This window comes from Tenrec ecaudatus, chromosome 8, assembly GCF_050624435.1.
Source record: "Tenrec ecaudatus isolate mTenEca1 chromosome 8, mTenEca1.hap1, whole genome shotgun sequence".
Lineage (NCBI taxonomy): Eukaryota > Metazoa > Chordata > Mammalia > Afrosoricida > Tenrecidae > Tenrec > Tenrec ecaudatus.
In genome coordinates, this window is record NC_134537.1 from 71,482,043 (window position 1) to 71,554,131 (window position 72,089).

Below are 72,089 nucleotides of genomic sequence, written 5' to 3' on the forward strand. Positions count from 1 at the left end.
GTATGAGTTCATTATTTACTCTGGAGGCTTGGAAGACTAAACCTCTTCGATATTCAACAAATTTTCTTCAGTTTTACAATAGATATTAAAATACATTATAAATATAAACTCAAATACATCCCCTGAACTGATTTCCAGATGCAGTCACGTAAATCTTTGCTTTCATAGTTTTCTAGTGTGCCTGGGCTGAGGGCTGGGGCTGGGCAGCAGCAGAATAGAGTAGCTCGTTCAGTACATCTAGATCTAGATTGTGTTCAATTTGGTTTGTCGTTTTTTTCCCCAGTGAAAATTAATTCTGATTTGACAAACAAGAAATATGATTTATATATATAATACAAATCAACAATGTAAGTCTAAGAAGTTGGGTCTATTTTAAAGCAACAGTGCTCTGTTCTGGACTTTGTTCTTAACCATGGGACATGGGTAGTTGATACCCCCCCCCCACACACACATCTTTTACCTAGTTTTTAAATGATAATGCCACCATTTTACCCCATTTTCATGAAGATTATATGAAATATTTGTAAAACACCGAACTCAGTATATATACATGACAAGATAAAAAATACTTTCTAGTCAGTAACCTGATAGGAAAATCACAGAAATTTATTGAATTTGAAGTTTTTAGTAGCTAGTTGCCCCAAATAAACAGAACCTTCAGGATCTAACTATTTAGATCTGTTTATGCTCTTATTTTAGACTCAGGACATCGGTGGATGCTTCCTAGAAGGTTATTTTGAGTGTAAATAATGGAAATTGTTTCTCATGAAATAGGCTAGAGAGAAGGTGAAAGGAAAGAGTAAGTCAAAGGAAGAGCACCTCTATTAATAATGGCAGTTAAAACATTGGGAACAACAAAACTAGAAAGGCTAATTCCAGGGATTTCTTTCTTTTCATTCAAAGAGGCTGTCATAAACTGTGTAAGGATAAGCTTTGCACATTTAGATTCTGATTTGGGAAGACTTAAGTCATCCACTCTAGTTAGGATTCTTTACTTGGTGATATTGGCTCTGCCTTCCTCTTGTTTGTGAGAACCTGGAATTGGTTCAACTGTGTTTCCAGTCACTTCTCTGTGAAGAAGTATCACCTCTTGAGCGACTGTGTCACACACCCGATTCAGCTTTCTGCCATTTCCATTTTATACAGATATAGAATCAACTTGGGAGTCAATTATGTTTGTTAAAAGTAGGTCACCTAGCCTAGAAATGATAATGACTTCAATACTGTAGAAATTTATTTGGGTTGATTTTGAACCGGTCTTTTAAAGTAATGCTAATAAAACATATTCCCTTATAAGTTATTCTTAACATCTATTAGCCTATTTTAATCTATGCAAGAGCAATAGTACATCACATTTCTCACTTTAGATTTAGTATGTATATCTTTCATACACCAGATAATATCAGCTTATAATCATGTTAGGTCAAGGGTCATGGAGAAAAAATAATCCATTACTGTTTGTACCAGGGGGGAAATACTTAAGGTAATAAAATATTTCCTCTTAAGATTAAGCTGATGATATATCAACGGTTTTTGAAAGTAATGAATAGGTGAATTCTGCCTTTTCTTATGCTGAAGGAATCCATTGTGGAGGAAGCATTTAAAAATACCTAGGAAAGCTCTTGGCACACAGATCCAAAAGCCAGTCCACAACAACTCCTAGTGACCTCATGCAGAGCTTCGGTTCGCTAGACAGAACAAGGCAACGGGAAAAAGGTGAAGCTGGCAGGGAGACACATTTCCCACATACTTCTTCAGCACAGAGGAAGATGAAGGGCACATGAGACACATTTTTTTCATTATGGAAAAGTCCAGAGATAGTGAAAAGTGTGGGTGGGGAAAGACAGTACATTCAAACTACTCCCAAATGGTTGAAAGGACTTTTGGGTTTGGCGTCTGGAGACAAGGGCACAAGATGAAGTCTAGGGTGTAGGGGTGCAGGGATGTACATACCTGGCAAGCAAAGGTACACTTCAGAAGACAAACCACTAACAGAAGACGCACTGGAAAGCCTGTCAACTGTGAGAGGTCTACCCTTAGCTGAATAAAGGCCCAGCTCTAGCAGGCCTTTAGACTAGCTATGGGGCCTTGGTGGTGTAGTGGTTACTCACTGGGCTGCGATACACATGGTTGGCAGTTCAAAACCACCACTCCTGTAGAGTTCCAGTCTTGGAAACCCACAGGGGGATTTCAGTGAGTGAGAGAGGGACCTTTAGATTAGATTACTTTCCAAAAGTATATCCTTCAATAAGTTCACTCTGTTCTAACCTTTTCTTTGATTATGGTTTGAATGTTGTCTCTCGACTGAAATATGTCTGGAAAACAAAATAAAAACTAGAGAAGGGGAGTTTTTGAAACCTTGAGCTCTCTCTTGGTAACATCTCTCAAGACTATACATATTTTTTGAACAGTTTTATTGACAAATAATTGATATAACATATAATTAAATGGTTTAATCATATTAAAGAGTTGTAAAATCATCACCACATCCATTTTTGAATATTTTCTTTCCGGCACAAATTATCTCCCCATTTTCCCCCTACCTCTCCTGTAATAACCTTAAGAAACTATTAATCCTGTTATTATCTCTATAGATTTATCTATCCTGAATTTCATATACAGAACATTTTTTAAAAGCACCAAAAACCTGTAAACCCAAGAGCAACAATAATAAACAGAAAACGTCAATCAAAAGAAAGCAGAAAATGTTAAAAATGAGAACAACTTTAAAATGACTCAAAAGGAAGAGCAAAGGATAAGGTATTAAATTTGAGTTTAACTGCATCTGCATCAGTCCACTCTCCAATGCAGTGTGTCTGATGATAAGACTATGCAGATGCCTGGTCACTGTGGATTCACTGAAGCCCTAATCCAGGAGGGGACCCTGCAGGAAGCCTTGCATTCAAAAGTGGATTTTGGCCTTTTACTGCCATTCATAGCCTTCTCCAACTGGGTGCTCAGAATTTAAGCTCTAATTATGCTTCCTCTCTGGGTCATGAATTTTATTGTTTCCATTCCTGGGATCACACAGGCTGAAGTGCTTCTTCTATGTGAACTTAGCTGACACTCCATTTAGATAGCTGTTGGTTTTAAGCCAAGCCTTTAAGACCGCAGATGTTATTCTTTCTGAAAGCAGGGCACACTTTGCGGTGACACTCATGTCTTTGGTAATCTTTCCATGAGGGCCAGCAACGGGCAAAACTGCAACTTTTTACACGAACAGACAGCAACATCTTTCTCTCAAGGAGGAGATGAAGAGCTTGGACCCCAACTTTGCAGTTAGCAGCCCAACTCCTAGGCCCGTGTTACTTCTTTTTTTTAATATTTTATTAAGGGCTCATACAACTCTTATCACAATCCATACATATACATACATCAATTGTATAAAGCACATCCGTACATTCTTTGCCCTAATCATTTTTTTAAATCTTTTTATTGGGGCTCATAAGGCTCTTATCACAATCTGTGCATACATCAAATGAGCAAAGCACCCTTATACATTCGTTGCACTCGTCACTCTCATAATTCACCTTCCACTTGGGTTCCTGGAATCAGCTCGGTTTCCCTTTTTTTCCCCCCATCCCCCTCCCTCCCTGATCCCACCCCTGGTCCCTTGATAGTTTATAAATAATTATTATATCTTATCTTATACTCCCCGGCGTCTCCCCTCACCCACCTCCCCCTTGCCAATCTCCCAGAGAGGAGGTTACACATAGATCTCCGAGATTGGTTCTCCCTTTCTACATGCCCTTCCCTCCTGGTGTCGCCACTCCCACTGCTGGTGTTGAAGGGTTCCGTGTTACTTCTTTTAAAAAAAATCATTTAATTAGGGGCTCATACAACTCTTCTCACAATCCATACACACATCAATTGTGTTAAGCACATTTGTACATTAATTGCCCTCATCATTCTCAAAACATTTGCTCTCCACTTAAGCCCTTGGCCTCAGCTCATTTTTAGCTCCTCCGTCCCTGCTACCCCCTCCTTCATGAACCCTTAATAATTTATAAATGATTATTTAGTCATATCTTACACTGTCCAGTGTCTTCCTTCACCCACTTTTCTGCTGTCCATCCCCCAGGGATGAGGATATATGTAGATCCTTGTAAGCGGTTCCCCCTTTCCACCCTACCCTTCTTCCACCCTCACAGTATTGCCATTCTCACCACTGGTCCTGAAGGGAACATCCACCCTGGATTCCTTGTGTTTCCAGTTCCTATTTGTACCAGTGTACATTCTCTGGTCTAGCCAGATTTATGAGGTTGAGTTGGGGTCATGATAATGGGTGGGGGGTGGGGGGGCAAGGAAGCACTTAGGAACTAGAGGAAAGTTGTATGTTTCATCGTTGCTACCCTGCACACTGACTGGCTTGTCTCCTTCCCCAACCTTCGAGGAGATGTCCAATTGTCTACCAATGGGCTTCAGGTCTCCACTCCGCATTCCCCCTAATTCACAATGATATAATTTTTGTTCTGACAGTGCCTGATACCAGGTCCCTTCGACACCTCGTGATCACACAAGCTGGTGTACTTCTTCCATGTGGGCTTTGTTGATTCTGAGCTAGATGGCTGCTTGTTTAACTTCAAGCCTTTAAAACCCCAGATGCTATATCTTTTGATAGCCAGGCACCATCAGCTTTCTTCACCACATTTGCTTATGTATCCGCTTTGTCTACAGCAATTGTGTTGGGAAGGTGAGCATCATGGAATGCCAGCTTAATAGAACAAAGTATTTTTGCATTGAGGGAGTACCTGAGTGGAGGCCCAATAACCTTCTGCTACCTTAATACTAAACCTGTACATACATGCACATAGATCTATTTCCCCATTCTCATATATATTTACATATGTACATGCCTTTATTTAGACCTCTATAAATGCCCTTTGCCTCCCAGATCTTTTCTCTATTTCCTTTTACTTTCTTCTTGTTCCACTATCATATTCAGCCTTCATTTGGGTTTCAGTAATTCCTCTTGGTTACATTACTCTTGGTCATGCCCTACCAGGCCTCCTATACCCTCCTCACCACCGATTTGGATCACTTGTTGTTCCTTAGTCCCTGGTTTGTTAACACCACTACCTTTCCCCCGACCTCCCACTCTCCCATGTCCCCCTGGACCTGTCGGTCCCATTGTTTTCTCCTCCAGATTGTTCATCCAGAATATCTTATTTAGACAGACCTGTAGAGATAATAACATGCACAAAAACAAGACATAGCAAAACCAAGCAACAAAATAAAACAAAACAACAACAAGCCAGTGACAAAAAAGAGAACAAATCACAACAACAAGGAAAAAAGTCTGAAGTTAGTTCAAGGACTGTTTGTTGGCCTTTAGGAGTGTTTTCTGATGGGGCACCAAGCCCTGACGCCAAAGTCTGTTTTTGGTATTCCCTGGGGACTTTGTTGCTCTGTTCCCTTGCCGTTCTGCTGCATGTCCTTAAGTGTTTTGCCTCTGCGTGGTGGGATCAGATTGAGCAGAATTCCCACACTGTATCTCCAGTGTTGTCCCCTGTAGGGCTATGGGCCAGTGAGGGATGTCATGTTAGTTGGGCCGGCCATATGGTCTTCTCTGTGGAATGGCTGCTCTGAGCGGGAATCTTGTCCTCAAGGCTTGGTGGGCCAGGATGTGCTCCACTCTCTCTTCCTTTCCCTTCTTTTGCTCCCATGTGCTCTGATCAGACATGACCCTCTCCCTGAGCTGCAGATTCAGTGCTGTCCTCTGAAATAAATTCTTCCGGGGATAGCGGCTCAGTGTTACTTCTATACACAGTGGTACTGTGTAAATATTTTCAAGGATTTCAGCACTTTTTTTATCAAAAAGAAAATGAAACACCCACACACCCGAGTAAGCAAAACTAAAGCTGCGTAGTTTTCCAATTTTACTGACAGTTAGACATCTTACAAATATGCTTCCATCTATTTACTTTAAACCAACCTGTGGGTCATGACCCCTTTGGGGGTCGAAAGACCCTTTCACAGGGGTTACCCAATTCATAACAGTAGCAAAATTGCAGTTATGAAATAGCAATGAAAGTAATCTTATGGTTGGGGGTCACCACAATATGAGGAGCTGTATTAAAGGGTCATGGTATTAGGATGGTTGAGAACCACTGCTTTAAACCAAAGACACGTTGAAATAACTGTGTAGGCAGCACATTAAGTATATGCTTCAAATATTAGTAATGATTGTATTATTATAAGTGGATGAGTTAGTCATTAAAGACGGCTATGAAATAGGATACACAACTTTTTTTTTCAAATCAAAATAAAAATATTCCCAAAATGTTTTGGGTTTTTTTTTTTTCATGATTGCAAAAATTAACACTTAACAGGTCAGTGAAAATGCACAGAACGGGCACAGAATTTTAGAATCAGAAAGCCTTGAATTCAAATGTAAGCAATGACTTCTGTTGGCTGGATTATATACTGTCAGGTATGTGGAATTTAACTCAATTCTCCCTTATAGCTATCCTCTATCCAAAGGAATGTAACACTTCTCTGTGGTGTACTGTCTCCACGATTGTTGCTATATTCAGCCCATTTTTTGCAGCCAGTGGGTAAATCCATTGTAGCAGGGTCTTCCTTTTATTTCTGACCATCTACTTCACCAAGCTTAATGTCCTTTTCCAGGGACTAGTGTCACCTGGTAACATATGTAGAGCATGTAATACAAGTCTTCTAATGACCAATTTACTTTAAGATACATGTTTCTTCCCACAGTCCATGATGTTTTCATATTCTTTGCCAGCACCATAATTCAAAGTCATTGACTCTTCTTCAATATTCCTAGTTTATTGTCCACTTTTCCTTTCTTTATCTATATATTTTATTTATTTATTCATTAATTCATTCATTTATTTATTTTGCCGGTCCCCGAGGCGTTTATTGGGCAGACTGGGGTGGGAGGTCTCAGCCTAGAAGAAGGTGTTGGGCCGCTTGGGGTTGAAGCGTGGCCTTGTGCTGGCGTCGCAGGACTTGGTGGGGCAATGGGAACTTGATCTTGGAGTCATGGAGCTGCTTGACCGCAGGCCGGCGGCACTTGCTAGCATCAATCTCGTCCACCTTCATGATCTGGATGGAATGGGCCCGGGCTGGGTGACGGCGCCTGGGGTGGTCAAGTCCCGGTACGCCCGGTACATGTTGTGGGTCTCGCTGCGGGAGTTGTATCGCTGCCAGATGCCAAAGTTCTTCACCCGCAGAGGGGACTTCTCGAACACCTGCCCGCAGTACACAATCTCCCCGGAAGACTTCTTCATCTTCTTCAGCTGTGACACAAAGTACCAGAAGCGGGACTTGGCGACGATGTAGTTGGGGGCGAAGATGCGCATGCGGTAGAGTGGCGGTGTCCGGCACTTGGGGGTGGGCAGGCAGTGGCCCACCACCTTGTACTCACGAAGCATGCCCGAGGCCTTCAGGGCGGACCTTCCGCGCTCGTCCCGACCTGCAAAAGGCCATTGTCCACTTTTTGAAGGTGTATTAGGTGATTGGAAATATCATGGCTTGGATCAATCACATCTTATCCTCAAAGTGACACATTTGCTCTTTAACACTTTCAAGAGGACTTGTACTGCAGATTTCCAAATACAACATGTTGTTTGGTTTCTTGACTCCTTCTTTCATGAGCATTGACTGTGGATCCAAGTAAGATGAAATTCCTAAGACTTTTATCTTTTCCCTACTTATCATAAATTTATCACGATAGTGTCTATTACCGGTATGGTTCAATGTGAGAATTTTAGTTTTCTTTACATTGATTTATAAGCTATATTAAATCCTGTGGTGTTTGATTCCAACACTGAATACTCCAAGTCCTCCTCACTTTAAGCAATTAAGGTTGTATATGCATATCGGAGGTTAATAAGCCTTCCTGAAACCCTAATACTTTGTCTTTCTCCATACAATCCAGCTTCTTGGATTATTTGCTCAGCATGCATATTGAATGAGTATAATGAAAGAATTCAGCCATGAAATCTTTCCTGATTTTCAACAATGTTGTATTTTTATGTTCTTTTCAAACAGTATCTTCTTGCTCTGTGTACATGTTATATTTTAGCAAAACAAAATGGTCTATAATTCCCTTTCTTTGTATGGTTATACATAGTTTTCTATGATGTCTCTATTTGAGTATCTTTGCAAACACACCCAAACATCTTTCTGGTATTTTCTGCTTTCACGCACACTTTTCTCACACACCGTACATAAGGGCAAGTCTGGCAGGTACTAAGTCTGTGGGTCAGATATTAAGCTAGAGGCTCCTGCTGACTCAAGTAGCTCTGGGAGCTACTGAACCAAAGACAGACAGAATGACTCCAGGCTCTTGGCTATAAAAGTGAATGAATCCAAGGTCAGCAAGTCAGATGGGAGGCCATTGATGGCACCCAGGATTAGTGGTCAGTATGGCAGGCCATTGGATCAAGAACAGAAAACTGAAGATCAGTGAGTCAGATGCAGGATTCAGACCCAACAAAAAATAAAGCAAGCTTTTCTACAGAGTCCTTATATTGAAAGTAGATCTCACCCCTAAGGAAAGTGCTTTTTAATTGAATCAAGATCGTGACCTGAGAAAGAGTATTATATAAGTAATCTTATCTCATCAAGGAGGCTTAAAACTAATTGGTGTTGATTGCATTACATTAGGTCAAGTCATGAGGATTACTGGTGTTAACTCCCAAACCACTGAGAATCCTGGTCCACCCAACATGATACAAAACCTTAACTAGCACAACAGGTATATAATTTATTGGCATCAATGTCAATATCCTTAATCAACAAGGTTTTCCTATCACAATTCTCTTATAATACCTATTCGAAGACAGAAAATTTTCACTAATGAAGCACAAATCTGGGTCTTTTAGTGTTCATAAGTTAGTTTGTCTTCCTTTTGTTGCTTGATATTATAAAGCAGGGGGAAAACTTTGTACAGAAGAGAGCTTGGCCAATGAGGCAATAGAAATCACATGTCAAGTAGGATAATTTTGTTTTTAATTTTACTGAGTTTATCACTGTTTATGTTAAGTTTATAAGATTTCAATCGACTAAGTGCTTATTCTTTATTTGAGAACAGCAGATTCGAAATGAAAGTGACCTTGGTTGAGCAACTGTACTCCTCGGGATGCGGTGGCTTGGGGAAGTTACAGCACTCCTTGGCATTCGGAGGTATTTCTGCATCTACTTCTTAGAATCTTGTCTTGTCATGAAGTCATTTATAATCACCTGGACTACTCTAGTTATTTCTTCTTTGCACCATCCTCCATTCTTTTGCCATATTTTGACACTGATAACCAAGATAGTAATACTATTAATAAAAATTTTCATTGAATGCAAAGCATTTTCAAATGGTTTGTTCTTGATCTTAAGGAGCTTACAGAACCATCAGCTCTCCCTCCTTCACACAGCATCTAGAAGAACATTTTAAGAGTATGTATTTAATTAACAGATGAAGCCTCGTGGGCTGGTTGGGACAATTAGTCGAATCAGTTAAACTACTGATACCTTATTCTTTCTGAGAAGTTGATTTATCAAATTGCTGTAGCGTTAAATCTTGTGAGACACAGGTAGAAAATGCTGATTTGGTCAATTGGATAGAAATAGGAACACTATCTTTTAGTTAATGAAAACAACTGAAAAACACTGTAAAATCTGACCTGAACATAAATACATTGAACATGACTAAGCCCATTTACTATACACAGATCAAGGTTAGTCTGTTATGTGCACAGCAACTTCAACTTTCTGTGGCTTGTGCCCAAACCGTAGAACTCAAAGCACTAATCTCTCAGAGCACACTCACTCAATTTCCCACAGGGCAAATGTAAAATGCCACTCTAGAACAAGTAACAAACAGTACCAGAATTAGCCCTCCCCTAGTGGCTCAGGAAAACTGTGTTCTTGAGCCCAAACTTCATTCTTCATCTTTATGCCACAATATGAAGGAATTAGAAAATTTCAAAGTTCCATCAAGGCTGGGGTCCTACATTCTTCTCCCACTGACATTTCCTCTGACTGGTCAGAGGGACGAGGAGTTGCTGGGAATTTGATTGCTTTCTACTCCTGTAAAAGTTACAGCTTTGGAGACTCATACTGGCAGTTATGCACGTCTTACAGGTCCCTAGGAGTGGACATTGACTGGACGACAGTGAGCTGGGCATTTGGTTGGGGCGGGGAGAAAATTGGAGATCGGTGGTGCCAGTCGCTCCAGGTTGCTGTCATGAGTGGAGTTAAGTCAGTTAGCTACTCTTCCCGCATGAAACAGTTAAGCAAGGGGCTGCTAACCAGCAGGTTGGCTTTTCAAACCCACCTAGAAGCAGCTACAGAACAGTCTAATCATTCTAAAACATTCACCATGAGTTGGAATCAACTTGATGGCAACCGATTGGTTGCTTTCCTCTTCCATAATGTAGCATCTAGTTTTGCACACTTTCTTTCCCTTCCATCTCTAGTCATAGGCTAACCTGTGTTCTGTCATGAAATGACTGACAATTTAAGCAGCCATTTGTCACAGTCAATCTTATCCAGGGCCACTTTGTAGCTTTTGGAGGTACATATCCATTTATTTACAATTACAAGGACTGTTGGGAGAGGTAGACATATAAACAACCAAGTAATAGATATAATATGATGGATCCTACAGTGGCATTATAAAACTGGTACACTGAACATATATGAGGAAGACTAAGGCTGCTATGTTATTAGGGGAGACTTGACAAGGCATTTAAATTTGAGTGGTACTAAAGATGAGAAACTTGTAAAATCTGTTGGATACAGTAAACATAAGAAGGGGAAAGACAGCTAGAAAACTATATACTTTGGTACAGGTCTAGTATTCATTAAATAATTTTGAATTTTAAAAATACAATGTCAGTATGTAATAAAAAGTTCACTTGCTTTTAGGCATAATGGAAATTAGGACCTGGTTGATTTGTTGTCAAAATTGGCACAATATCTTGCTGAGCAAACATACTGATCCCCTTTAGAAGCTATCCCTGATCATAAACTTTACCTGGCTTTTTCCAAATCAGAGGGTTAATAACTTACTGTCTCTAATGGATACCTGAACTTCTATCACACATTTGTTGGAACGATAGCAATGGAAGGGAAAATAGTGTTGCAAGAAGATAAAAAGCAAAACTCATTGACATCAAGCTGATTCTGACTCATAGTGACCCCACAGGCCAGTGTAAAACTGTGCCTGTGTGTTTTGGAAACTGTAACTTTATGGAAGTAGAAAGTCGAATTTTTCTCTTGAGGAAAGACTCACAATTTTGAAATGCTGGATTAGCAGCAGTCGTCACTGGATCACCAGGGGGCCCATCACCAATTGTTCTAATTGATCTACAGAACACATTTGTAGCTAGTTAGAGTGGACTGTATTTGGAATTATCTAAGGTATTGTATTCTGTGTTCACAGTGTCAGAGGACTATGGCACTGATTTTGCTGCTAGCCACAGGTCAGCGACTTGAACTGACCAGCCACTCTGGAAGAGAAAGAGGAAGCTATTTGTTCTCATAACTTTTTAGTCTCAGAAACTCCAACGGGCAGTTCTCCTCTGTCTTGTGAATCACTATGTGATTCTGATCACTGTGTCTGATCACTATGAATCAGAATTGACTCAACGGTGGTACATTTGGCATTTGGAAGTTTTCCCATTTTCAGTATCTTCTTGAGTGGTGGAGGCAGCGAAACAGGAGTTGCTTAGTTGCTGCTTCAGTTTTGCCTTTGGCTTACTGCAAAGTTTTAAGTTGAAAATATCTAAAGATCAATATGAAATGCTCAATCATTTTTATGTATTAAACATAATGCTTTCATAATAAAAGATGATCTAAAAATCAATATGAAATGCTCAATCATTTTTATGTATTAAACATCATGCTTTCATAATAAAAGGTGATCTAACTTATAGTCAACTAACAACTGAATAGGTGCTAAGATCAATGCTAGGGTTTTAAATGATTTATCTGAGTTCTCCTTTGTAAAATTGAAATCTCAACTCCTGTAGTGTTGTTTTAAGCATTGACCATAAGTTCCCCAATTTAACATAGCAAAGATATGGAAGAAATTATACAAAAGCCAATGGCCTTTGAATTATATAGATCTCTCTAATTGTGAGTTCTCAAACTTTATTAAGTTTGGGTTTAATTCTTTTACATAAGTACTTAGACTTCTCTCCTTGACTTCCTTCACATTTCTAGGAAATTGTGCTTTACAGTGAACTGACATCTTCTTGAAACTAGTGTCCATGTGCAATAATATATGCACCCAGAGCAAAACTGAATCTTTTAAAAAGGAATATGATTCCTGTCTTATTGGAAATGTTAGCCAATTTAGAAATTATTCCTGCTACCTAGTGCTGTCATTGCATATTTGCAAATGTAGAGGCAATGTAACTTTATTTTTAGAGCAGTGATAGTCCTGAGGTGTGAAGGATAATAAAGAGACTGCTGTATATTGGACTATTTGTGCCAAGTTTCTGGCAGTTACTAAGCAAGGTAAAGGGTGTGGTTGACGATTTTAGCAAGAACTTATGCAACACGGCCCCAATGATCTTAACACACACCAGGTGTCCTACCTAATTCCAAATGACAGAATGAATCCGTCAGCATTCTTTCCTAATGAAATTTGTATGTCTTATGTAACTCAACATTCTATAAATACCTTTAAGTCAGAGTAATTTGTTAGATCCAAAGTTATCTAACGCTTCAATGTGTTATTACTCCACAATTTGGCCTCAGAATTGTAGAATCATCATCTTACAGTCTAATGATTCTTTCTTCTATGATGTTCTTTACAGGTTATTGTAATTCCTAAATCTTAAATAAGTTATTGTTTTTGTTAACTCACTTTGATGATGTGGGAAAGGTACTATTCAAAGTAAAATTTATTTTGGGAGTTTGTGTGAAAGTGGAAAACTTAGAGGAAACAATAAGAAGGAAGTGAGAATTATGTGTGTGTACATATAAGAGGACTTTAAAAAATGTTATTGTAAATAGATGTAATTATCTTTAACATTTGAAAAGAAATTAAAGGATTCATCAAACACATAAAATATCAAATATTCCTAAATTACTAATATATTTTATTTTAAAAATATTATGTTCCTTTAATTTATTATAAATTGTATATATTAAGAAGACAAATATAAAATGACTTACTAGAAACCATTAATGAATGTTATTACTAATCTGCTATAAATGTACAAAAAACCCTCCATATCGCCAAGGTTGTTTTGGAGCTTAGGTTAAAACCATTGTAGATCTCTTTCTGTTCTGCCTCCAATTTTAGATACTCAATTTGTGTTCTTTCTTCCATACATAAAAGATAAATCTGATAGCCGTTCACAATCTGATTTCTTTAGCACACTTTGCTAACGTGATCCCTCTATTAGGGTATGTACAAAGCAGGGCCAGAGCACAAGAACTAGTTGTTCTTAGATTTAGGCTTATGATTAAGTGAAAGTCCAAAAATCTATTAGTATATCAAAGGTGTGGGCATAATGATCAGTTTCTGGAGAAATAATACAGATCATCTCAATGGGACAGTCCGTCGTTGTAATAACAATACTGGTGTAGTGTTTACTCACTGGGCTATAATCCAGAGTGGGCAGTTAGAAATCACCAGCAACTCCGAGGGAGAAAACTGGGCTTTTGACTCCCATAAACAGACGCAGTCCCAGCAACCCACAGGGGGCTCAGCATGGACTCAATGGGATGAGTGAGAATAAATCATATCATTAATTTAGTCCATGGTATAGAATTTAAAATGCTATTGAGGAAAGAATTATATATAGGGAAGATTTTTAGACTGCACTACATGGAATGTTCAGGTACAGAGATTACAAACTTGAGTGAGTGAACATCGTTTAAGAAAACAATGACGTTAGACCCAAGGAAAAAGTTCAATACCACTCATTCACTAAGACAAAAGTAGGTCTACAAAAATAAGACATGTCACTAGAAGCAAAGAAAGTGTGAAAATAGCAACATTCAATTTGATCTCTTTAACCTTTTTAAGATACTGAAATTAATTAGTACTCTCATTGGAAAAATTCAATGTCAGGGATTAGTAAAAAGAAAATAATTTTCTCCTCACCAGCATTCCAATTTTCTCTTTTCTCCTCTCAAAGCAGGTAATATATGCTCAGAATTTGGTTTATATTCTTTCCCCCAGACTTAGATTACCAATACTTAAAACAGGATATTTTTCTATCATACCATCATCAAATTAATCACAGTATGCTTTCTTTCATTTTAAAATGTGTTGGAAGGGATTTGCTCTCCCTACCCCTCCAAAAGAAAAGTTAAGTATTTAACAAAATATAAAGAGAGAGTTCAAAGATAAAATTAGGACACAAATGGAACCCTAACCCTAACCCTAAGCCTAAGCTTAAGCCTAAGCCTAAGCCTAACCCTAACCCGAAAAAAAAAAATTAGGACACAAATGAATGGCATGGTGAAATCTTATAAAATGATTTGATATGAGAAATCAATCTATCTCTGAGTTAGCACCCAAGGACAATACAATGTGAGCAAGTCTTCAGAAAAGACGTACGTTATTCGATAGATGGCAGGCACTTCACTTGTATTGGGAAAGGAACTGGAAGAGAAAGTGGGATACAATTTATTTGAAACATATTCTAAATGTTCTCAAATATTAAGGGCTCCAAAGTTTGTAAACAAAATCTACTATATTTTAATTCCATTTTTAGAAACTCCCTCATATGAATTGAATGAACTTGTCATAAGCTACAAAAATATGCCATAACTCTCCTGTTCATACAGCAATAATTTCTGTGTTAGCGTGGACCTAAAAGCTAGGCCACTGGTATTTCAATAACCAGCAGTGTCTCTCATGTCAATAGGTTCCAGCCAATCTTTAAGGCTAAGATAAATTGGGAAAACTTACCTGGCAATCTACTTTTGAAAAGCTGGCCTGTGAATAGCTTAAGACTAACAGTAGGAATGTGTCTGATGTAGTGTCAACGATGAACTCCTCAGGAGGATAGAGACTCCAAACATGACTGGAGAAGAGCTGCCTCCTCAAAGTAGAGTTGACCTTAAGGACATGGTTGAAGCAAAGTGTGTAGAGCCCGCACTTGCTGACAGGGTGGCTCAAAATGAGAATAAGCTTCTGAAGCCATCCACAGATTATAAGAACATGAAATATAAAATGTAAGAGTCTACAAACATTGGAAGTTATAAAAATGAAATGGATTACATAAATAATAATAAACCTAGGGAAGGATGTTGGTCTTTTTAGGTGCCGTCCAATTGTCCAGTCATTTCTAATTCAGTTACACATGTCTGATCCTCACAATTTTTATATTTGAGCCTATTGCTACAGTCACTAGGTCAATACATCTTGCTGAGCATCTTCATCTTTTTTTTTTTCTGATTTGCCACTTTACTAAGAATGCTGTGTTATATCCAGGGCCTGTTCTCCCGTTAACAGGTCAAAATTATGCTAGACAGAGAGTGTCATTTTCACATCCAAGGAGCATTGTGACTACTATACTTGTTCCAATATAGATTTGTTCATTATTCCAGTAATCAATAGGACTTTGAATATTGCATATCAACACAATTCAAATGCATCAATTCTTCCATCTTCCTTGTCCCCAGCATATGTAAACTGAAATAGACTGGTATTTGTCATTGGGAATCAGACAATCATATTGTTTACTATGCCAAGAATGACAAATTGAGGCTATATAGCTTTAAATTCATTGTTGAAAAGAATATTTCAAGATCTATATTGAAGTATAATGTTGTGATGGGATAGTATCCATATGCCACAAGGTCAAACTAATTAGAAGTTTCATGGGAGAAAGGTAAGACTTTCTGTTCTTGTAAAGATTTATAGTCCCAGAAACCAACAAGGGCAGTTCTACTTTATTTTATAAGATTATAATGATTTGGAATGTACTTAAAGGCAAAGTATTTTTTGGTTATTTTTGTCTTTGAAAGGAAGAGCAGTTCTTTAAATTATTCAAACTTATGCACCAAACAATAAAGCAAATGAAGTAACTGAAAATTTTTATCAACAGGTAACGTGTTGAAACTTCATTTCATATATACTTTGAACATATTACTATGAGAGATCAGTTCCTGGAGAAGAATATCATACTTAGTACAGGGCCAGTAAAAAAGCGGAAGGCATTCAAGGAGATAGACTGACACAGTTGTTGAAACAATGAGTTCAAATGATTTTGAGGATGGCGTAGAAATGGGCAGTGTATCCATCTGTTGTGCATAGGGTCACTATAGTTAGGTGGCATCAAGTTGGTTCCTACATATTGTGACCCTATGCACAACAGAACCAGACACTACCCAGTTCTGCACCAGCCTCATAATTGCTCCTATGCTGGAGCACATTGATGCAGCTACTGTGTCAATCCATCTCATTAATGGTCTTCCTCTCTTGTTGCTCCTCTACTTTACCAAGCATGATGTCCTTCTCCAGGAACTGGACTCTCCTAATAACATGTCCAAAGTACATGAGATTAAGTCTCACCATCCTTGTCTCTAAAAAGCACTCCAGGCATACATTTCCCAAGACAGATTTGTTTGTCCTTTTAGCTGTCCATGGTACTTTCAATATTATTCTCAAGTACCACCATTCAAATACATGAATTTTACCACAATTCAAATACATGCATTGGTCTTCAGTCTTCCTTATTCAATGACTAACTTTCACATGCATAGTAGGCAATTGATAATGTCATGGTTTGGGTCAGGTGCACCTTAGTCCTCAAAGTAACATTGTGCTTTTCAATATTCTAAAGGAGTTTTAGTCAGCAGATTTACTAATACAACTCATCTTTTGATCTCTTCACTGATCCTTCCAGGAGGGTGGATTGTGGATCCAAGCAAGATAAAATTATTTAATGCAATCTTTTCTAGTTATGAGGACTTTGGTCTTCTTTTCACTGAGTTGTAATCCATACTTAAGGCTGCAATCTTTGATCTTCATCAACAAAAGTCTCAAGTCTTCCTCACTTTCAGAAATAAAGTTGTGTCATCTGCTTATCACAGGTTGTTAATAAGCCTTCCTCCAATCCTGATGTCACATTCTTCTTCATACAATACAGCTTTTCTGATTATTTGGTCTGCATACATATTGAATAATTATTTTCCTGATTTTAATCCATACAATATATTCCCTTGTTCTGTTTGCACAACTGCCTCTTGATCCCTGTAGAAGAGTACATGAACACAATGACTGTTCTGGAATTCCCATTCTTCTCAAGTATATCCACAGTTATGATCCACACAGTCAAAAGCCTTCAAATAGTTAATAAAACACAAGTAAACATCTTTCAGAAGCATCAGCAATGATATCCCTTTTCCATGTCCTCTTCTGAATCCAGCCTGAACCTTTGGCAGCTTCCTGTCAATGTACTGCTGCAATCGTTGTTGGAGGATCTTCAAAATTTTACTTGCATGTGATATCAATGATATTGTTCTATAATTTGATCATTCTGTTGGGTCACCTTTCTTCAGAATGAGAACAAATATGGATCTTTTCCAGTCAGTTGGCCAAGTAGCTGTCTTCCAAATGTTCTGGCACAGACGACTAAGTGCTTCCAGTGCTTCATGAGCCTGTTCAAACATTTCAGTTGGTTTTTCTAACAATTCCTGAAGCCTTGTTTTTGGTTAATGCTTTCAGTGCAGCTTCAACTTCATATTTTTGGTTTTGTTTTTAATAAATTACTTTATTTGGGTCTCTTACAGCTCTTTTAACAATCCATACAGCAGTTGTATCAAGCACATTTGTGCATATGTTGCCATTATTTTCAAAACATTTTCTTTCTACTTGACCATTGGTATAGGCTCCTCTCTTTTCTCTTCCTCCCTCCCCCCTTCCCACCCTCATGATCCCTTAATAAATTATTATTATTTTCATATCTTACACCATCCGCTGTCTCCCTTCACCCATGTTTCTGTTGTTTGCATCCATGGTGTGTGTGTGTGTGTGTGATTATTCATTGATCATTGTGATCAGGTCTCCCTTTCTCCCCCTTCTTTCCCCACCTACCCTCTACCCTCATGGTATAGCTCCTACATTAATGTTCCTGAGGGTTTTAGTTGTCCTGGATTCCGTGTGTTGAGAGCTCTTATCTGTATCAGTGCACATGCTCTGGTCTAGCGAGATTTTTAAGGTAGAACTGGGGATAAGACAGTGGCAGGGCGGGTGTGGGTGGGTAGGGCGGGAATTAAAGAAGTAGAGGGATGTTGTGTGTCTCATTGGTGCTATACTGCACCCTGGCTGGCTCATCCCTTCCTTGTGACTCTTCTGTGAGGGCATGTCCAATTGTCTACAGGTTGGCTTTGTTGCTTTCCTGCTAGATGGCCACTTATTTAACTTCAAAGCCTTTAAGGCCTCAGATGCTGTATCTTTTTTGAAAATCATTTTATTTGGGGTTCTTAAAATTCTTGGTACAAACCATACATCAATTGTATCTGACATATTTGTACATATAGTCCATCGTTCTTTTCTAGACATTTACTTTCCATTTAACCCTTGGGATCAGCTCTTCTTTTTTTCTATCTCTCTCATAACCCCCTCCAACCCCTGATAGATTGCAGATTTTTTAATAGCCAGGCACCACCAGCTCTCTTCACCACATTTGCTTATGCACGCATTTTGTCTTCAGCAATCATGTTGGGAAGGTGAGCATCGCAGAACGCCAGGCTATTAGAACAAAGTGTTTTTGCATTGAGGGAGGATTTGAGAGGCATAATGTCCATTTGCTACCTTAATACTTAACATATGTACATAAACCTATATCTCTAATATTATAGTGTAATATATTTACATATATACATGCCTATATTTAAAGCACTATAAGTGTCCTTTGCCTCCTAGTTCTTTCATTCAACTTCATTTTTAACACCATTGGGTTTTGCTCATGTTTACTCCTGAGATGGTTGAATGCCGACCAGCTCTTCCTGGCACAGTGATTCTGTATATTCTTTTTTTTTTTTTAAAGCAAAGGGAAGAAATTTATTGGAGCCCATACAGGAAACGCTAGAGGGCCCCAGCACACCCTACTGTGTAGGCATGCCCAACAAAGGGTCATATCATTCACTGTACCCCCATGTCCCAGAGGGACTCCCCTTGAGCCGATCCCTGAAGACCCAGGACTGACTTGGGGTGAGGACATCTGTGTATTCTTTTAATCATCTTTTTATGCTTCTTACATCACAAAATTTTGCCCATAAAATTTTTCAACAATGCAATACAAGACTTGATTTCATTTTTCAGTTATTTCAGTTTAAGATATACTGAGCATGTTCTTCCTTTTTAATTTTCTAATTCTATTTCTTTGTATATTTCATGATAATATTTGATCTTGCCTCCTTGAGGTGCCTTTTGAAAATTTTATACAGCTCTTATTGATTCACTTCATCATTTCTTACATTTGACTTAGCACTCTATGATTAAGTGCAATTTTTGGAGTGTCTCTGATATCCACTTTGATCTTTTATTTTTTTTCTTTCTGGTCTTTTTAATGACCTTTCGCTTTCTTCAAGAATTATGTTTTTTTTAATAAGAATTATGTTCTTAATGTTCTCCCATAGCTTTCAGATTTTCTCTCATTGCTATTTAATGTATAAAATCTGCTCTTGAGACATTCTCAAAATTCAGGTGGAGTAACTAAAGGTCATATTTTGGCTCTCATGGACTGCAACTTTTTTTTTTCATTAGCTTTATCTGAACTTACATATCAGCAATTGACGGTCTCTTCCACAGTCAGCCCCAGGCCTGGCTTTAACTACTGATACTAATCTTTTCCACCTTCTCTCTCCAAAGAGGTAGTCAATTTGATTTCTGTGTATTCAATCTGGTGAAGTCTGAGGGTATAGTTGACTTTTGCATTGTTAAAATAGAGTCTTGCAAAATTCTATCAGGGAATCGCCATCTTTTCTATCATCAAGAACATATTTTCCAATAACTATCAATCCATCTTGATTGCACATTTTATCAATTTCTGACTGAAGATGCTGGTAGAATTCTTCAATTTCCTCATCACTAGGTTTTGTGATTTGTGCATATAATAGTTGTGTTGAATAATAATTGTGTTGATTGGAGTTGAGGTGGATACATATATATCTCTATCATACACAGCACTGTACTTCAGAATTGCTCCTGAAATGTCCTTTTTGATGATAAATGCACACCCATTCCTCTTGGTTGTGTCATTCCTGGCATAAAAAACCACATGATTTGCTAGTTCAAAATGACCAAGAGCAGTATATTTCAGTTCACTAATGCTTTGGATAGTGACCTGCTAGTGTTCCATTTCATTTGTGATGACTTTCAATATTCTCAGATTGATCATTCATATAGTCAGAGTTCTGAATATTAGAAATTATTTTAGCTGTTTATTCTTACCTTGAGCAAATGAAGGTCCACCAGCTGTTTATTCTTACCATCAGCAAATGAAATCCCAAAGGCTCCACTCCCACACGCCTTACTCCATTCATATCACCATGGCTGACTCTACCTTTGATTCCTCATCCATCACATTTCAAGTGCCACCGATTCTTTGGGGCCCATCCTCAGGCACATCTCTTAAATGGTTCTGCTTCCTTTTAGTAGGCCCTCAGTATCTGACAAAGTTTAGATTCTATGCGTAACATTTTCAGAGGCTACTTCCTCTGATGTGGGCAGCCTAGTCCTTCTTTGTAGTTTGTTCTTAGGTTCTTAAGACTCATAGGGTCACTATGAGTCAGAAATAAGTTGATGACATCTAACACTAGGAAGCATAAAAAAAAGGAGAAGGCAATATTTTCTCACTCCATCTGATATACGGTAGCATTTGAATACGTTATAAGGATAGGGAAGTCCCTGGAAAAAGGGCCTAATGCTTGATAAAGTATACGGTCAGCAGAAAAAGAGGAAGACGTTTGAGATGGATTGGCACAGCGGCTGCAGCCATGGACTCAAACCCCAACAATTGTAAGGAAGGTGCAGGACTGGGCTGTGCTTCACTGCTGTATGCTCTATTGTATGTAAGGTTGTTATTAGCCAGAACCAACTCAATGACACCTAACAACAACAGTAAGTTATCTTTGTCATCTATAGCAGCTGTTTAGTTCTTCTCTGTTCTTATTAATACACTTCTAGATTGTGCCAGGAAACCTGTGCTCAATCGTAAATTGTATGCAGTGGTGGTAGACGGTTACCTGAAGTGGCAATCCTTTATTTTTTTTCATGATGGAAATAAAATATAGTTAAGAGCTATAATCAATTTAACTAGATATCCTCCACAGACGTGACCCTGTGACCTTGCTTTTTACAGAGTATATTACGGTATTGTCTCACAGAGTGTTCTGTAGTAGTGTCTAGATTTCCTCTCTCCACTCACTAACAGCCAGAACCTGCATACCTAACCTGTCTGCCTTCTTCAGATTTAGGGTCCCTAGATAATGGAAACTCTGTAACACAGATCTTTGTTAAAACAATACTGTTCTCCTGGTTTGTACCTGGCATTCATGATTTGTGTCTGTGTGAAAGAACTGTTTCACCCAGCCTGTATATACATCCTGTGAGAACAGGATGAGAGAGAGTCTGGCACTTGTAGAGAGTAGGGAAGAGAGTCCGGCACTTGTAGAAGTGCCCCCTTATCTCCTTTCCCATGCATGTGAAAACAAAATGTAGCATCTTTTGACTCCACCTGGTATATGTAATCTGGCCATGGTGATGGGGCAACGTGGGCCCTCTTGGTACCCACCTAACAACCTATTGGTGTACACCAAAGGAAATTTGCAAAAGCCTCAGGTAAGCTGAAAAATCCAAGTTGGAGACCTTTTCCATGCTAGTTGGGAGCTTCCTATAAATTACTGGGACTAGACTGGTGGGAGACATGATCCCTGAAGACCTCTAGGGATTTCCAAGGGGGCCCTAACCATTAAAAGCTCTTCAGGCTGGTGCTCCTCCATCTCCTATTCGCCTTCTCCCAGAATTCAGGATTCTAAACTTCTGGTTTGGCCATTCTTCTGAGTAAGTGCACGTCTATCTCTATTTATCAATTGCACTTCTGTATCTGTAAAAATCTCAAATCTGTCTCATCTGGAGAGAAGGCTGAATCTGAGAGTTCTCCTTTATGTCATTGGAAATCTGTTTAAGAAACCGCATCGGTATCTTTTGGCTTTGTAGAGCTGAATCTGGGAGATTTCATATGTGTCACTGGCAATCTGAGGTATTTCTTCAGAGTTTGTTAACCTCTTAGGGCTGAATCTTGGTGATTTCATGTGTCATGACAATGTCTAAGAAATCTCATCACTGTCTGTCAATCTGAATACTGAAATAAATTTGCAATTCTAGTTTCATAGTGAGCTAATCTACTGAAATGGTAGAAAATGCTTTCATCTGGAAGCTGATGGCTCTAGGGCAGTCAGCTCATTAATGGCTGTGCCATGTGAGAGAGACCTTCTGTCTGTGGCCTAGTTTAATATTAGCCATCTGTTATGGAACAGGTCTCTTTGTCCGACTGGCTAGCTCTGCGCCACCCACCGGTGGCAGAAACATTTTAGAAATATTTCCCTCCTGCGCTCGGAGATTTAGTTACTGAGAGGTCAGCTTGCCTGCATCTTGAGAAGGGTCCTTTGTTTAAAGCACCATTCGCCAGTTTAAGCTTCACGTTTAAAAGTGAACTGGGACTCTGCTCCTTTAAAACCATGTAGGCTCACTGCACTTGTTTGTTTAGAAAAAGAATTGTGTGTGTGTTGGGGCAGGTTTGAATTTTACAACCTATGAAACCTTGGGAAACACTTTACTTTTTCTCTATTTTAAAGGTCATTCTATGCATTTAAATCAACTCAATAACCAAGTTTATTTTAAGTCAACATGTAGGAATTTTAAAGAATTTAAGGAAGCTGAATTTGGATAGAAAAAAAAGTCAAAACTTAGTTAACTACATTTTAGTAGTGCCTTGTAATACATAAAACAATTTCAAACTATTTAGGTAATTTGATATTATAATAAATTTAATACATATCTGTGGTCATGAGTATATGATTAATATACAGATATACATACATCAGTATACATATCTGTTAGTGTGTTCATTTTTTCTAACTATAAAGAGTTCTTATAAGAAGCATACAAGAATGACTTAAGTACTCATTGTTAAATATAACTAAAACTTTACCAATCTGACTGAAAATTTAATTAGAAGTATTAACAAAGAGTTAAGTTTCAAGAGGAAAGTCTAAATGGAAACCAGGTAGAATCACCCATCTGGTGCTCCTATTGTTAGATCAGAAATATAAGAGGTAAGGAGGCCAATATTGGAGGCTGGGTACTAAAAGCAGATTCAAGGTACTGGGGTCTGGTTTAGACCTCCCCCTGTGATTTTCACCCATGAAGCGATTTGAGAGCTGGCTGAAATGCTCTAGGTTCACTATGTCTGACCCTGGGCTCTGCTACTGCCTTACCAGATCGAGCAAGATGGGCTCCATTATCCCTTACTATGCCTAAGATTCAAGACCTGCAGCATGCAATAATTTCCCCACTCTGCTATCTAGAGGTAGTCATAATCCCAGGCTTGAGGACAACCACCAAGAACTAGACACAAGACCTCACACTTGAGTTTTGGTATCCACCCTGAAGCTGCATTCTTGGGCTCTGAATCCTCTCAAACAGGAATGGAGTGACTACATCACCAATCCCCTTTCCCTATTTCCCTAACTCCAAGTATTCTGACCCACCACCATAGGAGGCCACAGGTAGTCCTTGAAAACAGTCTTACCAGTCACACAGAGAAAGAGGCTCGGGCCCCTTTGTCTCCTGGGACATGGTGCCCATTTCTTTCTAAATGAAATGCAGACAGCAACATATCTCAACAATAAAACAAGAAAAACGAAATGTGACAGTGGAAGAAGTCCTAAACTTAATGATGTTTATAGGAGAAACAGGGGATCTGTAACAAATAGAAATTTTCAGAATGCTGTTTGGGGTAATGCAGGATATGAGGGAAGCAAAGCAGAGTAAGGACATAATTATGGAGGAGATGAAGTCCCCAATAGAGCAGATGAAGTCCAAACACCAAAGGGAAATACAAGAACTAATGGATGTGGTAACAGAAGGAAAACACAAGATAACGGACATCATCAACAGAGTAGAAGAGGTGGTAAATCCACTGAGCGATCTCAAGGACAATCAGACAGACTTCAACCAACAGGAAAGACAGTCAAACAAGATCATCAGAGGTGGAAGAAAACCTGAGAACAATAACAGATGCTATGAAAAGGAACAATATTCGAATACTTGGTCTTCTAGGATAAGACACAACAAAGAAGCCTACAACTAAATTAGGTAGGGAATTATGGGAAGCAAACTTCCCTACCTTAATGAATGAGAATCAGACATTCATACAGGAAGCAGAAAGGATGCCAACTACACTACACCCCAGGAAAAACTCACCATGGCATATAATAGTTTAATTATTCAACTTCGATGAAAAAGAGAAAAATTTTAGGAGTATAAAGAGAGAAAAAAAGCAGTCACAAACAATGTTGTTCAGGCAATAATATGCTCAGAAATATCAGAAGATACCATGAAGAGGAGGGGAGAGTGGAGTAACATCTTCCAAAAGCTGAAAGAAAAGAAACGCCAATCCGAAAATCCTCTACTCTGCCAAACTATCTATTAGGAAAGTGTTTGCCTGTGCAAGGAAAAACTCAAAGAATAAGCCACAAATACCCAACTATGCAGAAAATCACAACATTGACAAAGCACAATCAGGAGATTGCCATATAGCACAACTCTATCCAGAAGTTAATGAGTTGAAAACAACTACCAAGATAACATTGCCTCAGAGGTAAAAGAAGGCAAGAATGAAGCTCCCCACAAAAACACAGCACACTGATATGGAGCTAGAAAAACATCCAACACAACAGCAATGAAAACACAAATGGTGTAATAACTCTGAATGTTAATGGCCTGAATTCACCCACGAAATGACAAAAGTTCGCAGACTGGCTCAGAAAACACAACCCATCAATCTGTTGCCTGTAAGAGACACATCTTTAGCTTGCAGACAAAAACAGACTAAGAGTAAAAGGCTGGCAGAATATATACCAGACAAACAGCAACTTAAAAAAAGGCAGGGGTTGCAATCCTTATCCCTGACAAAATGGACTTCAACCATCAATGAAGGAATTGGGACAAACCAAGAACCTTTGTGCAGGGAATAGACTAACTATAACAGGGAAGGATACACAGATACACACACACAAACACACACACACACACGAAACTGAAATCAACACATAGGATATACTAAGGATAAAACACCTCTGTGTGTCGAAAGACTTCACCAAGAGAGTAACAAGAGAACCTATAGACTGGGAGAGAATTTTTAACAATGACACAAAAGACAAATGGCTTATTACTAAAATCTACAATATTCTCCTATCATACAAAAGTAAGAAAACAATTCCTTAAAAAAGTGGGCAAAAGATCTGAATAGAAGTTTCTTGGGGCTAGGGGAGGGGAGGGGCCCCAAATGGCTAATAAACATATGAAAAATGCTCTTATTAATTAGCCATCAAATAAATATAAATTAAAATGACTATCAGATACCCCTAGTACCCCTGAGGATAGCCCAAATCAGAGAGCAACAAATGTTGGATAGGATGTGGCAGGATAGGACACTCCTCCAATGCTGGTGTTTGTGTAGCTATGTACAGCCACTTTGGAAACCATCTGGCAATATTTAAAACAAATGGAAATTGAGTTACCTTATGACCCAGCAATCCTTCTACTGGGTATATAGATACACCCAGAGGACGTAAGACATAGACCACAACCAGTCATCTGCACTCCAATGTTTATTGGCACAATTCATAATCACAAAGAATTGGAAACAACCTAAATTTCCATTGATAGATGACTGGATTAGAACACTGGAGTACAACACATCCCTAAAAAGCACTGATGATTGCATGAAGCATACAATCTCATGGGAAGAGTTGGAGGAAATTGTGTTAAGTGAAATTAGCTAAACACAAAGGACAAGTGCAATATGAGTCCACTGAGGTAAGTATAATAATCATAGTAAGTATAAAAGAAAAGCCATTTATCTCACACTTTATGGGTTGAGGTACAGGCAGTTAGGTTGGAGACATATCAAACCCCAGGATGTACATGCCATTCCAACACCAAGAAGGGGACAGAGGGCAGGGATAAAGGAGGGGGGGGGAAGGGGAAACACGATGGCAACGGGAGAATCATCTACCCAGGTGTAGGGTATGACGTATGGCTCCCCAGAAATGGTAGTGTGAGTGCAGACCCCACCACAGTGTGCCAAACCTTTCGGGCAATGTTAACCACATGGAGCTACTCATGAACAGAGAGGTCTACAGGGCCAGCCCCAATCAGAGTCGAACTGAACCCCTCCCTAGAAGTATGTGCTCCAGAAAACAACACAAAACCTATAAGTTGGGGAGAAAGGCCGGCCTGCCACATCCACACAGAAGCAAACCAAGAAGGAAAAACAGAGAGCAAGGGACTAGACTCCATTACGGCACACCAAGCCCTCAGAACAACATCTCTGTACAGAGTTGCTACGACACAGAGAGGACTGTGGGGCTGACAACAGCTTGAGGCATGATGCCCCCTCACTGGAGCAGACTGTGATGGAGGACAATACTGGGGATACAAGGTGGGGAGTAAGTCCGGTTGAAACCACCTCACAGTGGGGTGGAACAAGAAGGGAGCATAACAGATCAGCAAAAGGAGCAAAGCAAACCACAAAGCCCCTGATGAGCCCCCAAACAGACTTCAGGCTAGGAAGAGCAGTTCCTGGAACTCCTCAGAACTGCTGAGTTTAATAGTCATAAAGGTCAGCGGATGGACCTGTATTTCATATGCTCTTTCAGTTTTTTCCCCTCTTTTTATTCAATGTTTTCTTTTCTTTTTGTTTTGTCTTCGTTATTGTTGTTTTGACTATGAATATAAGATAGGCATAGGAAGCAAGCCCTAGGAGAAAACAATGGGACTACTAGTACTGGAGGGACTTTGGGGGAGGAAGAAGCAGCGGAAAGGAGCCATGAGGAAACAAAGCCACAGGCAGGGGAACAATTAGGGAATTAAAAGCCACCAAATGAGGAGCATGTAGAGATCCCGGTGGTGTTGGAGCAACAGCAATCTAGCTGAGAGGCATTACTAAGAGGCAGAAGAAGGGCGAGGGTAATGGTGGGGCAGGAGGAAGGTAAAAGAAAACAGAGGAAATCTCTAAGAAGCAAAGGTTTGGATAGAGGTATAAACTTAAGTGTGCACTCATGTAATGTTAATTCATAAAATTAGAGGCATTGGCCTATGTATATATAATTATATGACAATACATTAAGGAAGTGCATGGATTTGGGGCCTCTGTTCAAGCTCTCCCTCAATGCAAGAACACTTTGTTTTAACAACCAGGCATTCCGTGATGCTCATCCTCCCAACAAGATTGCTGAAGACAAAATGGGTGCATAAGCAAATGTGGTGAAGAAAGCTGATGGTGCCTGTTATATTAAAAGATATAGCATCTGGGGTCTGAAAGGCTTGAAGTTAAACAAGTGGCCATCTGGCAGAGAAACAACAATCTCACATGGAAAAGCACATCAGTCTGTGCAATCATGAGGTGTTGATGGGATCAGGTAACAGGCATCAGAAGACCCAAAACAACAACAAAACATTGTTGCGAATGAGGGGTTCCAAGCAGAGACCCCAAACCCATTTGTAGGCAATAGGACATCCCCGCACAGAAGGGTCATAACTCATCACAGAAGGGATGAGTCAACCAGGGTGCAGTATAGCAACGATGAAACACACAATATTCCTATGGTTCTTTGAGGCTTCCTCATCCTCCACTATCTTGATGTTCGTCCTGCCTTTCAGTTCTGGCTAGACCGGAGCATGTACACTGGTACAGATAAAAGCTCATGACTAACAGAATCCAGGTCAGATAAAACCCTCAGGAACAGAAATGGGAGTAGCAATACTAGGAGAAAGGGGGAAGGTGGGGGCTGGGCAGGAGGGGAGGAAGGGAGAACCAATCACAAAAGTCATCGCATAGCTAGTGCACACACACACACACACACACACACCACACACACCCAACCTAGGGGGATGAACAACAGAAATGTGTGTGAAGGGAGATAGTGGTTGGTCTAAGGTAAGGAAAATAATAATTTATAAAGGGGACTTGCGGGTGGAAGGAAAAAAAGAGGAGCTGATACTAAGGGTTAAAAAAGAAAGTAAATGTTTAGAAAATAATGATGGCAAAATATGTACAAATTTGCTTGATACAATTGATGTATTAAGTGTTTTAAGAACTGAATGAGCCCCCAATAAAATGATCATTAATAAAGAAAAGAATTAAATTTCAGGCCACAAAGAAAAAGCAACAAATTTAGAAATCGAATTCATTGTCTAAATGATCTGATTTCCAGATGGAGGTTGGATTAGATTTACCAAACAAGGACATGGTTTCAGAAAGAGTGGCTGCTCCTGAATTTCTACAGTTTGGTCTGGAAGACAGTTTGAATGTATTCTACCCATGATCTCATTTAGATGCACAGGAATACTGTAAAACTACTGTAAATGTTTGGCATCCTGTTTTGTCTGTATGCCATAATAATATATCTTATGAGTATCTTATAATAGGGTGTGGTTTTGATTGTGGGCTTGTTTCTTTTAGACCTATCTTTTTGCCTATAGGCTGGATTGGGATTGGCCTTTTGACTTAGTGCCTTTTCAGGTTACTTTGTCTTCCATGGTTTAAAATGTGTCATTTTCAGTTAGTAAAGTATAACACTTTAGGTGAGAATCCCCCTGACGGCACTTACTATAACTTGGGGCAAGGAGCTGGAGAGAAGACAGAACGGCTGATGGTAAGGTTTTTTTTTTTCCTATTTAGAAGAATAAAGAAAGTAGTCTTGTCTTAGAACAGACTGGTGGGGTCAGGATATGAAAGATAGAGTAATCTGAAAAAAGTGAGTGAAAGTATAAACTTTTTTTGATGTAAAAAGGAAGAGGCAAGAAAAAGATCGAAACCTCTGTAGCATTGTTATTCTTGGAATAAGGAAAAAAATACATTTTGGATAGAGAAATGCTGTGGATCGCTACAAACATTACATGCATGATTATTCGTTCTAATAGTAAATGCAAATGATCCTATCAGGTGTGTTTGGCCAGTGGAGGAAAGTTGAAAAAAGCTCACCAATAAGTCATTCCAACATTGTCTCAATCATATATTTGAGAGACAGCAACAAAAAATGTTGGTAACTGAAGTTTAGTTATATCTGAAACTTTTGAATGTGGTATTTTGGGATGCTTCCTTTATTAATTGACTTTTTTAGTTTACATTTGTTTGTGAGTTCCCCACTTATGTCTTAAAAAATGGTATCTATTTATATATCTGACTGTGACTTAACCATGGCCATGTCACGCTTTGCCACGTACAGATGAACTTCTGATTTGTGAATCTACTGAAGTACTGAACCGAAATTTCTGGTGGATTTATTAAAAGGACTAATAGTCTGAGTTGGAGTACACAAGTCTAAATCAGGGTTCCTGGAACTCTGAAAGGTGATGAGATTGTGAATTATAACTGATACAAAATTTGCCAAGAATATTTAATTATCAAATAGACTGAATGTGTCTATAAATTCTATATGTGGATATACTGTGGGTATATTTTTAAACATTGTGCAACCCGCTTCAGTGCCAGAAGCCTATGAGCTAGGAGGCAAGGCAGTGGTTCTGGGCGACGGTTTGCTCTGGATGGGACATGATGAGAGGCCCATGGGGCGAGGCCTGCCATAAATCCAAACCCGGGCACTGTACTGTGGGTATTTTAAAGGTTTCCTTGGTATGTAACTATTTTCTTCACTTTTTATCAGATTGTTTAATTTTTAAGTTTAAAACATGGTTTTCAGATGGAAAGCTATTTGGGCAGATTTAATTTATAAAACAATGGTGGCATAAACTGGTAAAGTTAACTATAGGTTATAAAATAGGCTATCAGTCAAATTTCTTACTAAGTTATTTGTTCATATAGAACCTGAAGTTTTATGGATGGTAACTGCTATTAGTGTTGTTTGAATGTAGACATATACTTTGTGATACTTACCGTTCTCTTTGCAAACATTTAGCCTAATATTATTAGTTTTGCTTTTTTGGCCTCTGGCTTCCTTAGAAGTTAAAATATCCATGTGTGAACCATTTGCTTATTAATATTTTCTTTTAAGTTTTTATTTAAATCTTAATATACCAAAAATTTTCACTTGAAAGTCATTTTGAATTTAAATGATAGCCCAGGAAAAGGAGCGGAGTATTTTGCTAGGTCCGGCAATATACTAGTCAAAGCACTGTACTCTTTTGAAAGTTTCAGGCTGCTTAAAGAAACGGGCAGCAAGAAAAGAAAATCAGATTCATTATTAGAGTTGAGAGCAGGTACAAAGTCCTGAGTGATCTACTTCTGCTAGTAAACAAACTCCAGAAGAGCAGCCTGCCACAGAAGAAATGCTTAACTTCATTTGTATAGGCTCCCAAGGAGAGAATCTGCCCTGTGTCATGTTACTCACCATATTTTTATGACAGAATTTTCCCCTTGCCTTTTAGTGATCTAAGACTCATGTGGTAAGCTGCCTAGAACTTAGACTTGCTCGCTTGGGGACTTGAAGGGCTTATACAACTTTTTCCAGAGGTTCCATCAAATGAAAAGGAACTGAAATACTCCTTTGGACTTTTAGCTGCAGTGCCCTAGTAGAAGAAGCAAAGGACTTCTGTCTCCAAGTGTAGACCCTGGAGTTGTTAGATGTTAGTTCAAATTTCTACTGCTTTTAGATTACCCGGTGATTAACCACTTGAGACTCCCATATACTTTCCATTTTCATATTTTCTTTGCTGTCTGTGATATGTCTTCATTTTGCATACAAGTGAGTGTGCCTTTTGTTTGATTTTTTGAACCGCATTTTGCCATTTGTTTCAAAGATGTGCAGGTAAACTTGAATGTATTTTAGTCTAAAAAGCTTTACAGGCATTTAAATTCTATACCATTATCTAATATTGTTATTAAAATACCAAATGTATTTGGTATAGAAGTTTATTTACACTATTTCTCAAGCTAATAATGCAGCCTCTAAAGTGAACCGCAAATACAGGTAAACCTTAGACATATGAATGAATCTAAAACTTACACTTGGTCTAAGGCCTAAACTAAGGAGAGTTCATGAGCTCTTAGAGTGTCACCCTAATCAATGCTCAGCACCTCATGCCTTGATCACTGAAGATGTAAGTACATGGAAAAGTGTAGTGAAAAAATAAAATACTGTTTGGCTACCAGAAAGAATAGTGCCTGGGTCTTAACGGCTTGTCTGAAGATAAGCAACCATCTAAATCAAGTGTCCGCTAAGCCCACACAGAAGCAGCACATGAGCCTGTGTGGTCTGAGGAATATTAGTAGTGTAATCCATAAATAGGAAGGAAAAATTGTAATCTAGTCACATTTTCAGTACTTTAAAGAGTAAAATAGTCAGGTGTAGGATCCATTGAAAAGTTCTCAAATAAATTAGGTTCCTATTGAGTTCCTTCTGAATATGAATATTTTCATCATAAACAGATCTCATCAATCTGAAAACTTAAGATGAAGAGTGGAGCATGATAGGGTGTGACCTGAAGAGTCAATTCACTATTATTTTATGATGGAAACATACTGCACTTAGGAGAATTTAAATTCATTGTTTAGCTATCCTGAGCTAGAAATCCCCCATAGCTGTGATCCTGTGTTAATCCCCTCTATTTTGTCTCAGAGCATCCTGTGATATTGTCCAGTCTTCCTCCCTCCTCTTGCTAAGGGCCAGGACCTGCAAACCTAGCCCAACTCCTTGAGATTATGGTCCCTAGTAACAGAAGCTCTGACACAGATCTTCGTTAAAACAAAATTTTGTTGTCCTAGCTTGTACCTGACATTCCAAGATTTGTATATGTGTGAAAGAATTGTTTTACTCAGTCTGTATATATGACCTGTGAGTCTAAAGAGACCAAGTGACTGGCATTTGGAGGAAAGAGCCTCCAATTCTTCTTTCCTATGTACGCGAAAAGAAAATGTAGCATCTTTTGACTCCACCTGGTTTCTGTAACCTGGCAACAGTGATGGTGCAATGTGGGCCCTCCTGGTGCTCACCTAACAACGGTGGTGTTCGATGCTCATGTGCAAATATGCATGGGGACAGGGAAATAGAGAAGTCATAGCAACAGAAGTAGGCAATTTATTACCCACAACATCACAATTAATAATGTGTCCAAAGTGCTGAGTGAAAAAGACTTCTCACCCTAGATGTGAAAGGTGAAGTATTATTTTAAAAAAAAGAATGAAAAGAAACAACCTAACCCAAAATTTTCTAAACAAGCTCCCAAAGTGTATTGTTTAGCAAAATACAATCCCAAGGTCAGTTATAATTTAATTAACTTTGTGAAAAATTTGAGGCCTTTCATTGGACATATATTCAAGCAATGAAAATGTAGAGTGTCTTTTTCAATGATAATGGCTGCTCTCCTATTTTGTTACAACTAGGTGTTAACTTAAATACTGGTTTCACAACGGTCAATTGATGGGCCTTCATGTTCTGTGACTTAAATCCACCAGCCTCTCTGTAAATGAAGAGACTTGGTGATCTGCATTCATAAGTATTGCAGCTAAAACACCCTATAGGGCAGCTCTACTCTGTCCTTTATGTAACTATGAATTACATAGCAACCCAAACAAAATATACTTATTAAATATATGCCCCTCGAGGCTTTGCCTACTATGGTCAAAATCAAGGGCACAACAGATTTGGTTGGTATGCAATGTATATATAGTCATAGTTTCAACTGACTAAAATTGAACTGTTTAAAAAGAACTCGAAGGCATACATTTTATTGTTATTGCTGTTCTTGTTATTAGGAGCCGTTGGGTCAGTTCAGCCCCATAGTGACCCTACGCACAACAGAACGAAACCCTGCGTGGTCCTGGACCATTCTTACAAGTGTTCCTATCCCAAAGCCCATTGTTGTAGCCACTGTGTCAATCCATCTTGTTAAGGGCCTTCCTCTTTTTCACTGCCCTTCAATTCTGCCAAGTATGATGCCCCTTCTCCAGGAACTGGAAAATATGCCCAAAGTGTGTAAGATTAATTCTTGCCTTCCTTACCTCTCAGGCATCTGCAAATGTGACTTTGTCTGGAAACTGGTTCTTTAAAGATCTTATGGTCCTCATCCTATTCTAATGGTGTCTTTACAAAGAGAAGATATAGAGAGAAGCAGAAGAGCCTTCATGTGAAGAAACTTTCCCAAGTGAAAGAATGCCCGCGTCTAACAGAAGTGACGATAGACAGGAAATGATATTATCGTAGACACTTCTGTGGGAACGTGAATCAGCCACCAAGTTTGTCATACTATGGCGGTTGGTGTGTTGTCATTCTGAAAGCTTGCCATTGGTATTTCTAATAAAACCAGGAGGTCACCCATGGTGAACATATGTCAGTGGAGCTTCCAGTCGAAGGACAGACTAGGAAGATGAAATAGTCTATAAACTAATAAGGAATTAACAACTGAAAACATCATAAATAGAAGTTGAACAGTGCTGGAATACATTATTTTAAATTGGAAGACATTCAAAATAACCCTCAGAGTAAAGGAGGTGTAAATAGTATTGGTGGAAGCTGTTAGTGGTTTTCATTTGTTGATAGGACATTTCTCAAAATTAAAAGAAACACCTACAAATGGCAATTACTCACAGGAACATGGAATATACCAAGCATGAATCTCATAAAAGTAGAAGATGTCAGAAATTAAATGGAACCAATAAATATAGACATTTTAACCATTAGTGAGTTGAAATGCACTTGTATTGACCACTCTGTGTCCAAAAAGCATATCATTCATGTTGGGAATCACAAATTCAAGAAAAATTGTGTCACTTTCATAGTCAAAAAGAATGATTCAAGATCTACATTGAAATACAATGCTTTTTGTGATAACAGGATACCTATGTGCCTATACAGAAATTCAGTTAATAGAACTATTATTGAAATTTACACACCAATGATAAAAGCAGATAATGAAGCAATAGAAGAATTCTATCAACTTGTTCAGTCTGGAATGTATCAAACATGTAATCAAGATGCATTGATAATTACTGATGATTGGTATGGAAAACTGGAAACAAGGAGGAAGGCTCCGTAGATGGAAAATGTGACCTTGGTGATAGAAAAGGTAGGGATTGAATGACGGAATTTTCAAGACCAACTACTTCTTCACAGTAAGCATCCTTTTTCAATAACAAAAAGCAGCTGTCCATTTGGACTTCACATACGGCATACACAACAATCAAATTGATTGCAGCAACAGACAATGGAGAAGCTCATTATCATCAGCCAAAAAGAGGCCACAGGTCAGCTGTGGAACAGAACATCACTTGTTCACAAGTGAAATGAGGTTCAAGCTTATGAAAACTAAAACAAGTTCACAAGAGCCAAAATATGACCTTCAGTATCTCCCACCTGAATTTAGTGACCATCTCGCTAACAAAAACCAAACTCACTGCCACTGGGTCTATTCTGACTCATAATGACAATATAAAACACAACAGAACTGTCCCACTGGTTTCTAAGATGGAATTCTTTATGATCATCGAATGCCTCCCTGCCCCACCCCCCCAGTCACTGGTAGTTTTGAAATCTTAATCTCCCGGGTAGCTGCCCAACACGTAACCCACTATGCTTTTAGTTCTCTGACACTGGTAATCAAAGTGTCACAAATTGTGGGATCACATCAAGAAAAACATAGGGCATTAAGGAGAGGGAAACAGGAAAAGAGCAAAGTGGATATCAGTAGAAACTATGAAACATGATCTTGAATGTAGACTGGATAAAGCAAATAGTTTTTGTGTGTGTGTGTTTTCACATTTTATTAGCTACAGTATAGACCCCAAAGTTGCCTCATTCCCTCCCCTACCCTCCCTACCACCACAAGGCCGGGCCTTTGTGGCCCGGGGCCTGCGGGGACTCCTGCTGCAGCTGAGCAAGGGCTTCCTCGGTCGCGCTGCTGGGGTTCGTAGCGCTTCACTTGGGCTGTAACACAGTCCAGCCTCTTGCCCACTGTGGCCCGGGCTTCCCCTAGCTCCTGTTTGAGCAGCCCCGCACCCAGCAGTGCAAACCCGCGTTGGAGTCAGCCCACAGGGCCAGCTCCGCCTGCACGGCCTACTTACGGCTGCGTGTGCCTCAAGTGTCTGCCGCCGGACATGGACGAACGCAAGTCCTTCTGCAGCTCTCGATATTTCTCCACTTGACCCTGTAGCTTCTTTTAGATCAGCTCAGACGTGGAGGGATGCGACGCGCTCTCCCTTCAGCATTTCTAACCTCGGAAGTAAACAAGGAATGCTGGGAAGAAGATACCTTCGGAAGTTACCATCGGAGACAGACCGGAAATGTGATTCCCTTCTAATGAACGGCTTCCGCTCAAGGGACAGGACTGAGAAGTTTTTAAGCAAGATAGGAACAGAAAGACGAAGAAACCCTTCAACCCTTCATCGAATGAAATCCTTTAACCCTTCCGAATTTTCCTTTCTTTCTCCACAGTGACATGACTACTCGGGCAAAAGCTGTTTTTATTGAGTTGGACAGAAAATTTCAAAGAACAACCGGAGAAGAAAGTAATATAATGAAATGTGCAAAACCTGGAGGTAAAAAAAAACAACGAAAAAAAAGAAGAACATACTCTACATATTTCAAACTGGAATAACTGAAGGAGAAACTCAAGAAATATTGAATGATTCAATAATCAAAATATTGAATGATGCAGGAAGCAGCAAAACAAGATGGCAGGGTTACACGATTACTGTACCAAAAAGAACCGGTCAGCCTCCAATAAATGCAAGAGATAGACTGGGCTCAAGGACCAATGGTGTTGAAGGAAGAAGTCTAAGCTGTACTGAAGACACTGGTGAAAAATAAGGCTCCAGAAATTGACAGAAAATCAATAGAAATATTTTGACAAACTGACAAGGCACTGGAAACCCTCACTAGGCCATACCAAGAAATTTGGAAGGCAGCTGCCTAATCAAATCATTAGAAGAAATCAGTATTTGTTATCTGCTCCCATTCCAAAGAAAAATGACCCAGAAGAATGGCAAAATTGTCAAACAGTATCATTAATAATATATACAAGTATATTTTTCCTGAAGATAATTCAACTATGGCTGCAGCAGTGCATTGATAGAGAACTATCAAGAACTACCAAAAAATCAAGCTGATTCAGATGACACGAAATAAGGTTTATCACTGCTGATGTCTGAAAACAGAGAATATCAAAGAGTGATTTTTATTTTCCCGTATATGCAAAATCATTTGACCATGCATATCGCAAGAAGCTATAGCTAACATTGTGAAGAATGGGAATTCCAGAACACTTTAATTGTATTCATGAGAAACCTGTACATGGATCAAAAGGCAGTTGTTGGACCAGAACAAGGGAATATCATGTGGTTTAAAATAGGGAAAGGTGTACTTCAGGGTTGTATCCTTTCAACATACTTATTCAATCTATGTGCTGAGCAAATAACCTGAGAAAGTGATATGAAGAAAAATTCAGTATCAGAATTTGGAGACTTACTGTCAACCCTCAATATACAGATATCAGAAATTTGTTGCTGAAAGCAAGGAGTGGAAGCACTTGCTGAAGTTCAAAGATTGCAACCTTCATTATGGACTGTAACTCAATTGTACAGAAAACAAGAATTCTCACAACTGAATCAAAAGATAACCACAATAAATGGAGATATAGTGAATTGTCAAGGACTTCTTTTTCCTTGGACACATCATTAACACTCATGGAAGCAGCATTTGAGAAATCAAATGGCCTGTTGCATTGCCTAAATCTGCTGTGCAAAACCTTTAAATGGTCAAAAGTAAATTCATTTTGAGAACTAAAGTGTATCTGACCCAAGCCCCAGTATTTTCAGTCTCCTTATATGAAGGTCAAAGCTGGACAGTGAACAAAGAAAACCACAGAGATTTTCTTGTGTTTGACTGCAGTGCTGGCAACGAATATTGAAAGTTTGGTGGACTCCCTGAAGAGCACACAAGTCTACCCTTGAAGAAGTACAACTGGAATGGTTTTTAGAAGCAAGGAAGACAAAACTTTGTTTTATATACTTTAGAGATCTTATCAGGACATTCCTGGATAAGGACATCATGCTGGGTAAAATAGAGGGTCAGCTAAAATGAGGAAGTCCCCCATGAGATAGATTGTCACAACGGCTACAACAACGAACTCCAGGGTAACAAAACTGAGGGTGGCTCAGGACTGAGAAGTGTTTCATTCTGTTGTACATAAAGTTACTATGGGCCAGAGCCACTCCAACAGCGCCACTGCTCCATCAACAATGACTCCGCACATATGTTGACTTGGGATCTGGCCTTAGAAGTGTGTGACACTGCATTTCAGTTCTCCTAAACAGACTAGAGTGGGAGCTTCTGTTATTGCAGCCATAAGGACGATCAGGGCCTCTGAGAGCAACCAGATTTGAACAAAGACATCTCCCTCCTGTTTTCCCTCGATGGCCTTATTTAATACCTGCTCTTCAGCTTCTCTTCCTGTTCTTTCCCAGCAGCTAAGCGGGCTCCAGGCAGAAATAGCACTGGATCCACGGCCATCCATTTCCCCCCTCCTTGCCCATGAGTCCATACTCTTTTCTTCCTTTTTAACTCCCCAAACACAAAGGATCTGTTTATACTTCCGTTTTCCTTTTCTGGTCAATAGGGTAGTTGTGTTAGGTAGCAAGAAACAGATAATTATTGTATATAGTTAGGGTAAAATGTAGTATCTCTTTTGATTTCACCCTTGAATCACTTAAAAGCTGTTTCAATAAAAAAACAGAATGTGCAGGGGAAATACATGTGCATTAAGTCTCCATTGAGTTCCCTTGGACCATAAAGCAGGGATGTGAATAGCTTCGCTATTACGAGAGTGAATTGGAAAGTGGATTATGGTAGATGCAGTTAGATTTATATTTAACATCTCATCATTTTATCTCTCTTTGACCTATTTTAAAACTGTTCTACTTTTCAACATTTTCTTTCTTTTTGATTGAGTTTTTAAAAAAATCATTTTATTAGGGGCTCATACAGCTCTTATCACAATCCATACAAACATCAATTGTGTAAAGGACATTTGTACATTCATTGTCCTCATCATTCTCAAAACATTTGCTTTCCACCTAAGCCCCTGGCATCAGCTCATTTTTTCCCATCCCTCCCCGCTCCCTCTCCCTCATTTACCCTTTAAATACTAAAGAGTAAATTTGATTTTTAAAATACACTATGTGATATTTACATATGATAATATGATGTTATAATATTATGGCTATAATAATAAGGGTCCTCATTTTCTCACCCCTATTTAGGCGATCTATTACAATTGCAGCAACATTTCTGTAATGGAGTTGAGATTACCTGTAGAATTTCTTTATCTACAATTATGTGCTCACTTACCATGGAAAGTGTATTGTTCACAAGTTATAATTTACAGGGAAATATAAGCAATAACGGTGGAATTAAAAAGGTATTGGAAGAAGCATACCAATTCTAGACTCTAAAATCTAGAAGTATATGTACTAAAAATCTTAACAGTTATTTTTTTCTAGACAGTGATTATGAATGATTTTAATAGCTTTAAGATATTTTTATTGAGTTTTAAAAATCTATTTTATTTTGTTATTGTGGTAATTTTTTTGGTGTGTTTTTCTGTATAGAAATCTAGGATAGGTAAATCTATAGAGACAGTAACTGGATTGAATTTTTTCTGGGGATATGGCAGGGGAGGTTCTGGGGAAATGCGGAGGTAATAACAATGAGTTATGGAGGGAGGGGAAAAAAAAAGAGGACCTGATGCAGAGGGCTTAAGTGGAGAGCAAATGCTTTGAGAGTGATTAGGGCAAAGAATGCATGGATGTGCTTTATACAATTGATGTATGTATATGTGTGGATTGTGATAAGAGTTGTATGAGCCCCTAATAAAATGTAAAAAAAGAAAAGAAAATGATTAGGGAAAGGAATGTACGGATGTGCTTTATACATTTGATATATGTATATGCATGGATTGTGATAAGAGTTGTATGAGCCCCTAATAAAATGTTTTAAAAAATAACAATGAGTTAGAGAAAGAAGAAAATGTACAAGTATTTTTGATAGGATTAAAATACTGAATTATATGAGATGTATCAATAAAATTTAATTTTTAAAATTAGTTGCAAAATAGTGGTAAGGGAGCTGACAAAAGTTCAACTTCTTGATCAGATATCAGGCATCAAAGAACCAAAAAAATCATATCATTGTAAATGAGGGGGAGTGTGGAGTGGGGACCCAAAGCCCATCTGTAGGCAACTGGATAGCCCTATACAGAAGGGTCACAAGGAAGAGAGAAGCCAGTCAGGGTTCAGTATAGCACCGATGAAACATACAACTTTCCTCTAGTTCCTTAATGCTTCCCACCCACACCCACACCCACACCCACTATCATGATCCCAATTCGACCTTATACATCTGGCTAGACCAGAGGATGTACACTGGTACAGACCGGAACTGGAAACACAGGGAATCCAGGACAGATGAATCTTTTAGGACCAGTGGTGAGAGTGGCAGTATCGGGATGGTGGAGGGAAGTGAGGGTACAAAGGGGGAACCAATTACAAGAATCTATATATAATCCCTGCCCTAGGGGACAGACAACAGAAAAATGGGTGAAGGGAGATGTGTAAGACATGACAAAATAATAATTTATAAATTATCAAAATTTCATGAGGGAAAGGGGCGAGAGAGAGGGGAGAAACTTAGGAGATGCTACCAAGGGCTCAAGTAGAAAGAAAATCATTTGAGAATGATGATGGCAATAAATGTGCAAATGTGCTTGACGCAATGAATGGATGTATGGATTGTGAGAAGAGTTGTACAAGCCCCCAATAAAATACATTTTTTAAAGTTCAACTTTTTTGAGTGAATGGTTTATAATGCACTATGAATTAACAACATATTTGAAAAAATACCAACTACAACTTCCTTGTAGTTTTTCCAGCACCTTTCTCTAAATTTTCAGTAATTTAATGAAAACTTACAGTTTTCAAGTAGAAATTATATTTAACTACCATTGAGCTGGACTGTTCTCAAGTATTTATATATATGCAATTACACATTTGTGAACTACTTATGCTTATGATCATCTATGCATTGGAGAATATACTGTGAATGTGATTATCACTTGTGATTTTAGAAGCATAAATTTTTGTTGTCCAAAACTGATCTCCAGTTACAAAGTGTAGGATATGGAGAAATTTCCTTAGGAGCTCTCTATTTCAGTTTCTTTTTCTGTAAATTGAAGATGATAATCGTCCAATGTCATAGAAATGCGGGAAAGACAAATTACATCTAACATTTATATTGTTGTCTATCATTAAAAAATGATGATGTGGATGAATACAAAAGTGATGAGACCTCCTAGGATGACGACGACGATGATGATGATGATGAAGCTGTCTTCACCTGAAAGACAGTAGCAGAGGATTCCTCTAGAAGTGATGAGCGATAGCAGGAAACATAACATCAATACAGAAGGTGGGGTGCTACTTTAAGAATGCTCTTTCCTTGTAACAGAAGAACTATGAGCTTTCTGGCTGTGTTCTGCTGAAGTGGGAGATATGTATTATGCTGGAGGAAGCTGTCAATGCTGGGCTTATCTAGCCCTTCACTTTCTGGTATTGAAATATTTTATTTCATATTTTTGTAATACTTATTTGTATTTAAAATGTGACTCATATTACTTAGAGTTTAAAATAAATATTTATTAATAAAAATGGCAATGACTATATATTTTGACTGAGAAACAGATAAAAAATTGCAACGGTTGTAAGTAATTAGCTTATTGTATCGAGCTATATAAAATTAACATTCCCTCAGGGGAGACTAAGCAGATTTCTCCTTTTTTGATCGCATTATAGTTAACCTTTTCTTATTTAATTTATCAAACCAACATGCAGAACAGATGGGCTTTCCTGGGTTTAACCTTGCTTGGTTTTACACTCTCAAGGAGAATTTTTAAATATTTGTTTCCCTGATTAGGGATTTTTGCCCCCCATAGGGTTTGGTTTGTTTATTTTCCTCTTGAATTAAAATTACTCTCCTCCAGCCAAAGGGATATTTTCATAAAATTATTTAATACTTTCAGCACATGGTGGCTATACCAGCCCGGTCAGAAGGATGAACAGTAGGTGTGGTTCATGAAATTGAAGACAGGCGAAAATGTTAGATTTTTATTTGCTGCTATGTTGACTAAAGGTGTTTTTTGTTTCCAAAATGTAGTTGGCAATTGGTATATAGCTGCAACATTATAGGATACAAGTCACTCTTTTAGACTAGTAATTCTCTGTAGCTTCGAGCGCTCTATTTTTCAGTTTTCAGGAGGGCACTAGCAATGACTCTGAGAGGGTCGACGAGGAAAACGCAGCTCCTCTGGCTGTGCACTGCTGTAGAAGCCCTCATCCTGGTGAGAAAGCCTCCCCCCAACGGGGGAGAGAGAACAGATGAGAGGAAGCTTGGGTAGTACGGTAGGTAGACGTTTCCTCTTCTCTTTCACCTTCATGCTGCCTCTCCTTTGCTATATGCAGGAGCTATCATTGGCACTTGCACATACATTACTTTATTTACGATGAAACATTCAGTGAGGAAGAATCACCAATTTACAGATAAAAAGAAAGGACTTTCTACGAGGTTAAGGTAGCAGGAGGGATGCTTTGATTTAATTTCTTCCCTTTTGTATCCTTTCTTTTCACAGACTCATCTTCCATTCATCAAATGCTCCTGAAGCGAAACCCTTTGTCCTACTCTCTGAGAAAGCTAGAGGTTGCAGCACTATCTCAGTAAATAGCTACTGAGTTGATCTGGTACTTTTTAGATCATTTTTGCCCTGGCTGTGCTTGTGTATTTCCCAGCACTCAACTCACATTTTTATAAAAATAAAACACATAACCAACTCATACACGGTTCCAATAGTTTTAGAGAGTGCCCAGTAAAATGAATTAGGTGAAATACTTACCTTGATCTTCCTTGCCTTTGTAGATATATAAAAATTAGTCTTTATCAAGTTGAGTTTCTGTTAATCTCTGAAATAAATTATTGGCATTTCTATATTAGATGCACACACATCAAGTTCTGCCTTCCCAGCTACCTTGTTCAGTCGTATGAATAATGGATGTGCCTGGTTTCATGTTTCCTTTTATGTTCATGAAGACTTTAAATGCTGCTGGTGTGTCTCGGCAAATTAATATGCTAAATTACAAAACAGAATGAAATGATTAAAATGCTATTACATTGATTTATAAATCTTTCATTTTAAGAAAGGGCAGCACACACAACACATTATCCCTATGATATAAGTGGGAATAATTAGTCTCACTCCAATTAAAACTTGAGTTATGTTTATATTGGTAGATGCAATCTGATACTTTTTCTTTTTTAAAGACAGAAAAAGGCAAGTAGGATCATGGAAAATCTATTTTCTTTCAGAAGAGTTTTCTATTTAGAGGTCACCACAATAAAGAATAATAACACCCTATGGTGAACTGCTACTACTTGTCTGTCACTTTGTTGGGTTGTGGTGTCTTTAATGTTGTTATGATGCTGGAGGCTATGTCACTAGTACTTGAAATACCAGCAGGATCACCCAAAGTAAACAGTACAGCTTCCAGACTAAGAACAGGATCTGAAGAAGGGATAGACTATTTCTCAGAATTAGTTGTACAAAACCATACAAATATCAGCAAAGCATTGTCAAATACTCAGAACCTTATGATTAGCAACAGAAAACTGTCAGAGGTAGCGCCTGAAGATGAGCCACTGAGGTCAAAAGGCCCTCTATGATTGAGTATGAGCTTCCTTCTCAACGGAGAGTTGACCATAATGATGTGGAAGGAGTAAAGTTGTCAGAACCTTTATTTTCTGCTGGGACATTACTCAAAATGAGAAGAAAGAACTGCAAACATCAACTAATGATTGGAACTTGGAATATATAAAATATGACTCTAGGAATATGGAAGTAATCAAAAATGAAATAGAACACCTAAAGGTTGTCATTATAGGCTTAGTGACCTGAAAGTGACCAGTATTGGTCATTTGAATCAGAAAATCATATGGTTTTCAATGCTGGGATTGACACATTTAAGAGGAATGGTGTCACATTCATCATTAAAAAAGGACATTTAAAGATCTACCTTGAAGTGCCTGATAAGATAGTATCTATTTTAATATAAATACATCCAGCCAATACAAATATTATTCTAATTTTTGCCAGAATTGAAGAATTCTACCAAGGTCTTCAGTCTGAAATTGACCAAACATGATATCTAGATGAACTGATAATCATTGGTGATTAGAATACAACAATTGGAAACAAAGGGAAGGACAGTAGTTGGAAAATATGGTCTTGGTGATATAGATGAAGCTGGAGACCACATGATATAATTTTGGAAGATAAAGGGATTCCTTGTTGCCAATACTTTTTTCAATATAAATAGCAACTTTATAATGGGACCTCTCCTGATAGAATGCAGAGAACTAAAACTGACTACATCTGTGAGAAGGAATGATGGATAAGCCTAATGTCAGCAGCTAAACCATGGCAGGGGATGACTGTGGGGCAGGCATTCAAAACTAAATACAATAAGTAAATACAAGTTGAAGCTGAAGAAAAATATCATAGTATATCCTACCTGAATTATGGAAAATATCAAGAATACATATGATACATTGAATCTTCAGCACAGAAAATCTGATGAGCTGTGGGATGACATCAAGATCATCAAACATGAAAACTGGAACAAAATCAAGGGTCCTACTGCAGGACATACATAGAAACCCCAGTATAATAAAGATGCATATACCATGAAGGACAAGATATATGTCTGGGACATGCTGAAATTATAGCACTTATGTGCATCAAAAGAATTCATCAGGAGAGTAAATAAAAGCCCACAGACTGAAAATAATTCTTACAAAGGACACATTGGACAAGGGTCTAATTACAACAACATACAGAACTCTACAATACCTCAATAAGACAATAACAAGTGACCCAATTAAGTAGGAAAAAGACATGAACCGACAGTTGAACAAAAATTAGGTACAAATGACTAACAATGCATGAAAAAGTGCACATGATCACTAGCCATCTGAGAGATGCAAATTAAAATAGTGAGATAACACCTTACACCAACAATGATAGCCCAATTAAAAAAAATAGAAAGCAATCAATGCTGGAGATGTCGAGACTAATGATGGTCACAGAGCAACTGGGAGTCGAAATCCCATACGACCCAATAATACCACTACTAGGCATATACCCCAAAGAAATAAGAGACACAACACAAGTGGATGTATGCTCTTCCATATTTATAGAAGCATAGTTCTTAATAGGAAAAAATTGGAAGCAGCCCAAATGCTCAATAGTGAAAGAATGGTTAAGCCATGATACACACACAATGGAATACTATGCACCCTCAAAACAGTGATGAAAGCATGAAATGCCATATACATGGAAGGACCTGGAAACCAGTATGTTGAGTAAAGTTAGTCAATCACAAAGGGACAAATAATGTATGAATCCACTACTATAAAGACAAATTAAACAAATCGTAGAGACCATTTCCCAAACAAAGAGTTAGAAACACTGCCTACTGGTCACGGACCACATATCAACCCCTTATGTGTACTTCACACGAACCACCATGCAAGAGGAGACCTCACATCAGCTGGGATCACTCCTTCAAGCAGAAGGAAAAAGGAAAAGACCGACTACTCCAGGCTGTACAACATGGAGACAAAGCTGTGCCAAGTCTACAGACACCAAGCAGAAACGCCAGGAGAACCTTACTGGAAAATCAAGATAAGACCAAGGGAGGGGAATCATTGACTTTTCAGAGGAGGGACTTGTACTTCGTTTGGTGGGTGTGGTATGTAAATGGGGAGGAGCAACCTCATACTCAGAAGGGATGCAAAACAATAATTGCAGGGAACTTCGGGGTAGACTAAATCCAGTTCTATGTTCTCGGGTAGACACTTTCAATAAGTGTCTACCCAACACCTGGTGAACCAGGCCATGGACTTAGCACTCTGATGACCTTAGACTTTGGCCTCACTTGGAACATGGCATCCCCCAACGGCCATACCGAAGAAATCAACATGAGGCCTGACTGAACAAACTGGGCCCTTCATCAAACCTACCAGTAGCACTTGGACTTGAAATTCCTTGATGGGAGAGGAAACAAAGGATAGCCACCCTGACCTTGGGTGGGACCCCTGGGTTAGAGGGTGTCACATGAAACGGGACCCAGAATTACCATATATTTAATATCTTAATGCTCCTCTTGCATTAATATAACAGGTATTAATCTGACAGGGAATAATCTGCCCTTGTAAGAATGTTATGGTAAAGTTTCCCCTAGTACCAACTCCCATGCTTAATGCAAACAGAATTCAATCAATTAAAAAAATCAATTTCTTCAAAGCAAAACCTCATGGATTGCAGATCACAGTTTGATTGTACTCCCATAAACTCCTCATATAAAAAATCCATAAATTTGATGCCATTGTATACACTGTTATCAAGGCAATCACCTTATACCCAGGGAGGTGATTGGTAATGCTTTTCTTTTTTGTTCTTATTTGTTGGTGGTGGTGGTGGCTTTTGTTTTTGTCATAATATGACTGCCAAAGTAAACCAGAATCATGCATCACCCATTGACAAGCAGTTGAATCCTGGGCTCACACTTAATTCTTGTTCCATTCCAAGAACAGTTAGGTTTTATAACATGGTCTGCTTAATATTCACCTTCATGAAGAGAGCACTGAAGATAACACTGTTACAACAAATGTGGTAAAGAACACAGATGGTGCCCAGTCATCAGTTGGAGTAGTGTGTGGAATCTTAAAGGTTTGTATTCAAATAAGCAGCCATCTAAGAAAGTACCTACTAAATGCACAACAAAGAAGCACACCAGCCTGTGTTATCCAAAGATGATGGTAACAAAATCCAAAACCATGAAGGGAAAAGTATCAGAGCTTAAATTGTCAGCTCACAATTTGTAAAAGGTTGTGGAGGACAGTGAGCCCCAAATCCATCTGCAAAGTATCTAGTCATGTTAAGCCTTTGGCAGATCCCCTTTGGCCACAGGTGAGTGACTTGGAAAGCATTACTATCTGCCAGATTAATGTAAACTTGATTATGATGGATTGAACCATGGTACAATAGGATACTTGGTGAGTTGACCTACCTCTTGTCCCAACCTCAGATTGCTCTAGGCTCAAGTATTTCTTGCATTTTCAACTACATAAATTTTTTTCTCTGGCTTTTAAAATATTGTTGGTGGTCTTTTCTTTCTTATTCTTTATTTTCATCTTTATATTGTTATTCTATTCTTTTTTGTTTTTTATCGTTTATGTTAGGTTTCACAGTTTATGAAGCCCAGAAGGAGTGGATGCATAAAGACAATATCTGATAGTTTTTTGGCAACGAGATTTGAGGAGCATGAGGGAAATTGGGAAGCAATTAATGAATGCGGGAGGGAGAGGGAGCACTACAACTGAATGTGATGATGTATATGGGACTCTTAAAAGCGCCTTAACTATGGAAATGTATGCTATGTGAATCTTATTTCAAGAAAATTCATAAAAAATAAAAGAAAACAAAGTTAACCAATGGCTACCATGGGTGAAGGAGGGGGAGTTTTTGCTTTGGGGGCACTGAGTTTATGTTTATGGTGAGGGAGCAATTTGGAAGAGGAGATCAATAATGGTTGCCCAACATGAAGAGTATTATCAATGGCGCTGAATTATACCTGTAGATTTTGTTGAACTTCAGAATATTTTATGTATATTTTTTCCAAAGTTAAAGTAATTACATTAATAATGAAGACAAGGAAAAAGAAAATGTTCTAAAGCTGATTGTGGTAATTATTGCACAACTCTTTTTGATGTGATTGAACTACTGAATTGTATGCTATGTGGAAGAAGTGCTAGTAAATCTTAAGAAAAAGAGCATCATATATGAAGAAAGCAAAAGATCATTAAGAAAGAAAAAAGATCAAAGTAGGTGCAGGAAGAAATCCTGAATTTGCTTTTAATCACAGAGTAGATAAGGCAAGTGAAAGAAATGCCCAAGTAAAGCTGATCAGAAATTTTCAAATATTTGCTCTAGAAGATAAAGTAAAATATTATAATGAAATACAAAGAAAGACCTCATGTTAGAAAACCAAAACAGAAAGACACTCTCACCATATCTCAAATTAAAATGCTGGAGGAAAAAATTCAAGCCTTGAGTTGTAATACTGAAAGAATCAATGGGAAAAATATTGAATGATGCATGAAGATTGAAAAAATACACAGAGATGGTGTACTACAAAGAATTAGCTGACATTCAGCCATTTCAAAAGGTAGCATATAAACAAGGATTGATGGAACTGAAGAAAGAAGTCCAAGCTGCATTGAAATTATTAACCAAAAATAAGGTTCCACGAATTGGGGGAATATCAAATAAAATGACGCAACAAGCTGATGAGCCTCTGTAAGCACTCATTGTTCTATGCCAAAACATTTGGAAGATCGCTACCTGGCGATTGACTGGAAGAGATCCATATGTGTACTTATTCCAAAGAAAGGCAATCCAACAGGATGCTCAAATAAAAAAAAACATCATTAATATCACATGCAATTCAAATGTTGCTGAATTTCATTCAACAATGATTGCAGCAGTCTAATGAAAGGAACTTGCCAGAAATTCAGGCTGGATTCAGAAGAGGACATGAAACAAGGGATATCGTTGGTGATGTCAGATGGGTTTTGATTCAAAGTAGAGAATACCAGAGAGATGTTTACTTGTGATTTATTTACTATGCCAAGGCATTCAATTGTGTAGATCATAACAAGCTTTGGATACCCTTGAGAAGAAAGGAAACTTCAAAACACTTAATTGTTCTCATGCAGAACAATTGGATCAAAGAACAGTTGTGCAATCAGAACAAGGGAATACTGCCTGGTTTGACATCAGGAAAGGTGTGTGTCAGGATTGTATCCTCTCACTATATGTGTTCAATCACTATGCTCAGCAAATAATCCGAGAAATCAAACTATATGAAGAAGAATTTGGCATTAGGATTGGAGGAAATCTTATTTACAACCTGTGATATGCAGATGTCACAACCTTATTAGCTGAAAGTGATGAGGATTTGAAGTGCTTGTTGTGAAGATCAAGCATTACAGCCTTCACTATACATTACAGCTTAATGTGAAGAAAATGAAAATCTTCACAACTGGACCAATAGATAACATCATGCTCAAGGAGAAAAGATTGATGCTTTCATTATCTAATATGACCCTTCTAGTTGGTCTCTAAATCCCGCCAAAGGCCTTTTCCTGCTTGGGTCTAGGACGATGGTGTGGGAAGACACTGGCGGGTTTTTTTTCTCGGAATAATTGTGAACAGTATTACCTGTGCATAAAATGAGTCCTCTGAGAAGTAGGAGGAGGGATCTCATTACAAGCAAGATCCAGAAGTGGGGAGCATATTATGGACCTGAGATCCCTGTGCACTGAACATTCTCACTCCAGACAAATATGCCATGAGAGGAACCACAGAAGAATCAGAAGCCAAAGCATGGAACAGAGTGGTGGACTTCTCAGCCCATAGACCATGAAAAACAGTGTTTTTGTGAAGAAAGTTGGCTATGGTTGCCTCTGGGCACTTAACTGGGGAAGCTGGACTTTCTAGCCCAAGGAAGTGGAGCCGAGTGCCGTCAGGCTGAGTTGCCTGGGCTCAGTAGTTAATTCAGGGAGCTGGTGTGCTGACTCATGGAGCTTGAGCTGAATTCTCTCAGGTTGAGGCTCCCAGTGGCAGAGCCTTCACTTTGGGGGCATTTATTAGCATACCTGCAAGAACTGTGTAACATCTCCTGATATGCAAATGTCCTTAGTATCTCACACTGGCTTGACAACGGTTAACTTTCTTATTAGAACCCTTTCATCATAAATTTTGGCTGTGAGTTCTGTATATTCATGGCAGAGGAGCAAACTATTGTTGTTAGGTGCTATTGAATCTGTACCGACTTGTGGCAACATTATGAACAGCAGAATGAAACACTGCACACTCCTGTACTTTCATCACAATTGTTCTTAGATTTGAGCCCATTTTTGAAGTCATTGTGTCAATCCATATTGTCAAAGAACATCATCTTTTTTTGCTGCTTCTCTACTTTTCCAAGCATGGGATTGATCTCTTCTCACAAACTGTCCAAGGTAGGTGAGATGACTTTGCATCCTTTTTGGAATAAGTAAGGTCAGAGTGCTTTTTAGAGGCAAGGATGTGTTCACCTTACACACACTTTGGACATATTATCAGGAGAGACCAGTCCCTGGAAAAGAACATCATGCTTGGTAAAGTAGAGGGGTAGCAAAAAAAGAAGAAGTTCTTAACAAGATGGATGGACACAATGGCTGCAATAATGGGCTCAAACATAAGAACAAGTATGAGGATGTAGTCAGACTGTAGACTGTTTTGTTACACCTATGGTTGCTAAGAATTGGAACTGACTTGACAGCACCTAACAACATGGTGAACTTTCAAAGCATTTATGATATAACAACCAATGAGTAAACATGAGAATTTCAATCTTGTACACTTGGCTTGTGGGATGCCCACTGTGTCTGTTATGGTAAACTAGATAAACAAATTCATAGACACTCGTATACGTACAGGAAAGAGCTTTATCTACAGGAGCAATTGAATATTGAGAAAACACTCCAGGCCAGTTCATATCAAGTCTGTAAGTCCAATATTATCCCATATGTCTGATATCAATCTATAAAGTCCTCTTCAGACTCATGAAAGACATGCAATGATGCTGAATGCAGGAAGATCATAGGACAGTGGGTGCAAAGTCTTGTGGATCCAGAGGCGGTAGAAGCATCTCAGCGCTGGCAGGGGTCTCCATGTGGCTCCTCCAGTTCCTCTCAGCATAGTACCATGTGTCTGGTCAGTAGAGCCTCTCTCAGGGACTGAGCAGAGAGAGTGTCACCCACTTCCAAGGAGGAAATACAGGAGCTCCCAGAACCTTCAGGAGAAGGACAAGCCCACACAGAGGCCTCCTTGGTTATATCTTGATTGACAGGCTAGACTCTACTCCTACACTCTCAATCCTCAAATTGACACCAAATTATGTAAGTATCTCATCATTCATTAGAGGTGGATATGCTTTTAAGGCAGAATTCACTGGGAAAAAAGGGGAGTCTCATTGGCCATTGGTTAGCTATTTCTGTAAGTTTTTTTACATAAAAGGTTTTTATCTATAAAAAGCTCAAAGTTTTTACATGAAAGCTTTTTCCATGTGGTGATGTGATGTTTAAGAAATATGTTGTGGGGATTAGAATGCCCAGATTAATAAAGAATCCTGGAGGTAAGCTAATTCAGAGGTTCCCAAATTTATTGGAGCTTTTCAGGGGAAAACAATTTACTCAGAAGCTCCCTGGTGGTGAAAAAACTTTTGTAGTACAGCCTTTAATTCTGGATAAAGTGTAAGTATCTGCTTTTGGAGCCCCCTCTGGATTGTTCCAGAGACCACATGGAGTGATATCCTCCCTATGGTAAACAGTGATCTAATTCAACTGTTTAATTTTTTAGAAGTTGAAAGGGAGCAGCAAGGTAAAGGTACTTGCTCAAAATAGTGCAAGCACCAGAAATTGTACAAGTAAGATGGCAGAGTGGAGAGAAGACAGGCATTGAAGACTTTCAGAGTATCTTAAATTTGGGGGCCCAGCATTCCTTAAAGAGATTCGTGTGACTTGGCATACATATGCTCTTGAGTTTAGAATATTCTTAGCATAAGGAGTTCAAGATCAAAAGACATGACCTGGTTCTAGCTCTCCCTCCTTGGTGAATAATAACTCCCTCTCTCTGTGGTAACTTCTTCAGATTATTTTCTAAGAGAAAAGGAAATGCAGGTCACATTTCAAGTCAGGCTGTGAAACAAGTAAGAGTATTGCATTACACCCTTTAAAATTGCCTGGCAGATCACATCATGGGAGATTATTACATAACTACCAAAATTATATCTTTACATAACTACCAAACAATTGAGAAGGATGAGTCAAGTTGACACATATATTTGAGGCAAAGAATTCTATCCATAACCAGTACTAAGATCAAAAGCACAACCTTAATTATAAAGTATACAAGTTTTGTTTAAAGATATATCATGAATCACACAAAAATGAATGCATAAAAAAGCTATATTAATAAAGAGGTAAAATAGTGAATCAACAAATGTGCTTATGGCCAAGTTACTTATAATATTGTAACTCTCCATCCATATTAAATTACATTCAGATGAAAAAAACCAAACCAAGCAAAACTACAGCAAATTCTCTATACAATTTAGCTGTGATTAGCCATTATTTTGTGCCAGATTCTGTGCTAAGAATTTCTGTGCTCTTTTAATTTGATACTTATTATATAAAGTAGACTTTTTAATCTATCTTTTGATTATTTGTATTTTAAAAATTCTTCTATGAGTATTTCATATTTTAAAAATCAGAAAAAATATCACTACAAAGATTAAGTGGACGCTTTATTTAGGCTTAGTTCAGAGTGAAAGGGCAATAATATATGACTTCAGAGAAAGATATTGACCCTGCTTTTTATGGTGAGTAAACTCACTCTCAGAGTAAATTGCTTACCTTTTAGAATTACTTATCATAACTCAGTTAAGGCAGAAGGGTGACATTTAGTAAGTAACCTTTTCCAGTGTGACAAATGATACCCTGCTGATGTAGATTTGGTTGTCATCCTCCTACCGACATTGGTTGAAATAATATGATCAGACAGGGCCAGCACTAGGCAAAATAATAAAGCGATGGGAGGTTCATGATAGTGCTTCTAGCCTCTTTGCTCTATGTTCAGCTCTCACTTGGGGATTTCCCCATGGTTCTCCTACTGCCCAGGGCTCTCCGATTGCCCTCCTTCCTCTGTGCTCCCAGAGTGGTTAATCAGGTCTCACAATATACTACCTGCTCCTGCTTATTTTTATTTCCCTTTTCTTCAACTTCCCTTCCCTTGCTCTATCTACAGCTGCTTCAGGGTCCCAGTTGCTTGTTGTTTTATTTTAGCCCATGCTAGTGTGGTCGTCATGATTAATGAAGAGCTTGTTCGTCCCTTTAAGAAAACAATATGTTGCCCCACACCAAGTACACCTAGTAAGAGATACAGGGAGATTCATGGAGGGCCTTGAGGCTGGCACAATTCCTAAGGGATCATGTGACTGCCTCATATGAACTGCCAAAGCTGCACCATGAATAAGGCAGACTGAGGGAGAATTGGTGTCTTTGAATCACTGTGTTGACAAACATTATTGGGCTGTCAGAAGAAAAACCAAGATTGTCTTTGAACAAGTACAGTGAGAATATTTCTTAGAAGGGAGATTAGTAAGACTGTGTCTCACTTATTCTAGACATAGGTTAAGAGGGCCCTGTCCCAGGAAAAGACATATGCTTGGAAACGTACAGGGTCATCGAAAAAGAGGACGACCCTCAAATGAGATGGATTGACGCTTCTTTAAACTATGGGCCCAAATATAATAATTGTGAGGATAGTGCAGGGCCCAGTGTACATTGCTCTGCTGTCCACAGGGCCACTAGGAGTCAAAACCAGCTGGATGTCACCCAATGACAACTTGTATATGCATAGATATACAAGAAAACTCGTTGATGAAAACAAGCTTGGGTTTTCCATGATATACAGTATAAAGGGAAACAAAATGCTATAGAATTCATATAAAGTACCTAGTCAGCACAAATGGTTGATATATTCAGTTGCTAACTGAAAAGTTGGAGATTTGAGTTGACCCAGAAATGTCTCAGAATAGGGCCTACTACCAATATACTTCCCTCAACATCAGCCATTGAAACGTTGTTAGATGCCAGCAAGAATCTTTGGGAAGCAGATCTCCATGCCTGTCTGCCCAGGTGCCGCTGGGTGATTTCAACAGCTAGCCTTTGGCTGGTAGCTGAGCACTTAACCAGTGAGACACCGAACACCCTCTGGAGAAAAATTCCACTATGACGTCCATGGGCTCACTTTGAGTTCCAATCAATTTGCCAGGAACTGGTGCCGGTTTATATATATATATATATATAATATGGCTGGATTTTGCTTGAAAACAAAAATAAAATTTGTACACATGCATATATTTTGAAAAATGCTGTATGTCTCTGATTTCATGTCATAAGGATCAGTTATAATCCATCATTCTAACTCATCCTTCAGGAGCAATTTAGCATAGCACTTTTGCAGCAGAGGAGAATAAACTAGAGATTTGTTAGTACAAACAAAACATTATTGTAAGAAAGCCCTCTGTACAAAGTTAGCTACTGCTATTAAGAGCTCAAGATCCAAGATGATTATATTCTGCATCTTTTACCCATATGCTTATGCATTGTGCCTTATTTATTCATTTTTGTCATGAATATGCATATTTTCTGTTCAGCCACACTAAGATGTCGTAAGCATATCTACTCCTTTGAGATTTATGGCCTCCCTTCCTTTTTTTTTTATTTTGAACAAGGAGCTGAGGCCAATCTGTAGGGAAAAACTTGCTGCATGATTCATAGGTGGGACAGATTATAGCGATACAAATCACATTATATGATTTATATGCCGTATTTTCAACCAAATTTGAACAGCATCGCATCTGTTATTTACAGAAATAACCACGAATTGCATCTCATTTTTTTCCTCCATTCTCAATGGCACCGCTTCTCCTCATAGTTGGAGGGCAGTTTTGGAATGAGGTATTCAAGTGCAAAGCTGCAAAGCTAGAATGATAGAAAAAGAATCTAAATCCAATAAAACAGAAGCTAAATGGGCCCCTACCATGTGCTAGACACATTATATGTGCTACTTAAATACATTAAATGGTAAAATGACTTGTGAATTTCTTTTGGATAAGACAAGGGGAATTATAAGATACCTGCTGTACAGATTCAGAAATGTAAAATGATCTTTCTATGGGGAGGACAATAAAAAGATGAAAACTTATCTACTGAGTTTTCTTCCCCTGCTGCTTCAGCTGTTGACCTACTTATTTCACCTCTTATCTCCAGACCACCTCATCCAACAACACACAAGAGGACTTCAAAAAGTTCATGGAAAGATGCAATTAACAGAGAATGCAAGTTTCCATGAACGTTTTGAAATTCCCCGCACACGCCATTCATTTCAGTAGTATGCATGTATCATGGCCCTCACATCTATCTATATGCCAATAGACATGAGGAACCAAAGTTATTTAATAATTGCTTGCATTGTGCCATTTGTTTCTTCAAACCTTAATTTCAAAGGCAAGGGAGAATCCTGATGATCCTCTTCTTACTTTCAGAGTCTTTCAATCTTATCTGTGGGAGACAATGTATATGGTGATTGGAATGAAACAAAAGATGTTAGTCTACTCCTGGCTTCTGATCCTGGCTTGTTATTTGTGTACCTTTTATAAATTAATATAATAGTAATACAGGCTATTATTACCCTCTGAAATAAACCAATGAAGCAGCTGCATTTGGCACATTCTGACCACCAAATAAACCTGTGTAGCCTGGACTACATGGTAGTCCTGTCTTTTAGAAGGTGCTATTTTCTAATTTAAAGAGATCTGTTGAGTTGTTTCTCTTAAAAGCACTTCATCTATGTACTGAGGATTTGGCCTTTGTGGCAGTCACCTAATATGGTGTCAATTTAAGGATTAAGAGTGTAGGGGTGGAGTCTAGGCTTTCAATAGGGAGATAACCAATGGGCATGTCCTTCTCCAGAGAATTCTAGGAAACCTGGTACTTCCTCCTTGGAGGCGGAACACGCCTCTCTCTGCTACTCCCTGGGAAACACTGCAGCTGACAAGACCTCTGAAGCTGGAGGAGCCAGGTAGAGACCCCTGCCAGCTCTGAGATACTTACAACACCACTGGATCCAAAGATTTTCTATTCACTGGCCTGTGATCGTCCTGCATTTGGCATCATTGCATGTGTTTTGTGAATCTGAAGAGGACTTTATGGATTTGCTGTTGGACATATGGGATAATGTCGGACTTATGGACTTGATCTGGACTGGGCTGGGATGTTCTCTCAATGTTCAATTGCTCTTGTATATAAATCTCTTTCTTATACACACATATGTGGTCCATGGATTTGTTTCTCCAGTCTACCCAGACTATACAACCCTTTTGGCAGCATTGCTAGATTTCCTCTTGTCACAGGTCACTAACTTTCTGTATAATTATCACGCATGTGATGGCTGATGCTCTTCCTGCGAAGCCAATGAACAGGGGCATATGCTGGACCTCCTTTCTCTGCCAGCTTGTCACCTCAACCTCCTTGACACAACACGCCAGGCTTAGTGGACACAATATAATTTTCTTTAATTATGAATAAAAGAGTTCGTCAAAAGAATTAAAATATGGAGAAAGACGTTGTGAAATATGACTCCCCTCTGTCCCATGTGTTCAACAACTCTGTACACTATCACAAAAAATAGTTTCTCTGATATATTCTTTGGTTAAATTCTAGGAAAAATAATATTAGATTTTTTTCTTTCCCTCAACCTCCTTTATTCATATCTATTGTTTATAATGACAATAGGAACCCTCTCGTGTAGTTTCCTGACTTCAGTATCCAGCATCCTCCTGGAGATTAGGGAATACTGAGATTGGAATTCAGGAAGAGTTACGAGATTTCAGGGAGAGGAGTTTTAAGCTAGTTGGGTTATTTCAAAGCAACATTTTGAAATGGAAAGTTATTTGTTCATAGGAAAGCTGTTCTTTTTATCTCCTGACTATTGAATATAATAAAAAACAGTAAAATATACATGTTGAATATATACACATGAATGAGTTTTGACAAATGTATGTCTAGCAAGCACAATAAAAACAAAGACATTTTTGTGCAGCTGCAAACTACACGTCTCATTCCTACTTCCAGCAAACCATGCATGTGCTTTCTATCACCATAAATTAAGCTTGCGTGACCCAATATTTCATATAAATGGACTCATTTGTTAATCAATTTTTTGAATTTGAATTAGGTGGCGGAGGGTTACCAGACATCAGCTTTGCATTCAACAGTTCAAACCACGAATCACCCCCGAAGCAGTTTGTCCCATGCCCCTTTTCTGATTCCCCTGATCCCTGTTGTGAACCTCTCTCCTCCCTTTCACCTAAATCAACACCTGTCAACCCTCTAGTTTGTCACTTCATCTCCTTTCACTTCGTCTCCCCACCTTGGTGACCTCCAATGTCTACTTACACCCTCTGGTCTTTGACTCCCCCCCCTTTTCTTATAATAATGGTATCATACATCAGTTGTCCTTTCGTGATTGGCTAATTTCAGTCAGCATAATGTTCTCAGGTCCACCCATGGTACCAATGCTTTCTGGTTTCATCATTGCGGGGTTTTCTTTTTTTTAAAGCTTTGCGTAGTATTCCATTGTGTGTATATAAGTTAGTTTCTTTATCCATTTTTCTACTGATAGGCATTTGGATTGTTTCCATTTACTTGTTATTGTGAACTCTGATGTGATGAACATTGATGTGTATTTGTGTGTTTTGCTATGGCTCTTACTTCTTTAGGAAGGAGTATAGCTGCTAGAAGTTTTTGATCATATAACATTCCAATTTTAATAGCCTCAATATTAGTGTTATGATTCTTTAGCTCAGAAAAAGATTTTTGAGATATATTAATATATCTACTTTTACCGACAGGTTGTATTTTGTGTTGCTGAGAAGGGGTATAATGTGTCAGTTTATATATAACAATTTATTAACTCATTGTTCATGGTGACACATATTTATATTTCCCCCCCAGATTTGGGCTACTAGGAATAAAGCTGTGCAGATATTTATGCACAAATCTATTTTATAATTTCTTTAAAAATGTAAAACCATTTTATTGACATATATTTCAAATACCATACAATTCCAAGGCTTAAATATATTAAAAATAGAGTTAAGGAATCATCACCACAATCCATTTTTGAACATCTTATTCATTCTTGTACTCATTATCATTAGCTCCTCATTACTCTCCAACCTCCTTGTTGTAACCCTAAGGAGTTATTAATCTAGTTACTGTATCTATGGATTTACCTATTCTGGATTTCATATAAAGAAAGTCATATAAATGCCCCAAAATAACAAAATGAAACAGAAAAACCTCAATCCAAGGAAAAGAATATAATAGAAACTAGAACAAATTAAACATGGGTCAAACAAAATTTAACCTAATTATCTGTGCAGTTATTCACTTTCCATGCACTCTGTGTGATGGCAAGACTATTAACATCCCTGGTCAATGATGGAAGAGAATTCAATGGAGGCTTAATCCCCTGGGGACTCTGCAAATAGATTTTGGGCTTTCACTGTCACTCCTAGCTGTGCTTAGAATTTAGTCTCTAGTACAAAACTGTGCTTAGAATTTAGTCTCTAGTACAATTCCCTCCTCTTATCTGAGATCTTTTCTTTTCAACCCTTGGATTACATGGGCTGGTATGCTCTCTCCCTGCATGGATTTAGCTAACACCTCACTTAGATTGCTGCTTGTATTAAGACAAGCCTTTTACCACCCCAGATGTTATTCTTTCTGATAGTCAGGGCTCATCTTGCTTCTTTGCCACACTTTGTTATAGCAGCCATATCTTCAGTGATTATTTAATGAGGGTAAGTAGGCTTTGAGCAGGGGCACATTGTAAGAACTAATTGTTCTTTGAGTGGGGCTTATATACTAATTTTTGATGATATGTTTTAATTCTTTTCTTATAAATATATTGGAGAAGGATTGTTTATAAAATGGTAATACAAATTATAAATTTTCTAGTTATACCATTTTATGACTCAATAAATAATATTTGACTCTGAGCATTTTATATTGCATCACATGCCTGCTAATATATGTATTTTAAAATTTAATATTCTATTTATTGAATATGCTGCCAAGATCCTTTTTTAAAGTATAAGAGTCAAGATATAACTTTGAATACTAAGGTGCATTTGACTCAAATTATGGTGTTTTCAATTGTCTCATGTGCACATGAAAGTTGAACACTGAATAAGGAAGACCCTAGAAGAATGGATGCATTTTAATTATGGTGTTGAGAAAGCATATTAAAAATACCGTAGGCTTCCAAGAACAAATTAATTAGTATTAGATGAAGTGCAACCGAGGGACATGTTGTGTAAGTATGTAACAATGGGTTTAAAGAGAATGATTGTGAGGGTAGTGCAGGACCAGACAGTATTCTTTTCTGTTCCATAGAAAGAATAGCAATCAGAACTGATTGAGTAATAAATAATGTGATATCAATGATATTGTTCTAAAATTCATACATTTTATCTGGTAAATTTTTTTGGAATGGATACAAATATGAATCTCTTTCAATTAGTTGGCCAAGTAGCTGGCTTCCAAATTTCTTGGCATAGATGAGTGAGTGCTTCCTTAGCTTCTTGAATCATTCTGATTAGCATGCATCAATTAATTCCTGGAACCTTGTTTTGGCTAATGCTGTCATTGCAGCTTAGATTTCATCCCTCAGTAGCATTTGGTTCATATGCTACCTCTTGAACTAGTTGAATGTTGACTAGTTCTACTTGCTACAAGGACCCTGTGTATTCTGTGCATCTTCTTTGGTGTTTCCTGCACAATTCCATATTTTGCCCATTGAATCTTTCTAGGCTTCAGTTTTTTCCTCTGTTATTTTAATTTGAGATGCTGAGAGTTTTCTTTCTTTTTGGTTTTCTAACTCTTAAGTCTTTGCACATTTCATTATAGTACTTTGTTTTCTCAAGCTGTCCTTTGCTATTTTCTGTTCATCTCTTTTATTTCATCTTTTCTTCCATTTTCCTTAGCTCCTCTATGACTTAGAGAATGTTTCAGAATCTCTTATGACATCACTTTGATGTTTTTTTTCCTTTCCTGTACTTTTTTAATGATGGTTTGAGTTCTTCTTGGTGTCATCAAATCCATTCTGTGATGTTCATGAAAATCCAGCCCCATGGCCTTGTTTTTGCTGCTGATATTAAACTTCCCTCTCACAGGTATAATCAATTTAATTTCTACCTACCCCATCTGGAGTAGTAGTATCTTGTAGTACTATCATGTGGATAGTCTCCATTTGTCTTATTGAAAAAAGGTATTTGCAATGAAGAAGTTGTTGATCTTCCAATACTGTGTAATGTTATCTCAAGCTTTGGTTCTATTACCAAGGGCATATTTCAAAATACTGTTTCTTCTTCTTTGTTTCCAATGTTTGCATTACAATCACTGATAATTCTCAATGCATCTTGATTGCATGTTGGAACAATTTCAGATTGAAGACATTGATACAATTTTTTAATTTGTCCCTAGCTTTAGTAGTTAGTGCAAAAAGTAGAATAATAGTTGTATTATATAAATTATAGAACAATATCCTTAATACCAAATACAAGTAAAATGTTGTGGTATTTTCAATTGCCCTGTATGCGGGTGAAAACTGCACACTGAATAAGGAAGACTGAAGAATCGTTGCATTTGAAGTGCAGTGCTGGCAAAGCTCAGCCCCTGGAAAGGCATATCAGACTAGACCAAGTAGACAGGCAGTGAAAAAAAAGGAAGGCCCTTGATGAGTTGGATTGGCATGGCTGCCACAATAATGGACCCCGGCATGAGAACAGTTGTGTGGATGGTGCAGGGTGAGACAGTGTTGTGTATATTGGGTCTCTTGTGTGGTTCACAGGGTTTCTTTGAGGTGGAATGGATTTCAGGGCACCCCACAACAGTAACAAATAAGAAAAAACAAGCAAACATGTTGATTATGAAGTGGGATCAGATAGTGGTTTTAATTTGCATTTACATGTTGATTGACTTGAGCATTTTCTATTTATTAGCCACTCACATATCTTCTTTAGTAAATTGTCTATTGAAATATTTTCATGCTTTTTCATTGATTTGCCTCATTTTTATAGGAATTCTTTATGCATTCTAAACAGAAATACTTTTTCATATTGCAAATTGTTTCTTCATCTCTGTGGCTTCCTTTTTATTTTCTTAATGATTGCATGGAAGAACAGATTTTCAAAAAACTGATGAAATCAATTTTATCAATTTTCTATTTTATGGTTCAAACATTTTAGGTTGTATATAAAATTTATTTTCCTAATCTAGGCTCATGAACATGTTCTCCAATATTTTCTTCTAGTAGTTTTTTTAACTGTTAGCTATATCAGTTTGTACTCCTTTATTATTAATCTTGTATGTGTTACTAAGTAAGAAATAATCTTTATTTATTCACTATGGGAATCTTGTAGTTTTAACTTTGTTTTTGAAGGAGACTATTTTTTTCTCCATTAAATTATCTTCACAACAGAAAATTAACTGTTTGTCTACTTATGAACTCTGTTCTCCATTAATTTATATACCTATCATACTCCAATATCATACTTACTTAATCATAGTAAGTCTTAAAATTAAAAATATCCCTTAATCTCTGTTTTACTTACATTTTCTATTCTGCATAATAAAAATATCACATAAATTTTGAAATCAAGCTATAATAATTTTCTAAAACAGCTTCCCAGGACTTTGGTTAGGATCATGTGGAATTTACAAATCACTTTGGGTCTGCTGGGGTTGCTGTTATTGCTCCTGGAGTCAGTTCTAACTCTGAGGGATGCTATGCACACCAGAGTGAACCATGGCCTAACCCTGTGCCACCCTTACAGTTGTCATGGTTGAGTCGATTGCTGCAGTCACTGGGTTAATCCACCTCTTTGAGGGTATTGCTCTTTTTCGAAGACCTTCTATTAATCAAGCATGATGTCTTTTTCCAGGGATGAGTCTCTCCTTACAATTTGTCCAATATACATCAGATGACGTTTTACTATCCTTGCTTCTAAGCAGTGTTCTGGAGGGTTAGGGAAAGAAAAAAAGAAAAATAACGTGTTCTGGTTTTACTTCTTCCAAGTCAGATTTGCTCGTTCTTCTGACAGTTCAATATTCTTCTCCAGAACTATAATTCAATACATCAAATTTTCTTCATTCATCATTCATTTTCCAACGTTCATATGCATATGATGCAAAAAAAAAATCAAGCCTCGGTCAAGTGCACCTTCATGCTCAAAATGACATCTCTCAATTGATCTTGGGAGCGGATTTTCTCAATGCAGTCAGCCTTTGATCTCCTGACAACTGTGTCCATTAATGCCAGTGTGAATCCAAGGAATATGGAGTCCTTGACAACTTCCATCTCTTCCATTTATCATGAGGGTCTAAATGTGAGGACCATTGGGGTTTCTTAATTTATGTTTTCTTTCTTTGATGGAGTTGCAATCCATAGTTTGGGCCACAGTCTTTCACCTTCCTCAGCAAGTGCATCTTTGCCTTCTGCATATAACATTGTATCATCTGCACATGGCAGATGGTCAACCAGTCTTCTCCTCATCAAGATATTGAAGTCTTCTTAATGAGGCCAGTTTCTTTTGTTTATATGCTCATTATAGAGATTAAATAAGTATGGTGAAAGGGTACATCCCTACACACCACAGCTTTCTTCATTTAAAAACAAACAGTATTCCATTTTCTGATCAAATGACCGCCTTTTGTTCCATATACTATTTTCACATGCACACAATAGTTATGAAATTCCATTCTTCACAATGTTATCCACAGCTTGTTATGTTCCACATAGTTGAATGCCTTTGTATAGTCATTAAAACACAGATAACCATCTTTCTAGTATTCTCTGCTTGAAGCCCAAATCCATCTGATATTAGCAAATGATATACCTCACATCACATCCTATTCCCCTTCCGTCTTGGGTTTCTTGAAGTGCCCTGTCCAGGTCCTGCCACAACCACTTTTGAATGATCCTCAGTAAGACTTTGTTTTCATATCTCCGAGTTATCTGACCATGTAGCTGTATTCCAAGTTTCTTGGCAAAAATTAGTGAGTGAACACAGTGCTTTTTCAACTTGATGAAACACTTCAACTAGTATTTTATCTATTTCTAGAGCTTTTTATTTCTTGCTAATTCCTTCAATGCTGCTTAATTTCTTTCTTCAATATCAGTGGTTCTCAATCCCATGATACCTCTTTAGCCAGTTGAATGTGGAACAATTCCTTTTGATACAGTGACTCTGTGTATTCCTATCTTCTTTGTTTCCTTACTGCACATACTTTGCTCATAGAATCCTTCAATATTTCAGCCTAAGGCCTGAGTCTTCTCTTCATGTATTTCACCTTGGAATGTGCTGAGCTTGTTTCCATTTGCACATATCATTATAACACTTTATTTTTAATTCTAGATTCCCTTTGAATTTTTCTATTCAGTACATTTATTTTATCATCCCCCCCATTTACTTTATTCTTTGCTACAGTGAAGTTTCAGTCTCTTCTGACATTCATTTCTTTCTTTTTGTCTTCCTATGTATGATGTATTTAATTTCTTCATGTATGATATTCTTGATGTTACCAACATCTTGTCAATTCTCCTGGCAAAATTTAATAAAACAAAATGATAAATACTGAAGAAAATATTATTTCCTATGTGTCGCACAGCTTCCACTTTTTATATTGAGACTTCATATATTCTGGATCCAATTCCTGACATATAATTGCAGCTGTTTCTTCTCCTTTTGAGGCACGCCCAACAGCAAACTAAGGTCCTGAAATGTTTGTTCCACCACACTATGAGGGCTCACTCTACTTTGAGAAGGTGCCTCTGTCCCTGTCATATTTGGAGCACCTTCTAACCGGAGGAGTCCTCATTCAGCAGCATATTTCACTATCTTCAGCTAAAACATATAAAGTTTTCAGTGGATAATATATCAGAAATGGATAGCAAATGCCTTCTCTGTCGTCTGTTCTGAGTTTGAAAACTCCGCTGATACCTAGTCCCCTAGGTGATCCTGCTGGTGCTTGAAATCCTGCTGGCACAGCATTCTAAGGCACAGCAAGATCCAGTCACTACACTGCCACAAATAGATAGAGGAGTGGCAGAATTTGGAAATAGTTGCATAAGAATCATATTGCATTTTCGGATCCATGAATACAGTATAACTGTTCATTTATTAGCATTTAAAATGATCTTTTAACAGAAGAAAAATATTTCTCACCAACGTCTTATGGTTTTATTTGTATAGGTATTGCATATTTGTATATTAATAAGTTTTTGAATATTTTATCATACATCATATTTTAATATTTGTCTATTGTTGCCACCTAGAAATATATTTCCCTTGCTTTATGCTACCTTGGTAAATTCACCTATTCATTTTAATAAGTTTTCTGTTGATTGCTTAATATTCCCTTGGTACAATCATGGTAGCTGTGAGTAAAGAAAGCTTTCTTCCCTTCCAATTTCCATACTGCCTTATGTTACAGAAAATTGAATACAGCATGACCTTACATGGTCTAACCTGTTTTTCCTCTTCACTTATTTTTTTGAATCTGTGAATTTACCATTTTTATGATATTTGGGAAAAATTTTTGTTTCTTGTACTTCAGATGTTTTCCTGATTATTTCCCTTCTCCTTTGATGAGAAAAATTACACGATCATTTTTAAAATTGTCTTACAGTTGAGTAAGGTAATTTTATGTTTCTAACTCTTTTATGTCCATTTATCCTTAAGGTAGTGGCATGTGTGTTGCTGTGATGCTGGAAGCTGCGTCACTTGTTTTTCAAATGCCAGCAGAGCTTCCAGACTAAGAACAGATTATGAAGAAGAACTAGGCTGTTGACTTCAATGAAAACCCTATGGATAAAATTGAAAGATAGTTACTAAAAACCTCATGAATAGAAGAAGAACATTGTCAGATACAGCACCAAAAGATGAGCCCCTCAGGTTGAAAGGCCCTCAAAATACGAGTGAGGAAGAGGGACTTTCTCAAATAGAGTCGGCCATAGTGATGGGGCTACTGGAAAGCCTCTGGGAGTAAAGACTTCAGGACCTTCATTTGCTGAGGGGCAAAACTCAAAGTAGGAAGAAAAAGTCACAACCATCAAATAATAATTGTAACATGGAATGCACAAAATATGAATCTAGGAAAATTGGAAGTTGTTAAAAATGAAACAGAAGGCATAAATATAGTATCATGGAGCTGGTGTTACATTCATTGTGATACAAGGACATACAACTACTATCCTGAAGTACAGTGCTGTCTGTGATGGGATAACGCATACAAGGAAATATAATCCATACAACCATTACTCAAATGTATGCACCAACAATTAAAGCAAGCGATGAAGAAACTGAAGAATTCTGCTAAAGTACCAAAGTAGCTATATTGACAGGGAGCTGCCAGAAATTCAAGCTGGATTCAGAAGAGGACATGGAACAAAAGACATCATTGCTGATGTCAGATAAAACTTGGACGAAAGCAGAAAATACCAGAAAGATGTTTATTTGTGTTTTACTGACTACACGAACACATTGGGATCTGTGGATAATAGTAAACTATGGAGAGCCTTCTTTTTCTACTGAGGAGCTGCTCATGGTTTCAAACTGATGAACTTCTGGTTAGCAGGCCCCCACTACACCCAATACAAGCATGTGTATATTTAGATACATTTACAGAGAATGATAGGGGAATTGATCTATGTAGCTATATCTATTTATAAAATATCACAGCAGCAGACGGACATTGGCCCTCCACTCAAGTACTCCCTCAATGCAAGAAAAATTTGTTCTACTCACATGGCACTCTGTGATGTTCACCTTCCCAACACGATCGCTGAAGACAGAATGGATGCAGAAGCAAGTGTGGTGAAGAAAGCTGATGGTGCCCGGCTATCAAAAGATATAGCATCTAGGATCTTAAAGATAAACAAGCGGCAATCTGGCTGAGGAGCAATAGAGCCCAGCTGGAAGAAGTACACCAACCTGTGTGATCATGAGGTATCTATGGGATCAGGTACCAGGCATCAAAGATCCAAAACAAAACAAAAAAATCATATCAATGGAAACGAGGGGGAGAGCAGAGTGGAGACCCAAAGTCCATCAATGATCAATTGGACATCATCTGTGTGAAGGGTCACAACGGTGCGGTATAGCACACACAACCTTTTTCTAGTTCTTTAATGCTTCCTCTCCCCACAATATCATGACCCAAATGCTATCTTACAAAACTGGCTAGATCAGAACATGTATATTGGTACAGATAAGAGATCTCAACACAGGAAATCCAGAACAGACAAATCCTTCAGGACCAATAAGGGGAGCAGGGATCCTTAGTAGGGTAAGGGAAGGTGAGGGGTGAAAGAGGGGAAGCCAATCATAGTAACTGACATATGGTCCCCTCCCAGGGTGATGGACAGCAGAAAAGTGGATGAAGGGAGGCAGTGGTTGGTGTAAGGCATGAAAAAAAAGAGAATAATTTATAAATTATCAAGGGTGGGGGAGGGAGGAAAAAAAACATGAGGAACTGATACCAAGGGTTCAAGTAGAAAGAAATGGTTTGAAAAAGATGATGTCAACATATGCACAGAGATGTTTGACACAATGAATATATGTATGGTTTGTGATAAGAGCTGTAAGAGCCCTCAATAAAATTAAAAACAAACTACAGAGAGCATTGAGAGGAGTGATAATTCCAGGATATTTCATTATGTTCATGTGGAAATTGAACATGGAACAAGAGGAAGTTGTTTGAACAGCGCAAGGGGAATTCCGAATGGTTTAAAATCAGGAAAAATGCACATCAGGGTTGAATTCTCTCACTCTATGTATTGAGTCTGTATGTTCAGAGAAGCTGGACTAAAAGAGTAAGTATGTTGGAGGTAGGCTTATTGACAACCTTTGATGCACACCTTCTTCTGCAAAGTGAGGAGGACTTAAAGCACTTGCTGATGAAGATCAGGAATTGCAGCCTTCAGTGTGGATTACCAGTTAACGTGAACGAAGCAAACATCATGGTAACTGGACAAACAAAAACCAAAAATTGATTTGGGTACATTTGAAATATGGTTTTCGGGGCCTGGTACAATGTGCACTATGACTGACTATGTTGGTTTGTTTTCTCAGCATTCAACCTTGGATTAGTAGGTGGCTTTGTTTGACACTTGGTTACTTTTGCTAGGTGACACAGACTTGGTTTTCACTCATAGCGACCCTTTGAACAACAAAATGAAACAGTCCTCCGCCCTATGCGATCCTCACAATTTTTTTTTGAGCCCATTGTGGCAGTCACTGTGTCGGTACATTTCCTTGAATGGCTTCCTCTTTGGGGCTAACCCTCTACTTTTCCAAGCACAATGTTCTTCTCCAGGGACTTGTCTCTCCTGATAATATATCCCAAGTATGTGAATGAACGCATTACCATCCTAGATTTTAAGGAGTATTCTGAATATTCTTCCTGAAAGACAGATTTGTTTGCTTGTCTGATAGTCTACAAAACTGTCTACTGTACTCTCATTTTTCTTTGTCAACACCATTAACCAATTGCATAAAATTCTCAACTCTTTTTCCTGTTCATTGCCCAACTTTCACATACTGTATATACTTAAGTATAAGCCTAGTTTTTCAACACATTTTTTTTCCTGACATCAATACTGGATCTATAACTTTATTGCAGTAACAATTTTTATAGAGGGAGCCACACACACAGACAGAATAGATTTAAATTCATATAGCACAATATTTACATTAAGTCACACTTTAGAAACCAGAAACTGAAGTACAGCTGAAGTTTGACAAGGGAGGAAAGCACAAGGCAAAACAGTGAACAGTGAACGCAGGAAGGACTGTCTGCTCTTGAAACAACTCCTGAGTCTCTTCGCTGTTGTCAGAAAACTACATCTTCTTAATCTGCTGGTCCAGGTCATTAAAATATGGGTGATTCAGGGCCACTTTCCCAGAAATGCGCTTGGCAGGGTCATAGACTAACATTTTCGAGAGAAAATCCAAGCCATTTTCATCCAGGTTTTTGACGTGGGTCGCCAGGCTTCCGGGTTTCCATTTAGGAAAGGTGTTCTTATAGTCTTGTAAAGATTCCACTTCAGGCCACACTTCATTATTGGGGGTACCCAAAGCTCTGAAAATCCTGAAGAGTTGATCTATTTCTGAATCCCCGTGAAAAAGTGGTTTCTTAGTTGCTAGTTCTGCAAATATGGTGCCAATACTCCAAATGTCCACGGGAGTCGAATAGCGAGCTGACCCCAACAGGACCTCCGGAGATCTGTACCAGAGAGTCACCACTTCATGTGTGTATACTCTAATAGGTATTCTGAATGCCCTGGCAAGTCCAAAGTCGGCCAGTTTAATTGTGCCTTTGTCATCGATCAGTAGGTTTTGTGGTTTCAAGTCTCGGTGCAGGACTCTTCTAGAGTGACAAAACACAATTCCTTGTAGGATTTGGTACAAATAACTCTTGACAAGTGAAGACTCCATGAACTGACCAGGAGGGATAGAGTCCAAATATTTCTTGAGGTCCATGGAAAGGAATTCAGAGATGAGATATAATCTGGAATCCTGCATAAGCACATCTTGAAGGCTTACTATATTTGGATGACGGAATTCTTTTAGCAGAGAAATTTCTCGAATTGCAGTACTTGGAACTCCTTCTTCTTCGCTCTCCAGTCGGATTTTCTTCATAGCTACAATTTGACCTGTGATTTTGTGTCTGCCCTTGTACACAACTCCGTAGGTACCTTCCCCAATTTTCTCTATTTTGATATAATCTTCCATGGTTACTCAATACTTAATTGCAGATCATTGTGTTTCTGAAGCGTGTGTTGTCGGGGAGCTCCGTTGTCTTGGAGCTCAGGGCACGCAGGGGCTAAGGGCGGAGGTGTTCCACAGGTCCTCGGTCTGGCATCGGTCTCCGGCAGGGGAGGGCTCTCTGCCCACCCTGCGGCGGCACGGGCGGCGGCGGCGGCGGCAGTGGCTACCACCTCCCCGTCGCTTTCTCCCCAATTTCCACGAGCCAGGTTGGAAACTAAGTCTCAACACATTTTTAATACAGTTTTTTTGTAGTAAAATTAGGTGCCTCAGCTGATATTCGGGTCCACTTACACTCGAATATATATGGTACATATGAAGCTACGGAAACAATCATGGTATGGGTCAGGTGTACCTTAATCCTCAGAGGAAGTGGTATTAGCAAACCGAGGGACAAGGAAACAACAAGTGATCCAAAATCAGTGGTGAGGAGGGTGTAAGAGGCCTGGTTTTGATCAAGGCCTGGGCTTGATCAAGGGCAATGTAACTGAGAAGAATTATTGAAACCCAAATGAAGGCTGAGCATGCTATTGGGGCAAGAGGAAAGTAAAAGGAAATAGAGGAAAGTACTAGGAGGCAAAGGGGATTTATAGAGGTCTAAATACAGGCATATACATATGTAAATATATTTACATATGATGATGGAGAAATAGATCTATGTGCATATATTTATAGGCTTGGTCGCAGATAGACATTGGGCCTCCACTCAAGTACTTCCTCAATGCAAGAACACTTTGTTCTATTAAACTGGCATTTCATGATGCTCACTTTCCCAACAAGATTGCTGTAGACAAATGGGCACATAAATGCGGTGAAGAAAGCTCATGGTGCCTGGCTATCAAAAGATATAGCATCTGGGGTCTTAAAGGCTTGAAGATAAACAAGCAGCCATCTAGCTGAGAAGCAACAAAGACCATATGGAAGAAGCACACCAGTTTGTGTGACCATGAGGTGTCAAAGGGATGAGGTATCAGGCACCAAAGAACAAAAAATCATATCATTGTGAATCAGGGGCAGAGCAAATTGGGGACCCAAAACCCATCTGTAGGCAACTGGACACCACTCTTACTGAAGCGTCGTGGGGAGGAGATGAGCCAGTCAGGGTGCAGTGCAGCAACGATGAAATATACAACTTTCCTCTAGTTCTTAAATACTTCCTCACCCCCACTATCATGATCCTAATTTTACCTTACAAATCTGGCTAGACCAGAGGATGTACACTGGTACAGATAGGAACTGGAAACACAGGGAATCCAGGACAGATGAACCCCTCAGGACCAGTGGTGAGAGTGGCGATACTGGGAGGGTGGAGGAAAGGTAGGGTAGAAAGGGGGAACAGATTATAAGGATTTACATATAATTCCTTCCCTGGCGGACAGACAACAGAAAAAGTGGGTGAAGGGAGATGTCCGACAGTGTAAGACATGACAAAATAATAATAAATTATAAATTATCAAGGGGTCATGAGGGAGGGTGGGCAAGGAGAGAGGGGAAAAATGAGGCGCTGATACCAAGGGCTCAAGTAGAAATCAAATGTTTTGACAACGATGAGGGCAATAAATGTACTAATGTGCTTGACACACACGCACAAAACCAAAAAACCAACCAAAAGGAAACAATTTATATGTAATAATAGAATTTAAGAATTCTTCAGAAATACATCTTTATCTATATTTGCAAATGACTGTACTTAAATTCAAAGCATCTCATTTATAACTTACACTTATATACCTCACTTTCTCTGAATTTTCCATTTCTTGACATTTTGTCCTTGTGCATCTCCTTCAAAGAGGTCAGAAATACAGCTCTTATTGTTAATTATAGAAATAAAAGGGTAAGCTTGGATGTTTATTATAAAATATTCAGAAATCTCCAGGAGACCTCCTGTCCCCAGCATTATACTTCAACCCCTACCTGCAGATGACCAGATGTTCAGGTTGTTAATTTGTTATTTGTTATTGCTCTACTCCTGAGACGCCTGGCTGCTTTATTGGTGCTGCACGCTAGCTGTCAACGATCTACACTGAGTCTGCAATCAAGGAATATTCCAGAGATTGAAGAGGATTTGTAGTCTGCCATTTTCTTCATTTCTAAAGGAGGTCACCTCATGGTTATCTCATAAAATATTTATAGTTACAGCAATATCTGCAGTAGGTAAACACACCTGTGATTGGAAAATAACAGTCATCACATAATATTTACAATCAAATTCTGAAAAGCTATATTTTCCCAATTATAAATGAGATTTGTCCCTTCAAAATTATTTCTCAGCAAGTAAGAGTTTGTTTACATAGGGTCTGTAATAAATCGCATATATTAAGAAGTGATCCCTCAGTTATTTTTTTAATTAAAACATCATTTTATTGGGGGCTCTTACAGCTCTTACAACAATGCATACATCCATTTTATGAAGCATATTTGATGTTGCCACTGTTATTTTCTCTACATTTACTTTCTATCGAGCCCTTGGCACAGCTTCTCTTTCCCCCTCCCTCCATCTCTGATTCGGGCCGACCCTGGAGCCCAATTTTTTGCATGTGCATTTCTCCACATGGCTACGTTGCCCTGAGGGTTTGGTGCGCTGTGGTGGGGGGGGGGGTGGTCTGCATGCACACTCCCAATTCTGTGGAGACATAACCAATGCTCTCCCTATGAGTGAATTAGTGTCTTTCTCCCCACCCCACCCCCGCCCCCCGGGATTTCCCTTGCTTTGTGTTTGAATAACACAAAGGGTTTGGTCTGACCCCCACCCGATGGCCTGTACCTCCACCAGTATAGTGTGAGATAAGTGGTTTTTCTTCTATATCTATTGTGCTGATTAACCTTACCTTAGGGGACTCATGTACTTGTCCTTTTATGATTGGCTAACTTCACTTAGGATAATTTCCTCCAATTCTTCCCTCAAAATGATGTGCTTTATGTGATCACCAGTGCTTTTTAATGATACATAGTACTCCATTGTGTGTATGTGCTAGAGTTTTACAATCCACTTAACTATCAATGGGAATGGAAATTGTTTCTAATTCTTTTAAAAATCATTTTATTAGGGGATCATATAACTCTTTTCACAATCCGTACATACATCCTTTGTGTCCAGCACATTCGTATATATGTTGCCATCATCATTCTCAAAACAGCTGCTTTCTACTTGAGCCCTTGGTATCAGCTCCTCATTTTTCCCTCTCCCGCCCCACTTTCTTCTCCCCCTGCACCTTTGATAATTTATAAATAATTATTATTTTATCATATCTTACACCAACCCACATCTCTCTCACCCAGTTCTCCGCTGTCTGTCCCCCTGGGAGGAGGTTATATGTAGACCTTGCCATCTATTTCCTCTTTCTTCTTCACCCTCCCTCCACCCTCTCGATATTGCCACTCTCACTACTGATCCTGAAGGGTTCATCTGTCCTGGATTCCCTGTATTTCCAGTTCCTATCTGTGCCAGTGTAAATCCTCCGGTGCAGCCAGATATGTAAGGTAGAATTGGGATCATGATAACAGGGTGGGTGGGGTGGGGGTGGAAGCATTTCAGAACTAGAGGAAAATTGTATATTTCATCGTTGCTACACTTGCACTCTGAGTGGCTCCTCTCCTCCCCACAGCCCTTCTTCAAGAGGATGTCCAATTTCCCCAGATGGGCCCTGGGTCCCCACTCTGCACTCCCTTTCATTCACAATGCTATGATTAAAAAACATTTTTTTGGTCTTTGATGCCTGTTACCTGATCCCGTTGATGTCCTGGCATCTCAGAGGCTGGTGTGCATTTTCCATCTGGGCTTTGTTGTTTCTCAGTTAGGTGGCCCCTTGTTTATCTTCCAGTCTATGAGACCCCTGATTCTATATATTTTGACAACTGGGTACCACCAGCTTTCTTCACCATATATGCCTATGCATCCGATTTGTTTTCAGCATTTGTGTCAGGGTAGGCTGGTGTGATTCTTCCATGTGGGCTTTGTTGTTTCTTAGCTAGATGGATGCCTGTTTATCATCACTTTTAAGACCCCAGATGCTATATCATTTGATAGCCTGGCACCATCAGCTTTCTTTACAACTTTTGCTTATGCACCCACTTTGTCCTCAGTGATCAAGATGGGACAGGCCGGTGTGCTTCTTCCATGTGGGTTTTGTTATCTCTCAGCTAGATGGCTGCTTGTTTATCTTCAGGTCTTTAAGACTTCAGGTGCTATATCTTTTGGTAACTGGGCACTTTCAGCTTTCTTCACCATATTTGCTTGTG

The 72,089-nt window shown here is 38.5% G+C and overlaps 1 non-coding gene and 2 pseudogenes across 1 annotated transcript; all 3 read right to left on the minus strand.

Annotated features, from left to right (window-relative positions):
• Window positions 1-6,914: 6,914 nt before the first annotated feature.
• LOC142455428 (large ribosomal subunit protein eL20 pseudogene) lies at window positions 6,915-30,207 on the minus strand (annotated as a pseudogene).
• On the minus strand, window positions 29,698-29,832 carry LOC142455854 (small nucleolar RNA SNORA42/SNORA80 family). The gene has a single exon (XR_012785968.1). It is a non-coding gene; the product is annotated as a small nucleolar RNA SNORA42/SNORA80 family (small nucleolar RNA).
• A 36,487-nt stretch (window positions 30,208-66,694) lies between the features above and the next one.
• Window positions 66,695-68,065, minus strand: LOC142454353 (cyclin-dependent kinase 1 pseudogene; annotated as a pseudogene).
• Window positions 68,066-72,089: the final 4,024 nt, after the last annotated feature.